This window comes from Gouania willdenowi, chromosome 15, assembly GCF_900634775.1.
Source record: "Gouania willdenowi chromosome 15, fGouWil2.1, whole genome shotgun sequence".
NCBI classification, from domain to species: Eukaryota; Metazoa; Chordata; class Actinopteri; order Blenniiformes; family Gobiesocidae; genus Gouania; species Gouania willdenowi.
Window position 1 is genome coordinate 9,266,565 of NC_041058.1, and position 68,554 is coordinate 9,335,118.

Consider the following 68,554-nt stretch of genomic DNA (forward strand, 5'->3'; position numbering starts at 1 on the left):
TTGTTGGACAGATTTTTCAATGACTTGATCCATCTTTGTTTTGTTTCGTCAGTTTCTCAAGGGGCACATTACTTTTTCTCTCTTCTACCAGTTTCTACATTTTTTCATCTCTAATCTGCAGCCCAGTGGAGTCGCGGACGTACTGCATGACATCCGTGAGAACAAAAGAGTTTAGAAGGTGAAACATTTTATTTTGTGTATTTTGAGTGTAAATGAGGTCACACCATTTTTTCTTTTTTAATTTCTAGTAGAAGTTATATTTGCGGCATCCAACCGCCAACAATTGAGACCAAGCACTGATAAAAAAAAATAAAAAAAATGAAGCATTGCGATATCAGAAAAGGCTCCAAAAGTCCATCATTAGGTTCAATCTTTTACATTTTGTAACTTACACTTTTTTTTATTTTCAGGAATAATTCTAATGAGCGCTACTTCTGTGTTTTTTTCTCTCTCTTTTATATCAGTTATTTTTCTTAAGTGAAGAACGTGTGGACGTTTGCCACCTGTTGTGCAAGCCTAAATTTATTACCGGTTGCCAGGCAACTGGAAAGCCACATGGGAGAAAAGGATGGAAGGATCACAGCAGGTGACGTTATGTGCGAGTCTTGCAAATGCAAAAGTCAGTACCGTCCACAATATATGACTAAAAAACCAACATATTCACTTTTTTTTTTTCTTTTCTCCCGGTCATAAGTTCTTGTTCCTCTGTGTCAATTTATTTTATCTACACGAGCTTATGTTATTTCTACAGAGAGGAGCTTGTTGTTGCACTGTTTGGAGATATATGTTTAGAATGTGTCTTGTTCACCTTTATTTGTTTGGCGATTTTCTCGGCACTGTCGCCTTAGATACAGGAAAGAAGAAATCTCTTAGTTGGCTCAGGCATAGCTTAGAATTGCTGAGGATAAAAAGGAAAAAAAGTTGTATTACAACAATATGTGTGGGCTTATTTGTCTTTAATACTGGCACCACTACCATGTGCTCATACAACAGATTGTCACATAACTGGACAGTCTGTAATTCCAATGTATTTTCAAGTGACAATAACAAGACTATATGACAAAAAAACTATATCAGAATATTTTGCTATTTTTGTTAACTAATAAAAACAAAGCTATAATGTTCACATGGGACGAAATCCAAACACAACTAAGTTTCTTTTTCGAAAGGTATCCAATCAAAACTACTTTTGTTGCCTGGAAGGTGGGACAAGCCATTAAGTGATCCAATCAGATCACTTCTGGGTCTATTCTCCCCTCTGGACTTAAGTGGTTTTTTTGCGCGCCTGCAGTTGCGCAATTCTCTCCTACGCGTATTCTCCAGTCCAGGTTCCTGACACGCCCGCCGTCGTAAGGAGCCAAAAAGCGCATAGTCTGTGAATGAAGGTGGGCTGAAAGAAAAGGAGGCGGAGATGTCATTTTTTTGGGCTGTCGAGAAACGACTGAACATGGAGTTTTCCCAACACTTGTAAATGTCATTGAAATCTGTGAAACGCCTTCATTGATAAACAATGTAACAGGTTGATTTGATCAGATTATTGCACTGTGAGGATTGGCCCCATTCTGTCAGAGTCACAGTTAAAATCTCTCTCGTGATCAGCACTTCATCATCATCATTCGTGCACATTACACCACATCGTCATCATCATCATCATCTGTCATCAGTGTTTCACTTGTCGTTTACTCTTGTAGTGGATCAAACTGTGGCTTTACGTTGTACACACAGTGGTTAAAATAGTTTAATCAGTCTGACATATGTTAGAGTTTGTAACGAGCAGCAGCAGCACTCACACACACACACACACACACACACACACACACACACACACACACACACACACACACACCCAGTTGATAGGCTATACAACGCATGGGTAAAATAAAATGAAATGTAACACATTTTGTCCCGTCTAGAACTGTTAAATGTGAACATATTAGTAACGCTGATGGTCAATCCTTTGGCGTGTTTGTGTGACTCCCCCCATCCTGTGACAGCACGACAGTGTCACTTTGGATTGATTCTTTCCAGAAGTCTCTTCTGTGATATTTTGAGTCTCATGTGGCTTCAAATGTAACTAAGTCCATATTTCTAGTGCAATAAAATGTTTCACCTTATCGGGGCGCTGCACTTATTCCAGGGTTAGAAGCGCGTAGGTAGGAAAATAACTTGCGCACACAGGAGAATGCGCGGAAAGCATAACTTGAATGGGAACACCCACATTTCAGGGATGCTCCACCCACAGTGCGCAACTGGGATGAAGGCTGCAGCGACTGACTTAAGTACAGGGGGAGAATAGCGCACAGCCAAAAACAGCGCCGCTGCACAGCTTTTTGGACTTGTGCGCATGGGAGAATAGAGTTAATCAGTAAGACGGTTCACGTGACCTCATTATTGATCAAATCAAATCCCTCTGTGTGTTTACAAACATTAATACCATCCATTATCAGGTTGATCAATGAATTGAATCTTTAAAAAAAATGCATGAACTGTTTTAGCTTTGTATTTTAATCAACTATAACTGATTTTGTTGACTGAAACCTTAATGTCATTTATAGTTGACCAAAACTAGACTGTAACTGAAATAGCCCTGATAAATACAGTTTTTACGAAAACTATAGTAAGACTATATCTGTGTTCCAAATGGCACACTCCATACTATACACTACAAACTCAATGAGTGTATACTGTCTACTATATACCATAAGTATGATTAGGATGATGACCTTTCCCACTGAAGTATACTTCCAAGTTTCCCAAGATGCATTTCAAACCTACAACAAAAACCTGAATCACACTGAGGCTAAATATCTCTGTTGATTTGCCACCTTTGAAAGTTCTGAAAACATTTTCAAGTGAGAAAGTGACCAAGTAGAATATCAACATGTGGTCATTTGATCCATAAAACTCATGCTGACATTTCAGAAATGTTCAGAGATCCTCCATTGTGCTACTGAAAAAACTTCTTGTTACTGTAACTTCAAAACAAGAGCCCTATTTACAAAAGGGTTAAAAACTAATGGACGCCAAGAAGAGATACATTTGTTTTGTAAAGGTGATGTTTGACTTTTAGTTTGAAGCCGGTCCCAGGATGATTATACGTTCTGCTCGCAATGCATCATGGGACAGTTGAGTTTGACTAAATAATAATAATATATTTTATCTGTAATGCACTTTACATTTGATGCCAAATCTCAAAGTGCTACAAGATTAAAACAATACAACACAACATATATTAAAAGACAGGACAAAAAAACAAGCATTTGCTGTTAAAAAAAGACAGGACTAAAAAGAGACATTACTGTAGCTGTTAAAATAGGCTTGGGTAAAAAGGTGAGTTTTAAATCTTGCAAAGACTAATGTGCCCACCGTGCATACTTTAGAAATCCCAATATAGTATACATCCGGGTATTTCTTGCGTACTCAATCAGTTTATGTGAACACATTACATACTAGTTTTGACATCAAAATTAGTATGTAGTGCGATAGTATGACATTTTGAACATGGCCTATGACTAAACTAAATCAGCATTTGCTATCAAATTAATACTGTTCTGCTTAATCGTTTAAATTAAAGTGCTATATCTGTATTATTATTAATATTGTTGTTATTATTGGTAATACAATTGATGGGTGAACCTGTATAGGAAAAGAGGCAGACTTATACTGTGCAAAGAGTGCAAAGCTTCATGTCACAGGTCTGTGTATAGAAAACACCAGTCAGCAAATTTCTCCTGATGCTGCAGTTTAGATGCATTTAATTAGATGTGCCTGTACCTAATTGCAGCATAGTAAAACTTTTTAGTATTCACGTAGAAGGAATTGCCTGTTTTATTTCGCTGGGGCTTTGGCTTAGCTTTGTTACTAATGTTGCAGCATTTATTATCCAGAAACAAATCGCTTTTTTTTTTTTTTTTTTTTTTTAAGTAAGTCACTGCAGTAAAGTCAGTGGTACATAAAAGGTAAACGGGATACTGTTAATGATGATTGTACAGTTTGCAATTTGAGTCTCAAGTGTGGTGTTGTTGTAGATGTATAGAATAGAGACTGCACGGGTAAATGGGGAGTTTCATCATGCATTTTATTTTGTGGAATATTATCTTTACATTCTAAAAATGTCCTGGTAAAATCAACTGATATTTACACTGTACAGTGAACATGTACGACAATCAGAAAATGCAAAGACAGAACTAGAAAGCCCAAATGATACAAAAATATTGAGAAAAGTCTTTTATCCATAACAACGTTTTTCTTCCAGATCCGGATTAAAGTCGGTGGGTTGATAGAATGACCAACCCTACATGTCTGAGTCAAATTTCATGAACTTTGATCAATTACGAACCAAGATATGACTTTTTGAAATTTTGCTAATAATCTAAGGAAGTTTTCAATTGATCTGGATTTATGATATCGATCCGGATCAGCCCACAAATCTAATTACTTGTTCCTAATCCAATTTTGGATATTTCCTGAAAATTTCATCAAATTCCATCCAATAGTTATTAAGGGTGTGCGCGTTGACATGAATCTGATGATACAATACCATTTACTGTAACTATATATAGTATATATATAATTACACATTTCACTTTTACAAATACAAAATTGTATGAAATACAATTTATTTACTTATTTTAAACTTGCAAGAACAAGGAAATGGTAACTAACTGTAATTCAAGTACCAACATAAAAAATGAGTGGTATGTTTATCAAACTGTCAAATTGCATTTAAAAAAAAAAAAAAAAAAAAAAGTTTAACTTTTGCTTCTAAAACAGATTCTGATTCTGTTAAGTTCCAAAATTCTCATAACCACATACTGTATATCTATAAAAGTGCCCAGTATGTTTTATAAAAATAATGTGTAATCAACCTAAAGCTAAAACACATTGAGGAGGTAGTTTAACAAGGTCTGATGTGGTTTACTGACACCTAGTGGCTGGGAGTTTACATGCTATGCATATGTTAGCGCAGCTAAAGTTTATTTATTTATTTTTTTGTTAAAAAATTGTAATTTAAAAAAATAATTATTTTTACATGTTTTGGATCAATACGATAATTACGCGGTGAAATAATGCAATATATTGCTGACTTGATTTTTTTTTTACACCCTTAGTAGTTATTGAGATAGACTGTTCACAAATAGATAAAGCAAATTTACTAATATTGTTTTAATATCAATGGTTGAGAGATTTGAGATTACTGAATGTTTCAGATTTTTCAAGGTAATATTTCAATGCACAATAAATATGAATGAAGAAATCTCTGACTTCATATTTTACTTATCTTATATCTACTATATTGTATATTTCTGTTACATGGCATATTTAAGTAAATGTCAAGAACTTGTTGAGTATGCCGAAGTAGGGCCAAATGTCCTTTTTTTTTTGTTTTGAAATCAGAATATGTTCACCCTTGTGTTATTATTTGATTCAATCAAACTTATGACAATAGACAGCCATACGCATAAGTTGGTAATATCTAAGGAATTCTCCTGTTTGAGCGATCTGGCTGTCAAAATCTATCGGCTTTCAATTCATAAGCAACACTCCAGTAAAAACTCCAGGTTAAACAGACAGGGTCAACTTAATCTTCTAAACTCTGAATTTCATTGGCTTTACAATTCGAGTTGTACCAACTTTAGATTTTCAACAGAAGTACTTAACAAAATAAACAAAGGAAAGTTGATGATTATTATTACTTTTATTATAATTCCTTGCAGGTATTAGGAGTACAAAAAGAGTAAATGTTACCGTGTTTTCCATACACATTTAAACACTGCTTTAGAAAAAGCGACTTCGTTTTTCAGCCTCTCTGGCAGCAGGCAGGCCTGTAGCTATTACCTTTGCTTTGCTTTATCCACTATGTCTTTAAACTCCTGAGTTAAGTGTGAAATCTATAATGGTTTGAATTAAAAACTCTCCACAAAAATTGAGGCCCTGGAGCACGAATTGTAAATCATGGACATTTGCATTGTTCGTACATAAAGTCCTGCTATGTGTCAGTCTGAGGCTTTAGATCTACATTTATGTGCCCACACTAGAAATTGAATCAGTTTATGTTTCTAATGTTAAAGCCATAAATCAATATTGGAGTGCCTGCACAGTCTTTGCAGAGGGATTTCCTGCTCTTTTTTTTTTTGTTTTAAAATTTGGACTTTTTGTGTCATGAGGATAAGCCTTGAGTTCAGTGAACTGAAAATCTATAGAGACTTCAGGGGCTACTTTATGACTGGTTTATTTTATTATCCACTAAGAGCTGACATATCCCCGAACAGAGTAAATTTAGGATGTACAAGGTGGCTTTTCAGAAGAGAGAGTGTGAAAGGAAATCTATTCTGTTCGTGTCAGGACTGAGTAGCATTAGCGTTTCTTTGTGCCACGGTGTTAATGTGTCTGCCCTTTTTTTCCTTATAATCCCATCACTGACTTGACTTTCACTGCATGAGAACTGAATTCTCTGTGCGATCCATCTGTTTTTGTAGACATGGCTGTGTTTTAAACTAAGACGGCGGAATGATACGAAACACTGGGATTACTACTGTCGTCTCGTCTGTCACTGGACGAACAAAAGCAACAGAAATGTATCTCAAATCTAAATGATATACTATATCTGCAGATTGGATCATTTCTACCATTTTTCTGGACTAATTCATACACGAAGCAATTGAAAGTGCTTAAAACGGAAGTGGATTAGGGCCAATTTTTATGGAGAAAATAATTTTGGGCAAATCGAGAATAAAATTGAAATATCGAGATTAGAAACATTTCAGAAATAAACTCAAAATACAATATCGTGATAAAAGTCGAAGCTTTGCTAATGACGTCAAATCTACGGAAGCGGACTAGGGCCAATTCACCATATAGACAACAGTCTACATGGGTTTCCATAGCGCCTCAACAGCCACACATTGACTGAATGCTCCACCTTCACTGGTTTTTCCTTCTGAATAGATTCAGTTTTTGACAATATCTCTTCATAGTCTTAAAAGTTATTACAATGCTGTGTTTATGAGCTAAAAAGGAAAAAAAAAAATGTCTGTTATTAAACCCAACTTCAAAGTATAGTTTAAAGCATTCATTGATACATAGCATTTTGGAGATGGCCACGATCTGCCGTTTGTTGTCATATAGTGAATTGGTCCTCGTCAGCTTCCGTAGATTTGACTTTATTAGCAAATCTTTCACTTTTATCACAATTTTGTATTTTTAGTTTATTTTCAAAAATTCAATTTTAAACTAGTTTTTTTTAACTTAAATCTCGACATTTCAACTTTAATCTCGACATTTCGACTTTATTCTTCATTTGCACAAAATTATTTTCTCCATCAAAATTGGCCCCAATCTTTTCCGTTTCCGTAGCTTTACATGTTTTCAGGTGCAGTATTTAACAAAAATCAACAATAAAATACCTTAATCATCCACTCTGACTCAAGTAATTTCCATAGATTATAGATTCAGGCCCCACAATTTAAATGATTTCAAGTATTTATTTGTTTTACATTTACTTCTCAGTTTTTGCAGAAAAAAAAGAGCAGAAGAAGGACTGGACTGTTGGCCAGTGGTCCAAGGTCCTCTTTTCTAATGAAAGTAAAGTGTGTCTTTCATGCGGGAATCAAGGTCCAAGGGTTTGGAGGAAGATGGGTGAGGAACAGAACCCAAGCTGCTTGAAGTCCAGTGTGAAATATCCACAGTCAGTCATGATTTGGGGTGCAATGTTCTGTTCTGTTCCTCACCCATGATATTCTAATTTTTTGGAAAGGGTATATATCTGTTTTTTTCTTCTATTGTGACGCAAGCTCAGGCTTGATCACCCTGTAGCTGGCCACCTTTGATGATGGTGTCTAGCTTTTATAAGGCTGAAACACCCCCTGATTCAAAGGAACACTACTGATGATGCGTCCTAAATTCCAAGCTCCCACGTCACTCTCAAATGATAAACCTCATGTGACTACCATTAACATCACGTCCAGTGTTTAATGATGCTGATTCTACGATACTGTAGCATTAAAACATTACACTGCGTGCTTACACAAGCAGACTGTTATCTTGTTAGACTTTATCGAGGTCGTACATTTTAATAAACGGGCCTCCTCTAGCTTTGTGAATGAAATCAGAGATATACACATATACAGCTAATGGATAACAGAATACTCACATAATCAAACACTCCAGCCAGGTTTATTTTTATTATTATTTTTTTTCTTTTTATTAAAACTCTCTTATTATGAGTTGCTAAAATGCATTGTGCAAATGAAGATTTTATGGGAAGTTAAAACAGAAATAGTATTCAAAGAGTCTATTACACATTGTGGAGAACGAAAATCTAACGTAGTTTTTTCATATTTTTGGACCAAAATATCAAAATCAATTCACCAGAAGAAAAAAAAAGCATCTAGTGTTTAAATAAGTGGTTGATGCAGAATATTTTTTATTTTACAAATAAATCATTTCTAAAGATTATTAAACGAATGTAAGTGTAAGAATACAAATCTGATCCATAATAGTTCGGAGTGTATTTTAATAGTTTACTCTGTTGACGCTTAACAAACCACCAATACTTCAAATTGTCCCAGAATTTTAAATTATTATTTAATTTGGTTATATAAATCCATATAATTTGAAAAGTTAAATGTTTCTTTTATATCTTGTGTTAAATGCATTGATGAATTCAAAAACTAAATAAACAGATTTATTATCTATGGCTTTAAAAGAAAACTACATTTTGCAGCATAAGAGAAAAAGGATACAGTGTTGGCATGACTCCATTTATCAAGTTTCCTCTGCATCCCACTTGTCAGCCTTACCTGGCCTTATTGACTGCATCACTGACAAAAATGAGGTGTATCTGTCAAATTACAGAGCGGGGTTCTACTTTGGAGATACTCCTGTCAACCCCATCGTAACTACACGTTGATGATAAATTGTCCTTCTGTAGCTCCTTCCATTTTAAGTTCCTCTATATAAATGTCATTTATATTCATAATTAGTTTTTATCTTCAGGTCGCATCAGTAGCTTCACCAGCTGCGGGAACTCGTAGATACAGCACTGTATTTCATGTAGTTTTAAATTAGAGCCAAAGCGGTAGAATTATGTGTTATAAAACTATTCTGATCTTGAATGATTAAAACAGTCATTTGAATATACATTACTGATATAAATGTTTACACAATAGGATGAATGCATGATGTGATTGTGACATGTAATCTTGCATGTGCATTATAGAGAATTGAGGTCATTGCAGTGGGATCTATAAGGTCAACTCATTACAACGCTTTAATGCTGCTTTCAAAGGACAAATCCTGTTTATTGAAGCTTATCTTCTGTCAGCTTAAGTTTATCGACTTTGGTTCAATAACACCCTTCCAAACTTGATAACTGAAAGTGAAAGTAACTGATTACAAGTCCTAACGTTACTGCAAATAAGCTTCTTTTATGGGTACTTGTACTACTTCTTTGAGTATATTTCTAAATCAGTAATTTTACATGTACAGTACTTAAAGCTGATATCCGGAGTTTCTGAGAAATCTATGCTTATGTATGATTCTTTTGAAATACGAAAAGATATCTAACTAGTCTTTTACTATGGCCTACTGCCGGTGGTCATTCATATACATTAATGTGTAGAAGTCCCTCCTTTGTCCTATAGACCCCTATACAAATGGAAACCAGCGCCGTGATCGCCCAGCCAATAAGCTTGGTCGTGGTTTCTACCCATTATGTTGTTACCCAGATAACAGTTTGAGTTTATAAATTTTATCTTATTTTAAAAAAAGAATTGTACATTTTGACAAATCTTTAATTTTAAACAGATGCCTTTGTGGAAAATAAATTACGCTCCAAGATTTGGTTACTGCCTTTATAAGTTTATACATGTAATGTTTACTGTATGCAAGGGAACCGTGGCAAGATTTATTATACCAAAAATAAACGTGTGGGGGGGGGGGGTGAAAGTAACTAGTAACTTTTTTAGTGACTATCTTCTGTATGACTTACTTCAAATACCAGTACTTCTACTTGAGTAGGATATATCAGTATTATTTACACAGATATGAGGCAGATGTGATAACAGGTGGCCAAAAATTGTCCAAAGATGGCAAAATGTGGCAAGAAAAGAGTGAAAATTGACTTAAAATGGGCCATAAGCAGTCAATAGTGGCCAACAATTTGGCAAATAAAGGGAAACCAGGGGGTATGCAATAGCAAAGGTTAGCCTAAATGGGCAAAATGTGGCAAACAATAGAAAAAAAGGGCAAACGTGTAACAAAAAGAGGCAAAATATAGGGAAAAGGGAAACAAGTGGTACTTAGTGGGCAAAAAGTAACTTATTGGGATGAAAAGTGGCCAAAATTAAATAAATTGGATAAAAGTCTAAAAAAAAAAAAAAAGGAAAAAGGTAAACAAAAAAGGGGTTTTAAGGTTTTATTGGGCAATAATGATAAAATAATACATAAAGAGCCACATGTTGTTCATCACTGACTTAAGAACAGTTTCTATGTGGTCTCACTGATAATGTAGTGGGTTGGTCTGGACAGAAAATGCGGGGGCTATATTTTGGTCCCAGTCCATCGCTGCTGGGAAGTATAGGGATAGGACACATTGAAAAGTATTTTTCTTCTTCAGTGTTTTTTTTTTTTCTTCTTTCTTTTCGTGGTAGACCTTCCTTCTTATTGCTGATCTACCTCCAGCTCAGTAGGAGCGATCAGGAGGAGATTCATGTCCCAGGGAGAGTATTTGTCACTAACAGATCAGCTGAAGCTGCTGCAGTGGCAGGTATCTCCATCAGCTCCTCCCTTTCATTGATCAACCCACAGTGTATGGCTAAGTGGGCTCTGAAACACATCTGCTGTCTGGGAGACCTTGTGAGACTTTGGTGGAGATCTATACCAAAGGCTCTGCAGGGGTTTGGCTAATATCTCACATTGAGTGTGTTGCTGCTTTGTCTGCAGCTTTGTGGCCGACACACAGGGAACACTCAGAAAAAAGTAATTTAGGAGCTGGTGACATTTTTATGGCATGGACATAATTTGTAGGACACCTTAGCGATCCTTGTGGAAGATGTCAGTGTAACGCCCGTCCTCTTTCATAGATGGCTTGATACACTTGAACAATGTTATTGTAGAAATAGGCAACTTTTATCACAGTAAAGGCCATAAAAATGTCATTATCTCATCTGAGAGTCATATTATCAACACCATGTCAGTAATTTTAAGATTACGACCCTCTCGGTAATGAGCGCAGTATTGAGTGCGCTACTTCCGGCTCCGGGTTCATTAAGTCACTGTGTCGCAGTTTGTTTGGGTTTAAAAAAGGTCATAATTAAAAACGTTTTTGTACTGCTAAAAGTTATTTAAGTTAAGTTAATATTTCATGGTTATTTAATATTTCATGGTTATTTAATATTTCATAGTTATTTAATATATCATGGTTATTTAAAATGATATATATGAGCAAAATATATAAATGAGTAAAAACAACACATTTATCATGCGCATGTCCCTTAGAATTCAACCAGGGAAATTGCACACGCTATTTTACGTTGCACCCGCAAATATAGCCATTTATAACACTACAGAATACAGAGTATATACATCTCTTTGTACATCCAACCTTCAAACACACTCATTTGCCCATAATTGACAACTTTACTTAAGCTCCCCCCACTATATGAATACATACTGTACTTCTGACTGGTACTGTGCTGGTTTAGAACAATGACCAATCTGTGCATTAATACAGGAAGGAACAAATGGTTTGTGTGTATGTTTTTTTTTTGTTTTTGGGGTAATTCTTTGTGTCTTTATTGTTTCTGTATCGTATATTATTTTGAGTCAATTTGTGTATTTTGTATTGTAGTTGTGTATGTTATTGAAGTTGTTTTGTGTGTTGTTGTTGCAATTTTGTGTGTTTTTGGAGTCATTTTTGTCCATCTTTATTGTTATTTTGTGTATTTTTCTTTCATTTTGTGTGTTTTTTTGTTTCCAGTGTGTGTGTTTTTGGAGTCATTTTGTGCATTTTTGAATTTTGTGTATTTACTTTGTCTGTTTTTTGGCTCGTTTTTTGTATTTTTGTTGCCATTTTGTGTCTTTGGAGTCATTTTGTTCATCTTTTTTGCCATTTTGTGTTTTTAGAGTCATTTCATGTTTTAATGAGCCATTCTGTCAGTCATTTTTAGTTTTTCTTTCATTTTATGTGTATTTTATTTTTAATCATTTGGTCCTTTTTCTGATTTAGTGTTTTTACTTTGGGGGCCACACAGAATGAAATCCACGGTTGCATGTGGCCCCTGGACCGCCAGTTGACCATCCCTGTTCTAAGGCATGGTCTTTTGACTGAAAGCAGTGAACAATGTGTCTTGTGATGGACAGAGACAGTCAATCTTTTTTTCACCAGTGATTACCTTGTCAAGCATCTTTTCATTTCTTAGAAGCATCAGTGATACAGAATCACTAGGGCCGAGGCTGAAAAATGTGCTCGAAAAGGTTTGTCTATGTGGAAGTGGAGATTACTTGTATTTTCACAAAACCTTTTAGTTTAAATGTTAAACTAAAGTAATACGAAGTGACTTTATAACAACCAAAGAAGATGCAGACAAACATGCAAAACTACAGGAAAACTTAAAATGATCTTAAATATTGTGTTTTTTTTTTTTCATTTGTGAGCCAAAAAATGTGCATCCACCAAATAAAATGAAAAATAAATAAAAATCACGGTGGCATCATTATGAATTATATGAATATGTAGAAATAAAGCAAACTTTGAACTAATACAGGGGTTTTCAACCTTGGGGTCGTGACTCCCTGTGGGGCCACCTGGAAATAAAATGTGGTCCCCTGAAATGCCTAGTAATAATAAAATTTAAATAAAAATACAACAATGTTACTCATTTATTTATAAATGTATTAATAAAATATATATATATTTATAAAATTTAGGTATAGTGTTTTCCTCTGTATTATGAAATGAGTGCATACAAAGTAGTAAATTAAAAAAATAATTATTTTTGTGCAGTTGTATATTGCAATAATTAATTTTATTTTTTCCAAATCTGGTCGGCTCTGATTTTAGAAGTTGGTAATAAATTGTGTAGTTTTTTTGGCAGTTTAGTCTCTTTCTGGTGGTTTAGGCGGTGTTTAATGTGGCCGGGATGGAGGGGGGGTGGGCGGTGCACATAATGAGGGGTCCCCGGAAACAATTCCCCATTAAAAAAACCTTTTTTGCCTCACGGTGACGGCGTTTCATGCCTATTATGTCCATTTCCGCATTCAGCAGTAGATTTCGTTTTCATTGGTTGATTCCGTGATTCTGTCTGCGATTCTGTTAACGTGGATTTTATAGAGCCCTAAATAATAATGTGTGGTTGTCACAAAATCCCACGGCACACCTGGACTTGCCTCATGGCACACCAGTGTGCCGCGGCACACCATTTGGGAACCACTGCTCTACATGATCGAAGATGCAATACTGAGAGATAACTAAAAAAAAAAAAAACACCATATGAAAGATGCTTGAGGTGTTTGAAAAGAATGGATTTTAAGTTTCTTTTGAAAGTAATGGTGCTTCAGTAATGTTGCCCTCATTGCCCTGACAACAGTTACCAGTGCTCCTTGCAGTGCATAGGTCAGCCAGTGATCCATAGAGCCACATAGATCAATGTGGCCCAGCCCAAACCATGCTAAACTAGGCTTCTCCTGTAATAAACCTCTGCCTCCCAGCCTCCCTGGAGGCCAACACATAAGAGCTGGATGGAGAGCAGGCAAATGAATGGCTTTGTGAGGCAGCACAGAAAAATAACTCTCATTTCAATGACCTGGAAAGTTGCCGTGCTGCGATGCTCAGAGTTCATACATCCCTGAACAAAGACGTTTTAAATGTTTCTTCAGGTATTCAGAGAATGTATGAAGGTGTCTTTTAAAAGCAGTCCTTGCTTAGCCTTCATCCATTGATCGTGGCTGCTCATCCGTGTTCTGAACAGCTGAATAACACCTACCTGGTGGAGTCTATTCATGCCTAAATAAGACTCTTGAATCAGGCTGAAAATGAGTATCATTGAGTTAGCTATTCTTGTAACAAAATAGATCGCTGGTCTTTTCACGACTTTCAATTAGAAGCAGTTTTTTTTTCTGTAGTAGATTTATGCAAACGGCCGAAAACAACACTCTGTATCACTGAACAGGACTATTCATGTAATGGTTAGGGCTGTCTGTGATATCCAGGCCGTTTATCACACATACATTCATTCCCTCTTTACACCTACTGTACTTCCTGTTTTGGTATCCTTATTAACCAGCATGTTTTCTGCCTGTGGGAACACACAGAGTCAGACCAGGTTGGAGAGGTTGAGTTTAATTAACGGCTTTTTGCTGTGAGGCAAACGTGCAAACAAACACTAGTAATGCCTACACTATTGTTTCTAGGCTTATATTTATTTATTCAGTTTATTTCCGACATGGTTACATTCACTTTTTTTTTTTTACATTTTTTTTTTTTTTTGTACATGCCGAAAAAGGAGACGAGAGAAGCAGTTTGCTTATCTGGGTCCCATCCCCTGTTTTACCATCGCAAATTTACATGGGTTTACATGTCTCTCTGGTCTAACATTCTTGAGTTGTTCTGAACAGTCCTTTTTTGTGTATTCTCATCTGTAGTCAGTGTTGTCTTGTTTTTTTGAATCCATAAAAGTTATTTGCCTGCAATATGATGTTCAGGGTCACTGGGTGCTGACATTGGATGTACAGTCATGGCCAAAAATACTGGGCACAATGAAGGGCCCAGTGTCAGAAAGCTGGGTCTCTGTCAGAGGTCATGGGTCCTCCAGCAGGACAATGGCCCAAAGCACACTTCAAAAAGCACCCAGAAATGGCTTAAGACAAAGCGCTGGAGAGTTCTGAAGTGGCCAGCAATGAGTCCAGATCGAAATCCCATAGAACACCTGTGGAGAGATCACAAAACAGCAGTTGGTAGAAGGCACCTTTCAAATCTAAGGGACCTGGAGCAGTTGGCCAAAGAGGAGTGGTCCAAAATTCCAGTAGAGAGGTGTAAGAAACTCATTGACGGTTACAGAAAGCGATTGATTTCAGTTATTTCTTCCAAAGGGTGTGCTACCAAATATTAAGTTGTGGGTGCCAATCATTTTGTCCAGTCCATCTTTGGAGTTCTGTGTAGAATGATATCAGATTTGGATTTTTCTCTCTGCTTTTTTGTGTTGTTGCAAACAAAAGAAATAAACATGTGAAAACCAATGCATTTGTAATTTCAACAATTTTCTGGGAGAAGTGGTGCATTATCTGATAGTGGTGCAGGGGTGCCAATATTTTTGGCCATGACTGTATATTATTAGGGTGACCATTTGTCCAGATTTACCCAGAAATGTCATCTTTTGTCTTGTCCGGTCCGTCCAGCCCAATTTTAATGAATAGATAAAAATGTCCGAGTTTTCCAGGGACCCTGATCGCATTTCGGGAACACGTTAATTTAAAAAACCTTATCTCTGCTAATATTTGCTCTACCAGAAAAGTTTCTGAAAGCAAATAAGTCACTCTTTACTTATTAATATCATGTCATTACGGTATGGGGCGGCAATTGTAAAGTCGCACAAGCTAAAATAAACAACATTTAGCAACAAACCACATTTAAAAAACTTTTTTAAAGTTACTATTGACCAGATTTACAGCAATATTTGTGAAATTTGTGATATTTTTTGTCCCGTTAAAATATAATGTCAATGCTGAATCTAAATGTTAAATCTAAATCTAAATGTTAAACCTAAATGTTTAATCTAAAGCTAAATATTAAATATAAATATAAATGTTAAATCTAAACCTAAATGTTAAATCTAAATCTAAAGCTAAATGTAAAATCTATCCTATAAGAAGTTAAGGTCACAGTTATTTATTCAAGCGTATATTTAATGATTATGTAATGTTCTGTGTTGTTTTGCTATACTTTCAGTTTGTAGGAGGAGATGTTTCTCATTGTTTCGATAAATGAGAGATTTTAAGAAGGTTTATATGAGATTTTTCAAGGACAGATTGTTATAATTCATAATAAAGGTGACTGACTGAAATCACTTTTAAACCTTATGGACAATACAACCTTATTTATTTACTATATTGTATTTTGCAGGTAGATTCAATAGTACTTTTTGAGTATGCCGAGGTCAGCCCAAGTGTCCTCTTTTTTGGAAATGAAAATATGGTCATCGTAGTGTATATAAGGATGACCACTGCATCACAGTTCATGTTCTCACTCGGCTTCGCACTCTCTCACAAGCAATTCACATTTTTTGGAGTTGGAAAACCTCATTCAAAGCCAAGCTTTAGAGGACAAGCTGTTGTATCAGATAGATGTCAAGACCCCCACAGTGAATCCTGTCACTTTTCCACTGAACATCTTTTGAAGCACTCCATTTAAATCCAGCTCATTGCGATGGCATTTCCTCTGGCTTTTCTCTGAATGCAAATGTATGAATTCTGTCCTGCTCTCAGGGGGAAAGGCAGCAATTTTCATATTCAGCTTCTCTCTCTTGTTTCCTTGCAGCCTGTTCAGGCTTTGAGGCAAACTTTCTCCGTTGTCACACTGGCTTTGGCCTTCCACATTTTTGTCAATTACCCAGCAATGGCGTCAGACACATTGAAAAGGTTGAGGTGGGGTGTTTTTTTGCCAAAAGTGGGATTCACTGATGTAGACTGACGCTCGGCGCAAAGTGCCCTAACTGGGATGGCAGAGAGGTAGCAAAGTGTCAACTCCAGCTGGCAGTGGAGGAAATTCCTATCCAGTCAGTTTAAGAGATAGCGACGTTGTCCTCGTCTGCATGTGGAGTGACAGAGGACTCAATCAGCTGCTGCACATCGCTCATATGACCTCTGCCGTGCAGGTCGCAATGACTCAGCACCTATGTCTCTCCATTGCAGTCCCTTCTCTTGTCATTTTGTCTTTTTCACACAAGTGACATGAAGTATAAAAGTTACAGCGCAGTGCACGAGAGAGCTTTCCTCAGAGTTGGCCGGAGTTATCTGAGGCCTTTCTACACAGCAAAAAACTTTCTACTACTGTAATACTTTCCTAATTCTCTTATAATCAACCCAATATGGTAACATTTACTAGAGCTTCTATACATAAGGCTCACATTACACTGTCATTATCTGTCATTAGCATTAATAAGGTGTCATGAAGGTTGCCATTAAGTGTTTGTATTTGTGTTGGCTAAATTATGACACTTTTGGAGCTATGTTGGCATTTTTTGGGTTAGGTGGAGGTATCTAGTGGGGTTAGGGTAACAAATGGTTAGAGTTACCCCCAATTTCCACTGGATCACACTTTGTATTATTTTCCACTGGGTACGGTGCGCTGCGTATCTGCTCCGTCCCAGTTGCGACAGTCCGGAGCTTCTCCGGCAGAGATACGCAGGACTTCTATTTCTGGCAGATACAGTGAAACAGGAAGTTAAGCACATACTAAACATTAAAACATCTGGTTACTTTTCAAAATAAAACACTTCAGATATTTCATCATATTATCTCTTCTCTGTTGGCTGTAGCTAAAAAAAATGTGGCTAGGACAACAACAATACCTTAAATACCTTAAAACATGTAACAAACAAAAAAGCTGTGAAACTAAATAATGTAATATATACAGTATATATATATATATATATGTCTGAAAAGTGTTAATGTGTTTCCCTTTCACCCCTTTATTATTATTTATCTTTATTCATTTATGTTTCCTCTCCTTTCTCTCTCTTTTTTTTTTTTTCAAATTATATATGTCAATCAATCAATTTCTCTGGCTCTATTAACCACATAAATGCCCGTCTGTATCTGTACTTGTATGTGAATATTGCTGCACTTTATTGTTGTATATGTCATTGTAATTCACTATTAAAAAAAAAGAAAAGAAAGTTTTTAACACTTCCTTTAACTGCGTTCTGGCGTGATTATGTAAATATCAAGTATAAACAGGTCAGAAGATTAATTAATAATAATAAGTCAGCCTCATAGAAAGTTGACATTGTTTTAAATCCAAAACTTAGGAATCAAATAAATACAGATGATGTGTCATCTTGTGTTGTTGGGTATAATGCAGGGATTTTCCATATCTTTTATTATTCTTTAAATTAAAATTTCAAGAATTTAAATATTTATACATACTCAATAAAAAGAAATCCATATTATAATTTAATACATTTTTTTGCAATATTTTTTTTTCTTCTCTTTTTTGTAGAAATACAAGCTTTTCAATCAAGTTGCACAATTTTATTGGTGAGTAAAATTCCTTTCTTTCCTGGCCTGACTGACCATGACTCAGCAGCGTCTGCAGCCGGTGTAACAGCAGTGGGCAGCAGGAAAAGGTTACCTGTCGACTGCAGCCGGCCCTCCTGAGTGTGTTTTCCTGTTTGTGTCCGTGCTGACTCAGCGGGTGTGTGTGAGAGGAACAGAGGTCTGTGAACTGATGCAAAGAGACGGGGCAAAGTTTTTCCCGCTGAAATATTTATCAGCTCTGTTGATAACATCCTCATAACTTTCACATCCGTCTTCTCCCACAAAGGGCAAAGGATCTGTGTAATAGTCCTGCGTGCATGGACAATGTCCTTTAAAATGGCAAGAAACTTTTTTTTTTTTTAGAAAAACATTAAGTTCAACGAAAATGACGTACAATTTATAAACTTCTTTTTAAAACAGCGCACGTTGTAGTTGTTGTTGCAGCTTAGGTTGCCTCTTTTTACTCGAAGTTTGCATTAAATGTGAACAACGACCGGTAACTATGAAGCCCCGAACATGACATGGGAAAAAAAAAGAATTAGCTTTAACATGCGCACAAAACAATAATTTGAGGCCACGGAATAAGTAGAAGATGTGCACTAAAGCCGTTCCTCCAATGATAAAACAACCTTAGGCCACGGTTACGTGATGTTTTTTAATTCGGAATTAGTTATTCCGAATTAAATCATTCGGAATTAAAGTGTTCCGAATTAAATCATTCGGAATTAAAGTGTTCTGCTTCGTGTTAACCACGAACTGAGGTTTAGATGGAAAACCTGTTTATTCAGCTTTAGTTAACTCCGCTTTAAGTCTGGGGGTTGGGAAGGCTCTGATTGGACAGGGGGTGAACATGACGTATCACGTCTATTGGGAAAAACACACAACAAACCTTTTATTGTTGGCTGTAGCACAGAAGACCTCACATGAGAACTGTTTTCACCTTTATTTTTATTGTAGTTTTGAAGCAACAGCTCTACAATAACACATTTTGGTTCACGGAACGGAAGAGAGATAGGAACTAATCACCAGTAAATAAAGCCCAGGTAAACTCTATAAAACAATAACCAGGAATAAATATTTGCTCGCTGGTAAAGATATTAGCTCTAACAGCTGGTAAAATGATAAACTTGGTGATATTACAGCCCGTGCAGCAGTATTTACTCCGTCTCCGGGTGAACAGGCTTCCAATGAAGCCAGTTCTGTTTGCTGATCTCCATGTGTGTGATAAGTCCATGTGTTCGTTTAAAGTCTGCATGTTAATGCCTCCGTCCATCCCCTTTTTTCATTATATTCGTGTCTTTTAAGGCTCTTATTAAATAGTGTCGGCTCTATTCCGGGCCGCCATGTTGGATTATGTCGTCACCCTACGCGTCATCGCCGCAAGTCGCACATGCACAAACCTAATGCGCAATTATCTTTAAGCGGAATTAAGTGTTGTTAACTGTTGACAAGAAAGAGGAATGATTTAATTCGGAATTAAAAACGAAGTAAACCAGCCACCAAATTCAGAATTAAGTTTAATTTGGAATTAAATTAGCATTAGGAATTAAGTGTTTACAAGGTCAGTTTAAAGAAGAATGAACTTTTATTCCGCTTTAAAGAGGAATTAAAGCTCACATGTAAACGTGGTCAATATTTTTTTTTACATGACTCTTTTCTTGCAATACCAGCCTTTTCAGAATATCTTTGTTCCCAGCCTAAAAAAATACAATTCAATCAAACTACCCCTGTCTGTCCATCACATAGCTTTAGACCCTCTACTATCTAGGAATGATATTACAGTAAATAAATCACTGTAGGTGAAAATATTGCCTTTTCGGTGGAGGCAATATTTTCACCTGCATTGTTTTTTGTTTTTTTGTTTGTCTGTTAGAGCAGGATTATGTCAAAACTACTCAACAGATTTTGACAAAGTTTTGAACAAAGATAGACCCTTATGCCGTTGACGATTTCCTTGAGTTTTGGAGGGAATCTAGATCAATATACTGATTCTGTATCAGTTTGAAGTATCGAATAATCCCCAACTCTCATCATTGGAGAAATGTCAAAAATGTATATTTTGGTTGGTTGGTAATTGACATACAGTATTTTTGTGAAATTTAACTCAGTTATGTTGGGTTTGTAGCCAGATTATATATTTTTTAATGTGATTTGCAAAAAAAAAATGGTGGTGCCCATTCATTTGGACATTATTTGGCGAAGACTATATTTGGCTTTTGTGCTCTCATTAAGTACTATTTAGTGCACACATTTTACTTATTATTTTGTGGCCACGAGTTAGTAATTGATGCACGCAATATGTGGCCACAATTGAATTTTTAATTATTAGTTTTTTGGACCATGTAGTGTTTGGGTCTCCGTGACAAACTAATTACAGTCTAAAGGAATAAACTGTTCATCATAATTTACTTCACCAAAACAAATCATATTTTGCTATTAATCATATGCACAGTAATTAACTAGTGTCTCCATCACTTCTGAAAACATAGGGCCATATTTGCTGTTTAAGGGAAAATGACCATTGGGGATTCATGGAGATTTTTAATGATTCAGTGCACAGTAGTAATCTATGCTCTGCTTTGCTCTTCGGGCAAGTGGAAAAAATTTCCCGTGTGAGCACGGGGATGTTGCAGAGCTTGAGGGAGTTTGTGATGTAAGTAACGGACCCTTAACCAATCCAATATTAGAGGATAGACACCCTGGTGCAGGAATACAGAGAATGAATGAATAACTGAAGGAATCAATTTATAGTAACCCAAGTTGAAAAACAAAACAGCCAAAAATCCTGTGTGAATGTGTGAGTGTTTGCTATATTTGAAAACTCAAGTTTACTTGTTTAATCATAATCAGAATATGGGCACTCAATGCCAAATTGGTTATATCGTCCAGGGTTTACCCCAGAAAACTTGCTAAGCCTGGTGGTAGAAAAGTCCACCATATTTTTGCAAAAAAAAAAAAATGTTAAAAGTTGACAGGAATTTTAAAATTAAAATTATGACTATTATGTGTTATTATAAGCCATTTATTAACTATACTTAAAAGTAGAGTCTTACAAAAAGGCACAATCTTGAAATACGGTTTTAACAAACACAAAAAAATACAATTAAAATAAATAATATCTATTGTTTTCACTTAAGTTAAATCCTAGTGAATCTTAAAGCAAGTCATTGCTGGTCACATTTGAAAGTAAAATAAATTAACATAAATAAAAAAGTGAAAACATGGCCAAGGGTTAAAACCAAGAAACGCAGATGCTTTAGTGACTGAAAAGCCTACAACATGAAAAATGTGAAAGCTATTAGTTATTTTCATAATAGATATTCCATTTTAGTCAGTGTACTGTATTTACATCAGATATTTGTTTCGACCAGCAGAGGGCGCTGGTAACCCAGAGTGAAGAAGAGATGCTATGCTAGCAAACAGAGCTAATAGAAAAACATGACTTTTACAGATATTCACGTAATATTACAGATATATTTTCGGTGCTAAAGGGGTAAGGAATCATTTATAAACATGTTTAAGAGTAGTAGACGATTCCTTCCGCCACCTACGCTTCTGGACGGATAAATTCTCTTCAACATGACGAGTGCTGTTGTTTGTATCAGGCAATTTCTTCCACGCTACTTGCTTACAATGAGCTGACCAATCGTGGCAAGGTCAGGTCCAACGTCACTCTCTCTCTGCCTGTTTGTAATTACAAACAAATGCATGGATGGATAGATGACTGGAAATGCGCTCTGGAGTTTTGACGTGCACAATGCACAGCAGTACCAGTAACATGCAAGTGGGGTTGCCAGGTTGGGGGCCCTCTATTGGCAAGGGGGTTCTAGGCAGTCACTTAGTCTGCGTATAGGCTGGGCCAGCCATGCATGTAAAAACTTAATTTAGATTAACAAAAAAGTGATTAAGAAGGCCGAGACCTGTAGCTAATGCTATTAAATGTGCAGACTGACACGTATACAGCAGTGATATAAAGAAATGTGTGTGAATGAAGACGGGGGAAAGTTGTACCCCAGTGGGTCAAACGGAGCACACACTAATGAGATATGCTTTCTATGTGGGAGGTTATCTATTAATTAATCAGAAGCCAGAATTCATTGGTATACAAATCTCTCACTGACACAAGCTCAGACAGATTAAATGTTTAGTTTGGCTGCCTTTTTCTCTCTTTCTCTGCTACTATTTGATGAAATCATACACTTCAGATGTCCGTGTGTTGCTTTAATTACTTCCCTGGAAAAGTTGTCTAATCTCTCTGTTTTTTTTGGGGTTTTTTTCGGCTTCCAACAATAGATTGTGATTTTTCATGTTGACACTCCTTGTCTTTGTGTTATGTTTCAATTGCTGTGAGGGGTGAAATGAAGGTTTCTTGGTGAAGGCTTTGCCAAACCCACAGGGAGCAGCTCAAATGCTTTTTTTTTCCTCCCAACCAACCGAACTTAAGTGGAGGGACAGAATGGAGAACAGAGCACTAGTGAGAAACAACTCCAGCATAATGATGTGTGAAGAAAAGCAGTGAGAGGCAGCACACAGAGCCAGTAAGACACGAAGAAGCAGCGTAATAGGGAGGCAGAAAACCACAGCTTTAAAAAAAAAAAAAAAAATCATTTCAAAGGAATAATTTTGGGTGAAAACAATGTGGTCTGACAAGATTTTGGATGTGCACAAAAAGACAATTTTTGACACTGATCTTTAAAATAATCTTCTGCTCTGGCGACATCTTTTAACCAGTAGTTTTATGTAATACCAGCTGTATTTATAAGAAAACTAAGGAATAAGATGAAGACTTTAGATCGGGGGTGTCCAACGTGTTGAAGCTTTTTATGTCAGTCGCGCTCGTGGCCGGCAAGACTTCATAAATGCAGACGTGGAGCTTGTGGGGGCAGGGTGAGCATTGCCCCCCTAGTGGTCAAAACTTTTCACTACAGTTTTCCAAAATTCATTCGAAAAATACAATTCTTAATATAATGCACATAATATACACATATTTTAAGTGCCATAAAACCCAGTGAATGTACAACATTCAGAATGAATTATAAATTTGTTGTTCATTTAAGTCAGAGTGGTGGTCTCGTAGTTAAAGCAACATCATGTAACATTTGACCACTAGAGGCGCTAGACCTGTAACTTTCACGTCAAGCGCCCCTAGTGGCCACAAACGCCGCAGCACTGTCGCAAAAATCACCACACAGTCGGGCCAGCCTCCCTTGTGTTTTGATTGTGTATGCGGGACAGTAGTTGGACCTGTTGGTTGAGAGAGATCATCGACTCACTGTTAGAATTACCACGACTAAGTTAATTTTATGTAAGTAAGAATCTGTCACTTGCGTGAAATAACTGAGATTTACACATTTAGCCTATGGAGTTCTGTTAGCTTTGGTTTGTAGCCTGTTAGCTTCATCTGCCCATATTTAGCACATATTTGACACAGACATATAAAGATTCAAAGTGTTTATTATCATGTGCACAGTAAAGAAACATGTTTCCCTGCACAATGAAATTTCTATTTTGCTCGCCACAAACACAACTGTATACTAGGAGCAAAGAGTGATAAAATAAAAAAGTTGAGAAAAAGAGAATCGGTTTTACGCCCCGCTTCTTCTTTCATCCGACGCCAACGAGCAAACTCCTTTCCAAGATCGACTCTTGTTTTTTCCTCGAGCACGATCCCTTGCGAGTTTTGTCTTTTTAGCCTCCTCAGAAGCAGTTTTAAACTTTTGCTTGCCTCGGCCATGACCAGGCCAGATCCGCTGTAGTCCGTTACCATCATGGGTCTTTCAACTCCTCCGTTTCCTCCTTTACTGGATCCTAAGTGCTTTCTAATCAATACACTAACATATCACCCAAGTGTCTTCCTTTGTTAACCAGCTTTTCATGAGTTTTCTGATTTACTCTTCGTTATATAAACATCAGAGAACTCACAATATTTGGATTAATGCAGATTTGATTCAGCACAAAGTTCACATTCTTTAACCTGGGTCTTTATGAAGCGAGCAGCTGTGTTTGTGCTTCTGTGGATTTGAATTGTGAGATGATATGAGATAAACAAACTGCAGACGTCACACTTTCACAGAGTTTTGGTTCTGCCATGATAAAATGGATTGTATTTACATTTTTAAATAAAATTCAATCTAACTCGGTTTTTAAGTGTTACTATTGTCAATGTTATTTTATTTAATAATATACTTTAATATTAATAATTATCTAGTAATTGGAATAGTTTAAATATTCAAATCAGACTATTTACATTTGGGTTGGGGTCAATTACATTTTTTCAATTACAATTACATTTTCAATTATCCATATTCAATAACAATTACATTTTCAATTCTCCATATTTAATTACAGTTCAATTATGATTACGGAAACCTGAATTTTTTTCCAATTACAAATTAATTTGAATTATTGTTTTTCCCTGAAAGTCAATTTTAATTACGTTCTCAATTACTAAAGTTCAAAAACAATTTTGCTAACTTTTATTCATATAGCATTGTGATGATTGTATGTGCTTTTGTATGTGTACTGTTTCGTTTTAGCATCTTTACATTTTAGTGCATTGATTATAATATCTAATGTAAAAGCCCAACGAGGAACAACAGTTGGAATTTAGCAATAGCTACAAACTTGTTACTGTGTAAAATTGGATCGTACCTATTCCAAAAAAATTCTAATACATCCTAACTCTAATCCACTAACCGATTACAATTAGAATTGAACCCCAACCTTGGTTATAACCCCCAAACACAGTAGATCACAAGTGCTGTCCGTGGTAGAAGTAGCTCATGAGCCGCAAAAAGGTTGGGCTTTAAACTGATCAGAGCTGTGACTATTTGTGCATGTGATTGTTCGTCTTCGTGCATTATCAACACTGGTTCAGGTGCATGACGAACCAGTGAGTGATTTCTTTGAACTACAATCAAATACAGTGATTTTTATCAGCAACGTCGGCTGGATGTGTGCGTGTGCTGTAAGTCCAGTTTCTGGCAGCTAAAGAAAGGATTCACTGAACGTGTTATCAGTCAGAAGCCGTGCACGCACTAAGGAAGCTGGACTTTTTATATCCTGTATATAAACAAAAGAGCCCACATCTTAGGAGATGAAGATTTGGCTGCCTCGAAGACAGGGACTTTTCGTTACAACTACTTTGAAGGCTTAAAGAAGGGTTCGTCACACAACTCTGCATGGCTTTAATTTAACGCCCCAGGGTGTACTCTCCACTATTACCCCTGCAGACCCTGCTTTACTTGAAGAGAGAAGAAGAAGAGAAGAAGAAGAAGAAGAAGAAGAAGAAGAAGAAAGAAGAAGAAGAAGAAGAGAAGAAGAGAAGAAGAAGAAAGAAGAAGAAGAGAAAGAAGAGAAGAAGAAGAGAGAAGAAGAAGAAGAGAGAAAGAAGAAGAAGAAGAAGAAGAAGAAGAAGAAGAAGAGAAGAAGAAGAAGAGAGAAGAAGAGCAATAGATTCATGTAATATTTATTATTAGTTCTACTTTATTTAGAAAAAAAAACACTTTTTAAAAGTCAAGTCAAAAAATGTGGTAAGCAATTGCAGTTTTGACCTTTTCTTTCTGTTGAAAAGCTGCTATTAATAGTTTTTGTAACCAAGCAAATGTCAGGAATTAAAATAAAAAATGTTGATTTGTGTTTAATCCTCTGGCCAGTCACAGTGTTCTCACCTTGCTACAGCCTCTCAAAGCGTAGAAAATCTCTCCTCCGTGCTGTTTCTTTTTAAATGTAATTGGTGCCAGGAAACGCTGGCTCGGAAATCTTCTTAAGTGCCGCCGTCCCTGACATGGAGACGTTTAAGGTTACTAATTTTTCACGCTCTCTCTGAAACCTGCCAGGTGGCTTCTCGGGTGAAACAAAGCTGGGTCCAAAGACAACATACATCCTGTCAAAAAATGTAACAGTTTGTGTGCCCTGAAAGAGGCACAGGAGCTTCTCCAGGGATTCTTGTGGTTGCCATTAGCTGGAGAGAAGACAGCTTTTTGGTCAGCCAGCTCTCAGCGTGTCCCCCTGACCTGAAGGAAGCAACAAATCCACGTTGCTGTTGTCAGACAATCTGGTTTGGCACCAACCGAGGAGAAACCATACAATTTTCTAGAAGGATCTTGCAAATAGTGTCGCAATCTGTATTCTTTAAAACTAGCTCTAAACACAAGTCGTTACAGTGTCATGTGACCTTAACGTGAAATCCAGTTATCACTAAGCTTCTTGCTGGGATGGTTATTGGCATCAGTGGTGTGCACACCAGAGAATTCAATCTGTCCTCTGACTAGGATTTTGGCATCATGGGTGAACTTTACATGACTGAACCATCATAGTGTGCAAACGTCTGTCAGTCGCTGAGTGCGAAATGTTTGTCCAATGAAATAATGAGGAAGAATCCTACAGGAAAAGTATTTAACAGAAAAGTTACATATTTTCAATGATTTAAAGCTGATATAAGGAGTTCCTGAGAAATCTATGTTTATGTATGATTATATTGAAATGCGAAGAAATAACTAACTAATGTACTGTATATAAGTCCCTTCTTTGTCTTATAGACCCTACACAAATGGAAACGAGCGCCGTGATTGCTCAGCCAAGAGGCTTCGACTTCCTGTTTTTGAGACTGTCAATCAAAGTGAATGCGCACACAAGGCCGTGCGTCACAACAGCAAACATGTAACTCTGACTTTGGCTCTCACCTGACCCATAGACCTACATCAATGCGAACTGATGCAACTTTGATATGTTCGCGATGCGCATGCAGAAAAGTAGAGGCGGGGCTTGTGGTAGATTGCAGAGGCAGGGGGAGGAACTTGAGCTGTTGAGGACGGGACATCGAGACGTTTCTCAGAACCTCCAGATATCAGCGGCAAAATAAACTACCCTGAAAATAAAATAGTTGGACCAACTTAGATGAATTGTTTCAAATGATAACACCTAGATGAGTTAGACTTTTTAAATTTGCTAATTAAAGTATGATAAGGCAGGATCTAGAAATCAATTTTTTCACTGTTGTGTCGGACTTGGACGAAAAAATGTGGCGCGATCAGCACTCCAACTGTGACACGGTTATTTATTTACTCGCCATTCATCTGACTGTTTACTGTAAGACCTGTGCACATGCCTCTGCGTACATCTGTGCAACCAAACAGTAGTTTAGTCCACTGTGCTTGTCTTCTTTCATTCTCCAAGCCGACTTTTTCTCATTCTTCTTTATTTCCTGTTTATTTCCAAGCCGTCGAGAACGAGCGCCAGCGCCAATTGATGTCACGTCTGCAGAACTGCACGGGAAATTCACGCCCAGAACAGCAGTACATAATGTATCACACAATCTGTTCAAGGCAATAGGTAGAAATGTGTGTGGGCTCATTCTCTTTCATCACCCATTAGCATTAAAAGACTTAAACTGAATGTTTATTTTTCCTCATATCCTGCCCTATATTTGGTTTGAGTTGTTTTTAGCCCTTGTGGTGCTCTTTTTGTTTGTTTTTTTGGTTCGATAATTAAACAAAAAGAGGACCACAGGGCTAAAACCACAGAACCTGACAATTGACACAGACTTAACAATTCAATTATTCTCAAATCAATGTTTTTGCATTAGTTCAACTTGAAAAAATTATGGTCAACTTAACGTACTTAAAGTTTTCTGTTTTTCTAATTCAATTATTTCTAAAACGCAAAAGTAAAATACTGTTCCTTTCTAAGCTGATAATGTCATTCATTCTGGCCCCTTAATGCTGCAGCACCGAGGAGCAGTTAGGACAGTGGTTCCCAACCTTTTTTGGGCCGTGACCCCATTTTGATATCATAAACTTTTGCTGACTCCATTAGTGCACAAAATGAACTCAGATATTCTATAGTGAATTTATTGGAAATTGTTTTTTTTTGTTGTGAAAGTGTAGAATGCCGCTGTTTATTTGAAAAATTAATGATAAGAATCTACTTTTAATCAGTATTTTAATAATTTTTTTATTATCAATTTAGACATTCTAGGGGACCCCATTTGAATTCCAGGCAACCCCAAGGTTATAAAACACTGAGTTAGTGTAAAGGCCCTTGCTCAAAGACCCACGGTGGGGTCAAACCAGCAACCCACCAAGTCCACCTTCGTAACCATTATTCCATCACTCCACTTCTAACCTGATACTATGGTTTAATAAAAATGACTTTTTACTAGATATTTTTCTTAATAACTTAAGTTGTAATTTTAAGTTTGTAGAAAATATAAAACAAAATAATCAGATTTTTTTTTTTTTTTTATTTTTAGAGAAGACAGCATTACGAGAAACCTAACTGATGCAGGTTAACTGAAGTGAACTAAAGCAAAACCTGAGCGACACTCACTCAGAACTTTGAGTTACATTAACTGCTGAAATACAATAGAGTGCAGTTCAGTTTTAGTCATAATTTAGTCATATTTATCCAATAAATGTCAAGTTATGTCATTAATCCTGCCTTGGTCTACATTTAGTCTTTGTGTAGAGTTCAGTGGCTAAAAAGTGTTTCTGACTAAATCCATCGTTAAAAAAGGATCAGTCAAGGACATTTGCAGGATTTCTTTTTCAAAAATACCTTTTTTTGGGTTATAATTTTGAATAACTGTCTTTGAATAAGAGTGTTAAAGAGTTATAATTTCGATGGAGGAAATTTCACACGCAAGAAGCAAAAGAGAAAAGCTGAAAATATGGGGAACCTGACTTTGCTTTTTGTAGGCGTAGGTTGAAAATCAGGCTGGTTTATAGCATTTGCATTCGTTCCAAGTCAAACTCACGTAGCGGTGACTGAGCAACAGACTCATCTGCACGGTTGTTTTCTGTCTCGGTCTTTCTGTGTGAGGTTGGCATTTCTCCTTTGAGTAAAAGTGAGTTTTATTTGCTCTTTTCCTGGATTCCAAGAACATATTTTGGTCGATTTGCGACTAAAGTCACCGTGTTTTAATCCCCTCATGAACTGACGACTTACAGCAAGAAAAAAGGTTGTATTTTTCACATAAATGCATCACTAAAATATACATTTTTTTTTTTTTTTGCCTTGTCTACACAATTAAACAAATAATGAATGACTAAGTTGTTGCAGCTGCAGATGGATTTTCAAACCCAGCCTTCTCCAATCATCCCGGCTCTGCCAGGATGTGAATAGCTGCCGCCCCTGCACCACAGAATAGCAAATGTTAACCTGATCAGACTATATTAAAATCCAACACGAGGATCGTCCATCTCGGCAGTGTAAGTAAATGCATGATGACAAGAAAAGGCTACCATTAATTGCGTTTTGATGCAAGCAGGTGCACAATTAGGATTTCTGTTTTAAAAAAGCCTTCAGGAAGAAAGGTGCACGCTTGAACCTTGCACATTATTTTAATTTCACATTTCAACAAACTTCATTTTTAATATACAGGTGGAGGTGAAAAAAAAAAAAAGGGGAATTCGTTTTAAATGAAATGCTTTTGCACCCCCAAAGGCTCAAAGAAAGCTTTAATGAAATCTGTGGTTAAGAAGAAAAAAAAACCTTAAAAAAACACAGTCAGTGACAATTCAAACAGGTATGATTTGCCTGAGCCTTGAAGTTTGTAATTATACTGTGTTCTTGTTAAATGACAATTATTGAGCTGTAAAGTGGAATAAATCACATTCGAAGCCAGTAGACGTTTTCAGACGTTTCAAATGACGAAATGGGAAAAATAAACTTCATATATTCGGATCATCGTCATTAAAGAGCACTGTCTCATCCCTCCAGCTGCGGCGCACAGCAGGAGGGATGAGATGAGACAGACCCACTCAAACACACTCATCTCAGAAGGATCCCAGTCCACAAAAAAAGTGGTTTGGTTTCTCTCATTGAAAAATACATAAACAACTCACATTATTACGTTTAACTTCCAGTCATTAATCTGTCTTCACTGGGTGGGTCTTTACCAGAGGTGAAAGTAACTATATTTGAGCATAGCGTTAGTTCAGGCAGGCCGTTGACGTCCAGCCACACCTTCAATCAACCAACAGCTCAGACTGGCTCCTCTGTTACTGTGAAAGAACCTGGAACTAAACATATCAACCCTGGAACAACCTGTCACTGTGAATGTTCATGGACAATTTTTTTCATTTAAATGTTCACTATTTGCACTACTCATCAATGCACTACTGCACTATTATCTTATTATTATTATTATTGTATTTTTATTTTATTTTCATTATTATTATTATTATTATTATTACTATTATTATTATCTTGATTTTTATTTAGTTTGCATTAGTCTAACTACTTTATATTTATGTTTATATTCTTCTTTTATTTATTTATTTTTCTTATTATTTATTTTTCTTTATTCTAGTTGATTGTTATTATTTAATGTTACACTACCTGAGAGAGCACAGGTCACCAAAAGAAATTCCTCGTGTGTATTCATTCACCCCTGGCCAATAAAGTTGATTCTGATTCTGATTATTGGCCCACAGCTGCCTCATACCTCCTCAGCAAGCATCTTGCAACCCACCTTCACCCCAACTCCTCCAGGTCACTATTTATCCAACTCACTGGGTATTATTTCATTCTCATTAACATCTGTTCTGCTCTGTTCCAGGGGGTTCTACAAACCTCTCCCTGTTTTGCCTTTAGCTATAGGGCTTATGGAAGGTCAGGGATGAGCGAGCTCCTCGTAAGCACATGTAAAGGTTAAGGAGGTCCCGGAACAGACCAATACCACCAAATATAAGATTGCATGCACATCAATGTAAAGCGCTTGAAGGCCCTACATAAAGTCCAATGCATTATTATTGTAAATAAATCATTTATTTTGACTAAAGCAGTCCTGACCGAATGGTAATTGAGTTGCTTTTGTGAGTACATTTCTAAGTCAGTAATTTTACTTAAGTACGTTTTAAAAGAAGTAACGTAATTCATTACATTTCTACACCCAACCGTTACTGAGTAAATTATATTTTTTTGTTTTAAAATGATCAACTAACAGTGTGAAACGACAAAAAAATGAAATGACCAGACAACAATCAAATCCATCACATCATAGCCGACCAATCAGATTAAACGTATAATGCACAGCGGCAAAACAGCATTGAATGCCAGTTATTTTCTCAGTTTTACAGTTCATGAATGTAGCTATACTTAGAGCTTGAGATTATTTTTTTAAATTTTGAATTGAATTCATTGGTGTTAGTTTATTTAAAAAAAAAAAGAAAAAAGAAATGCACATTTTGACAAACCTTTTATTTTATACATGTGCCTTTGTCGAAAATAAATTAATTTCCAATTGTGCAAGATATGGTCTCTTCCTATTTAAGTTTATACATCAGATGTTTACTGTATGCAAGGGAACCGTGGTAAGATTTATTCCCAAAAATAAACGTGGGGGGTGAAAGTAACTAGTAACTTTTACTTTGAGTACTACTTAATTGAGCTACTTTTTACTTGTACATGAGTTTTTTTCATGTAGTTTTACTTTAGTATAATTTTAATCAAGTAACAGTACTTCTACTTGAGTAGGATATATCAGTATTATTTACACCTCTGGTCTTTATAGCTGTAGCTAAAGTAAAGTTTAATTTAATTTGTTAATACTTCCTAATAAGGTCCTGAACGTATCTTGTCTTTTTCTCTCTGCCACCGTTCTATATTGTCTCTCCTCCTCACATCACTGATGTAAATTACACTACCTAGAAGTCTTACAACATAACAACTCAGGCATTTTAGGGCTTAGACTTTATATAAAAATAATCCTCCCAAACTGTTTGCGATCGTTTTAGGTGACAGCTTATTTAACAGGAACCGCGGTAGTAATAGGACGCCGTGGAAAAAAACACTTTCGAAGAATCTATTGTTGAAAAACACTTCCTAAAATTCCCCCTGTGTATTTATGGCAGCAGGATGAAGCCCCAGCAGCCTGCTTCTTCACTGGTGTGCAGACAATCACTGTGAAGGTTGTTGTTGTCATTTCTTTGTACTGCAGTTTTCAGAGCTCTGAAAACGACGCTTCTTAATTTGTGAAATGACTAAAGTTCAATTAGATTATTAAACTTATATATATCCGCAGAAATGGTTTTAAGCTAAAGCAAAAATACTAAGTAACGAGTGCATCGTTGTTTCCTGGTTTCTCCGTAAGATGTAATTTTCTGGAAAATAGCGGCTTAATGACGTGAGAGAGAGATCCGCAGCGGTTTATTTCAGTCTCGTCGTTTCTCGTTCTCGTCACAGGTCCGTGTTCAGCTTGATGGAAGTGCATGACGGAGATGAAGAGTTGCATCGGTGGTGAAGAGCAAGCTTTGCTCACAGGCTGAGGAAGAGAAAGAAAAGATGGTGTTGGACTAATTATTTGAGTACTTTCAAATGTTCGCTTCCACGGCAGCACCAGAAAACCCAGCGCTAGGTAACAAGTGATTTATGTACGGACAGACATTTTCCCTGGAATCCTATAGTGACTAACAAAAGTTGTGGCTTATGATCTATTTTGTATTGTTCATCCATCCATAATACAGTGTTCCACGCAACCATTATCAGTGATAATAAGCTGCACTAGTGCTCAAATTGGGAGAATATGTTCTCAATGTTGGTTTACTAGTACAACTTAATAGTGTAGTAAAATGTGTCACTACTAGTAAGCATTATGTCGACAAGGGTATATGGGAAAGCAAATGGTTTACGATAAAGCTTTACTAGTAATCTTATTTTAAGTCTACCTGTACTACGAGTAACATGAAATTGTCTACAGAACACGGTTTTGCTATACTCGTAAAGTGTAAGGCAAGGCAAGGCAAATTTATTTGTATAGCGCATTTCATACGCAAGGCAACTCAATGTGCTTTACATGATAAAACATTCAACTGTTTAAAATCAGTATAAGAACATTTAAAATCACAGTAAAAATCATCAACAAACACATGACATCAACAACAAGACCAAAAATCTCCCTCTCATCATATGCAGTAGAGAAAAAGAGTGCCTTTGATTCAAAAATGTTCACATTGGATGCTGACTTCAGCTCTGCTGGCAGTTTGTTCCACTTCTTTGCAGCATAACAACTAAAAGCAGCATCACCATGTTTACTGTGAGCTCTGGGCTCCACTATCTGACCTGTGTCCATAGATCTGAGAGACCTGCTGGGTTCATACCTGACTAACATGTCACTGATGTATTCTGGACCAAACCCATTCACAGATTTATACACCAGCAGGCGACTGGGACAAAAATTCAACCCTGACATTTTCTGTTCTGACGAGTCCACTACATTATCATCAACACCATGTAGAAGCCGTTACTAAGTCAGTGATTCTCAACATGTGGCTCTTTATGTCTTAATTTGAATTATTATTCTCCCAGAAAACCTTAAAAGAGGAAAACTTTTTAACCCCTTTTTTCTTTGTCACATGCAAGTTGGCCCCTTTTCAACACTTTTTTTTTCAGATTGAAGCTCCTTTTGCCAATAAATATTTCATTTTTCACACTATTTTTTCCCTGTTTTGCCCATTTAAGTCACCTTTAGCCATTACAAAACTCTGGTTCCTCTTTATTTGTCCATTTTTTTTGGCCACCCTTGACTGCTTTTGGCCCATCTTAGTCACTTTACACCTCTCTACACTCTTCTTCCTGCCTAGTTTTTGTCACTTTTGGGCCGTTTTTGGCCACCTCTTACCATTCTTGTCTTGCCTCTTCACTAACTTGTCCAAAAAAAAAAACGTAGTGTACTGGACTGGCATACTCCGGGTCGACGGCCCATTTAACCATTTTAATTTCACTTAGATATAATCTCCAAACATATTGAAGCATTTCCCTGAAATCCTTCCTAATACTGTCCCCGATACATCATCCTTACATATTCTCTCAAAGCTCATGCATCGTTCATCCTGTTCTGTTTCATGCTTGCCCACTGTTTGATAAGGTGTGCTTTCATTGTTAATGTACAGTTTGAATCATTCCAGCGTTTGATGTTGGAGACTATATCTATTTCTCATTGGAAAACTACAAGAATCGGAATGTGGATTCTGTTGGAGGACTAAGCCCTTATCTTGCTGCTGGTACTGGGTGAAATCCACCCAGTCGTTCTGAAAACATCACAGTGTGTTGATCTAATTGAATCTTCAGAAAAAAGGGGAGGCTTCCCCTCTGGGCACTGGCTGCCTGACACCTCTTTAAATGCGAATTGCTGCAAGACTGCACAGGTAGTGCATATAAATCCCTTCTTTAACTCTGCAGCCCCTGCATGCATTCTAAAGTGATTGGAGAGAAGAGGAAGTCACATCTGAGGTGGAGAATGTAAGCTGTCACCCTTGTCAGACAGGCCATATTCACCAGTGATTTTGTGTTATTTCACTGGAGAAAGGTGCAGTGCAGCTGAATGTCACAAGCTGAGGGATTGTGTGTATTTGCAGAGGAAAATTACTGTGTACGTGCAGGACTGTGACAGTTCCTCTGGAAACGCTGGAGCTTTGATTGGATTCAACGGCTAAAAGCTTTGAAAATGGAAATGTACAAGAGCGCCTTTTAACTAGTGTTTAATGACAGTCGATAGCACATCAGGTATGACATTGACCCATGTCACAGACACATCACCATCATTTTTCAATTTGTTTGACAGAATTTCAAACAGCAGACAAGGCTGTATCTGTCAATAGTTTGTATTAGAGTCAGCTTCACGGCTATTTAAGTGAATATAATCAATTATGTTCGACCGTCATTGTCACCTTTTTCTTTTCCTCTTGCAAAACGTTTCGGCTACCTTGAAAAATTTGGTAAAACAATTTAATTTCCTCATCGAAATTGATCTCCACACCAGCAGGATTGAACGGAATAGATGAATGCATTGGCTTTCTCGTAAGCAGAGTTCATTTTGTTAAATGACAAACTTTCACCATTGTTTTTGTCAACAAGCTTGTCCAAGACCTCATCTGAACAAAGGCGGATGACTGAAACCATAGGTACGAAAAAAATCCAATAAATGTTCTTAAACCAACCAGAAATATATGCATAATAAGTGATTTTGAGGTGGGAATAAGCTAGCGTGGATCAGCAATATTGTGTCCATGAAAAGTTCTGGTCTATACAGTAAATATCAGGTAAATTGTATTGTTCAAAGTCAAATTTAGTCCACTTATAAAGGCAGAATATTAAATAAACACAAAACAATTTTTAAGAATTCAATAAGCCTAAAACTGACTGGGGCTAAATCCAAACTTTCAGTAAAAATATTTCAATTCAATTTTAGCTGAAGTATGTGTTTAAACTAGGGCTGGGACTTTAACGCGTGAATTGCAATGAATTAATTGCAAAAAAAATAACGCACAAAAGTAAAATTACGCGGGTAATCTTTTTTGTTTTTTTGCACTTAAAACAGCGCGGAACCTTCCTCATTTCACGAGTTCCTACTATACCATAATACTGATGCACAGACTAAGGGAGAACCAGAGGAGAAAACGTTCCTATGCTTTGTGGGCATTCATTTTAGTTTAAATAATAATACAGGATGGAAAACATAACACATTGTGCAAGAAAAAGTTTGGCGATCAAACATTGACAAATTATTATATTATGCGAATCATTTAGATGAATTGAGATGAATTAATTGCAAAGTCTCTAATTATCAGATTATATTTTTAATTTATTCCCGCCACTAGTTTAAATATCACAGAAAGTTGTGTCTTTGCTGTTTTTGTTACATAACTATTTCCCCGTAAACTGTGTTTCAAACATCAGTTTGTTATTTATTACATTCTTTATTTATTTTGTGAAAATCTCACAGAACCTGTTAACCTTGATTGAAACACTCTGGGGAGGATTCATTAAGATCTGAAATAAAGGGTGGTAATTCAGTTGCTTCCCTGGAGGTGTTAGTAGAGAAAACGAATAAAAAAAATGGATGAATTACATCAGATAGATAGATAGATAAAAATTCTTTATTCATCCCGCAGTGGAGAAATGTGTGTGGATGTGACTGTGAGTGAAGGATGGGTGCATGCGTGCGGCTGATCGCGTGCATGTGTGAGGCAGTGACCCGCGGAGGAGAGATGGATGCGTATCCAGCTTTTTTTTTCTCTCTCCCTCTCTCTCTCTCACACACACACACAACTGGAGCCCTTTTTTTTCATCTCCGCTGTGTTTTCTGTCCACATTTACTGCAGCGCTGATCTCTGCGTGTGTGTTTGCACCTGCTTTTCATTCGTACTATTTGCTGGTACTAAAACTATCACTGCAAACAGTTCCAAATTTCATGAATCGCATTGCTCGCCCTGCATACATTTATTTGCATTTCTTCGTCCCCATATTTTTGCTCGCCCTGGAGATTTGCCTACTGCTATTTATTACAGGGAAATGCGCTTCTAAATGGATTAAGGTTGTATTGGGAAGCGCAGCAGCGCACTCCTGATTCCTGGGCTTTGTACTCTTTATTACACGTGTGTGTGTGACGTTTGCACATGTTTTAATACCACTGAACCTTTAGTGAATCCGCCCCTCTGTCTCCTACTAAGCACCATCACTACATCCTCTAATGTTTCACAGCATCATTCAGCAATCCATCCATGCATTGTCACTGAATCATTTCATGTGTTTTTGCTTCCTGATTATTATAGTTTCCACTGCTTGTGTCAATAAACACATCCGCTTCCGGGCGTGTTTACCTGCGGGTCTGTGCCTCGGGAAGCTAAATGTCATGAAATCATTAAACCACAGAGAAGTTTTCCATTTGTTCCACGTTTTAACAAAAAATAAATGGAGCTGAGGTGGCTCGGTTTTGTGCACCGGCCTAATCAATAGAATGTTACGTTAATTTGGCAGCTTTTGCTTGTGGCTCATTATAGAGAAAATGAACTCAGTTCCTAAGTAAACAGTTCTATTAAGTGATAACAAAGAAATGAAGGGAATGCATTACACCCAGGACATCAACACACCTCTGCTGTCTTTCCCTCTCTCATTCTGTCAATTGTCTTGACTTTTTTCCCCTCCTGTCGGATCTCTAAGGACTATTATTTTCTTTTTCAGATGACTCCCTGCACTCATCAATTTAAAATGCCAGCCCTTGATAATTAAAAGTTCTACGCCATTTGTCCCCACTGCTGTGTGAGCTTCACTTTATAGGTTTATTTTTTAATTATTTGTTGCCCTGGTTGAGGTTTCTTCCCATCATTGAATGGACACTCATAAAAACTTGTTTGATTCAAATAATTGCAATATCATAAAAAGCCTGCATGCATACATCATAAACTCACAGGTCATGATTAAGGGCCAACAATCAGTTCTAATCTTTTCTGATTTGGTGCAGTGAGAGCTTGTCTGTGATCTCCATAGATTACAAAGTGGGATTTATTCTCTCACGTTTAGGCGTTGGCACCCCTGAATTTGTGACTCAAGTTGAACTGATGTACAGGATCTTGTACATTAGTGAAGTGTTCTCAAACCTTTTTAGCTCAGGTACCCCCTTTTCTTATTCCTGAATCCCTGAAGTATCCCTGTTTGTCTGACTACAACATTTCTTATAGAATACAATGAAAAAAAATTATAAAGCATAATGATGGAATAAATAGTGATAATACACATTTCAAAGAATCAGATTTTGTAAATACGTGGCATTAAACAGTATTTAGTGCACCTTTCTATAGTTTTTTATTGTTTCCGGTCATCTCTGACCAAGACTGATCCTTGTATCTTCAGTTACTGATCATTTCTATCATCATTTTGTACGTTTTTGTGTCATTTACTGTGTTTTGTCTGCTCTTTTTATTATTCAGCCTATATTCTTGTTTTTGTTGTCTTTTTGTGTGTTGTTGGTATTATTTAAATTATTCTCTCTCAGTGTGTGTATTTTTGGTGTCGTTGGTTGTTTTCTCAGGTCGTTTTGTATGTTCTCTGTTATTTTGTGTTTTGCCAAGATCTGTGGTGTTTTCCTCTCATTTAGTGTGTTTGTTTGTTGCTGGTAATAGTATTTTTCTCTCTTACTGTGTACGTGTCTGTTGTGCGTTTGTTGTTGTTTGTTCTTTTTATTTCAGTATATTTTTCTCTTATTTTGTGTGTTTTGTTCTCATTTTTGTGTGTTGTTGGTATTATTTAAATTATTCTTTCTCAGTGTGTGTGTTTTTGGTGTCGTTTTGATTGTTTCTCTGTTATTTTTGTGTATTTTATATTGATCTTGTGTGTTTTCTATCATTTAATGTGTTGTTGTTTTTTGTGTTGCTGGTAATATTTAGGATGATTTCATTTTGAACTAAAAATAAACATTGTTAAACCCATATAGGTACTGTACATGTATCCCCATTTGAAAAACACTGTTAGTTGAATGGAGAATACCCACCCACATCCATGTCCAAGGAGAACGCACAATCCTCTCATATGGATGCGGAGAGTGCTACCCACTGGTTCCTAAAGTTGTTAAACAACACAAAACCACATCAATGCAACAAAACACAAATAGATAAAGAGAGAAAACAAGTAACCCTATTTGAAATCATCACCAACACAAGAAAACATAGGAGTTACAAGGCCGCGTTGATGGGAAAGTTCACAGGAATGATTTGTAGCAACCGAGATAAACAAGCAGAAGTGGGGACAGAGGAGCCAGTGTTGCCATGGCGATGCTTAGCAGTCAGTAGAGAGCTTGTGTGTAGCTCTACCCTCCTCCCTTTGAAGCAGATTGAGCTGACCAGTGGAAGCAAAGCACAATGTTATGGACATCTTATCTATTCTCATGAATTGGTTGCCATCTTGTTTCATTTTTTTCTTCTTCTCCCTTTTATTATAATCACTAAGGCTACAGCTGCCATACCTGCATTAGAGCGCACACTGTCGAATAAAGAGCCCAGATTTATAAAGGTCTTTTATTAGGCTTCTTGTGCAGGAAAAAAACAGAACATATTAACCTAATTGTAATACTATGTGTAAAAGAATTCCAGGTTTGGCTTTAATAGGAAGAAAATGTGAAAGAAAAGAGAGAGAATGAGGGGAAAGTACATAATGTAGGCATATGTGTTGTTTATTCCATCCATCCATCCATCCCATCCATTTATTCATCCAACCATCCATGTGCACTGTAGATATAAACTGAACTGGCCAAGCAGTAACCAACATAAATCAAGTCTACATACCTTTATGTGTTTTATGATGTATGAAATGTATTATATATATGTATATATGTATATATATATATATATATATAATATATGTATATATATATGTATATATATGTATATATAATATATGTATATATATATATGTATATATATATGTATATATATATATGTATATATATGTTATATATATATATATATGTATATATATATACATATATATACCTCCCTGTCCATTTATGAACATTTAAAGCAGTAGTTCTCAAACTTTTTTTTTAGGTATTCCCCACTTTGAACAAAGGTGAGCAAAAAAAAAAATCCTGCCAAATAACACATTTTCAAATGTGTTGAACTAACAGGGAGGAAGTAACATCATGCTTGATAATACATCAAAAACACAAAACTAAATTAAACTAATCACTTGCATAAAAACAACATTTAAAAGTGCAATAGTCAAAAATTCAGGAAGTAACAAAACTGTTTGCATTCGGTGCCAAAAGCTTAAGAAACAAGGTTTGAAAGTTTGTTTATTGTTCCACTCCATATGAAAACCGATGTAAATCCTTATTTTTGTACTTTAGTTCCATGTTACATTTAATTCCCGGTCCATGTCTAATGCAGTCTAATAATGTAATCTCTCCCTCCGTTTTTAGCTCCTCACTGCGACTAATAATGGGTGATACCAACTAGGCACAGGATTTTCCTCACCTGTTTTAAAACTGAAATCTGGACCCAAAGGTATACAACCTTTTCTGCATTACAAGCAAATTCACTCAAATATACAGTAGTGAAATAATGACAGAATTTGTTCTGGCTGCTCAATGTGAATCTCTGATGGATCTGTCAACACCTTCAATAGTTCCATCCGACTGTAGCGTTTCTGTAGAAATCATATAATTTTAGGTCATTCTGAAGCCTTTTTAGGACATTATAGAACTCTCAGCTTAGATGGAACTTCATTCACAAAATTAAAGGTTTTTTTGTGTTTGATGTTAATGTTCATTGGTTTTTTGAACAGTTTAATGCTTTTTGTTGCATTTTTAATCATTTAAAGCACACTGAATTGCCTTGTGTATGAAATGCTCTACACCAGGGGTCACTAACCTTTCTGAAACTGCGAGCTTCTTCAAAGGTACTGAATAATTCAAAGAGCTACTAGTTTCATATACTTCTTAAATAAATACAACAAAAAAAATCAGGATTACACTTTAATTAAAGGGTAACATAATAAGGAAAACTAGCAAAGTATAGGAAATGTTTTAACGTGCAACACTTTCTTGTTCCTAATTCATGCAATTGTTTCATTTTCATTAAATTTCATAGGAAATATTTATGTTCCTATTTCATTAGCAACTAACTAGTAACTTTTTAAACTAATCATGAAACATGTAGCATTTGTACAATTTAACAATTTTGTAATATTTTACACTTATCACAATCTGTAGCTTGTTTAACAAAATCCCATCTGCAACACCTAAACAAATTAGTGAGAATAAACATTTAAAGAGGGTTAATTTAATACAATAACTTATCAAGTGCTGTGTGTACTCATCAGCTATTTCCCATAAAAGTGAATGAACCACAATTATCATATCTACATTAAGAATTTTGCTATTAAAGAGGGTGTGTTTTGGTTTATTTCTGTTCTATTGGTGTTATGGAAGAGGAATGGTTGCATTTTTTAATAAGGGTGAATTTGCTGCAACGTGTTAGAAGGACTTGGAGAGTGTGAAGTGACTTGCCTGCTTATGGGTTCAATATCATGCCACAGACAATTTGTGCGTGCAAAAAGATTTTGCATGTGAAATGATGTTTTGTAGTTGCATTCAAACGAGTCGTGCTTGTAAAAAAAATCTGAACCCGCAGAAACATTTTGTGGCTGTGCAAAAAACCTTTGTCTGCAGAAATATTATTTGCAAACATGTAGATCAGTTTTGTAGTTGTGTTTTTTTTCTGTGTGTGTGCAAATTAAATTTGTATCCGAAAAAACTTTCGCAATACAAAATATCTGTACGAGTGAGACATCTTGGGCTCGTGTGCAACACTGCACCTACGAGCTCGCAAAAAAAAAACACAACAACAAAACATTTTACGGATTGAAGGCCAGTCAATTTCGTGCCACTAACGGCCAATCAGGACGCTGCATACTGGCGAGCCAAACAGCCAATGACAGAGGACTACTTCTTTTGAGGGAAGAAGAACGAAGAAGCAGCTCGCTTTTCTCGCTGCTAGCACTGAGAAACAATGGCCGAAGACCAAGTAAGTGAAGGCTGAGTTGCATTATAGAAAATAAATAATGTGATGTAGACTACAGAGTGCAAGCCTAGGTGTTTAAGATTGTCCTTTTCCACGTCTTTCACCTTACATTAAGGATATGGTCCCATTTACGAGGTTACATATAATTTTAGCTTTCTGTGCTTCGGTTGTTAGGGTCCCGCTCTTTTAAAACAATATTTAGAATTTTTATAGCGCAATTGCAATCATTAGTCTCAACGGACGAATAATGCAAATGCTGGTGATTTAAAAGAGATTATGTCGGTAAAACGGTAGCAGTTTCTGTATGAATGGAGTTTAACTTGTTACTCCCTGTGTGAGGCCATCACTCAAAATCATGTGCGAGGGCATTCCTGTTCTTCCTTGTAATGTTATATCAATCTTTGTACTCATTTACTCAACTCTACATTTATAAGAAGTTAATTGATGGTTAATGGTAAAGACAGGCTGAGATACATTAAAATATATTTTGCAGTGGGTGAGCAATAAGTTGTTCAGCCCGACTTCAAAACGTAATTTCTTCGTCGGAAAAACCGAGTTCCAAGGACCACTGGAACGCACCACCAGCTGGGCATACACTGTGCGATTTTTCAGTTGCAGGTATTCAGCTCCTGCTCACACTGTACGAGTAATTCGCAGGGGTTAAAAGTTCACAGCTCACGACTCATGTACTCGCACTATAGCCTACGACCCGCTGGTCGGATAGAACCTGAGAGCTCACACTGTACGTCCATACCGTATTATTATTCCATAGGATATTCTTTTTTAAAAAAAAATCATTCTTGTATAATTATTATTATTATGTATTTGCAACACTTGTCTACAGGAGGTTTTAGGGTATAGTATAAAAGACAACAACAATAATAAAAGAGAATAACATGCAATGAGCAATTACATTGTATTACATGAGAGCTACTGTTTTTCCTGATTTTAAAATGACATAAATAGCAAAGGAAAGGCCACAGTTCAAGTAAGCCACCAGATAAAGCTATGTGTGCACTGCTGTTTAGATTTTAACCACTGCATTTTGTTAAAATCCCTGGTGTTGGTCTTGAGTGTTATGTTGTGTGCATAAATGTAATGTACCCATCTTTATGATGTAGTGAATGTTTTTTCTATTTTGTCAGGTGATTGTGGGAAATGATGTTCTGAACCGGCTTCGGTTCAGGTTGGAACAGGCCTTGCTTCGCCAGCCCATTGACATCGATTACATCGAGTTTATCTGCAGGAGTGATATGGCGCTGATTGCATCCTTATCTAATCACTTGCAATTCCCAGAAGAGGTATCTTAAAAATGATATTTGCTGTTTTTAAACAGGTTGTTTGGGTAATGTGAATCCCAGGAAAAAATGCAAAGTGAAGTCTGTAGTGAAATATTCCAATTCACTGCCAAATTGTTAGAGTCCATAATGGTTTGATAAACCTTGCAGTTTAACTATGATGTTGATGTGACCTATCATGAACAGGTGTTCATAGTTCCAAGATCATAGTAAAACTGTGATTCTCTCAAACTTATACTATAAAGTGGGTCCAATTCACTGTGAAATGATAGTTATACTGTGAAAAAGTTTAGTTTTACTTTCTTTCTTGGGATGGATTAAAGACTAGATGGATGCAGGAATGGGGACTGTCTGTAAGGGACAGATATAGCAACATGTCCTTACAGGAAATTTGTGTTTTCTTTGCACATAGGCCTCGTTGACATATAAAAACAGCATGGAATTATATATATACATATAACATATTACCTCCAGCCCCCCCCCCCCCCCCCCCCCAAACACACACACACACACCGGAAAGCCTTCACCCACCCACACCACAAGTAAACCAACTTCAACATATATATGCCAGACAACATGGCAAAATCCCAGCAGGGAAATTGCATCAAGAGCCGTTATGGAAGATGGCAGCCTATTGACTGCAGTTACAGAAAGGTTTTTGTATTTATGTAGGTACTTGGAGGTCTACATGGGCTTCTCACACTGCTACAAGAAGAAATTGACAACAGAGGGACAACTGTTGTGGTGGAGAGAGACACAAGCCAAAGGGGACATCCGATTGTCGTTGCTCGAGGGCACATAGAGGATCTCCTGGAAATGGACCTCTCCATTACATGTATCTCCAAATTGACAGGCATTTCAGTGAGGACATTGTTCCGCAGGATGCAGGAATGGGGACTGTCTGTAAGGGACAGATACAGCAACATGTCTGATGATGACCTTGACCGTTTAATCATCGAGATCAAACAGACCTCTCCAAATTTGGGTTAGTTGGTCAACAAAAGTACATCACATCTTTATTATTACCGTGAAAGCCACACAGACCTCACTTTGAGTGAATTCGAGTTGTGCTTTGTAAAGACAATGTCCCCTTGTTTTGAATGTACGATGTAGTTTTTATTTGAATTTTTTTATATCTTTTCTCCTTGTTTAGTTTGATTTGAAAGACTAACTTTATCTAATGTGTCAATAAACTTCAGTCTTCTGAGAAGTATCTAATAACACTCTTGTTCCCCTCATGTCCTATTAGGTCACAGGATGGTAAAGGGGCATCTGAGAGCATTAGGCTACAGGCTGCAATGGACCAGGGTCTGGGACGCAATGCACAGAGTTGATAGCCTAGGAATCCTTTCAAGGATGTCAAGGCTTGGGTGTGTTGTGAGAAGGAGCTACAGTGTCCCATCTCCGCTTGCTCTCCTACACATCGATACAAATCACAAATTGATCAGGTTAGACCAAACATACACACACACACACACCTAAAAATGCAGTGGTTTTTACATAATAATCTTTTTTCATTCCATAGATACGGAATTGTAGTCTTTGGGGGTGTCGATGGCTATTCAAGAAGAGTAAGTTGCCAAATCAAAAGTTCAGCGAAAAGAACAGTGAAAACCTAACTTAAAAATTACAAAACGTATGACAGAGTGAATAAGTTCAGGGAAAATGCAACTATAGTGGTGATACTGCACCATGGCATTTACCTTTTTATTACATTACTGTGGATTGGTTTCCACAAAGAACATTTATGGAATGAATTGTTGTTTTAACATATGGCGTTTGTAAGTTTATTTGAAACATGATTTGTTGTCTTGCGAGAGTATACTTATTATATGCTTTCTTGTCTTTTTACACACTTACAGTATAGTGGAATTGTTCTACATATAGAAGAGATTTGAAATCCTCTTACGAGACCATTGTGGTGTTTATGAAATGTTATTTCAATGCTTCTAGTTTTCTTACTTTTCATTCACTCCAATGTTTTTATAGGTCCTTTACCTACGAGTCGCCAACAACAACAAGGCAACAACGGCGCTCGAATTTTTTCTTGAAGCAGTTGGCCGATATGGTTATCCATCCAGGTAACATGACAGGTTGTCCATTCTGGTCAATACATTGAGGGCAAAATAAAGGTGTGATCTATGCTCTTGGCCCTATCCCATCACTCTCATACTGTCTTATTTGTATAGCCCAGTGATCTTTAGGTCACTAGAGTTTAGGTATTTACCCATCAGTGAAGTTATCCATGAAATATACTGGGAAAAGTGTGTTGTTATGTCATAATTTTAACTACTGCTTCTATTCAAAACAGGCTACAGTATATATTAATTTTCATCTCTTCACACCAAGGGTTAGGGGAGACATGGGCGTGGAGAATGTGCACATTGCTAGGCACATGTTTGCAGTTCGTGGCTGTGACAGGGGTAGCTTTATCTCTGGAAAAAGTGTACACAACCAAAGGTAAGAACCGTTACTAAATATTATTGAACCTCCTAAGCTAGGAAGGCAAGCATCAATTTCCAGACTGGCTCACTCTTAGGCTTTGGCTGGACAAGGGGATCTAGTCAATAGGTTAGTGTAAAAAGTTGTTGATTTTATTAAAACCTGAGATTAGTGGATGTGAAAAATCGGCTACTTTTTTGTCAACTTCTCTCAGCAAATGTAATCAAAGTGAAATAGGTTGTACACATTACCATTGTTGGAACATACCTTATGGAGTAGCAGGCCCACGTAAGACATATCTTTAACCCTCCTATTATGTTTGTTTCTCAGGAACAGCAATAATGTTCTAGGGTCAATTTGACCCAGGGTCTGTACAGTTATCTAAAAGTGCCAGAGACAAAGACAATACAATAATCATAGTGAATCTCATCATTTACTGCATTACCAACCATTTCAATCAATATTTATTGGAGTGGCATTCTTAAACTTTCACAGATCATGGTTGAATGACGATTTATATATAGTTTTTTTAAATGTACACTTTTATTATATGTTGATTACAGTAAATAAGGTGAGCAGAAGAAATTTCTACCAAAAAAGTGTTTAATATTTATTAGATTTTAAAATTAAAAAGGGTCAATTTGACCCCGAACATTAACAAATATTGAATGGCCCTGAAATTTTACAAGATATTATGGAATCTTGTCCATTTCAGTTACTTATACCACTGACAAAATTTAGGTCAGCCAAGATTTTTTAATGTGAATTTTCTTTGGTTTTCAGAATCGAAAGACTGTGGCGAGATGTCTGGAATGCTGTCAGCAGTATCTATTATGGTGTTCTCCATCGCTTGGAGGAGGACGGCTTTCTTAATCCGGCTGACTTGATACATGTTTTCTGTGCCCAGTTTGTCTTTCTTCCCCGAATCCAGAATGATCTGGATACTTTCCAAAATGGTTGGAACAGTCATTCGCTTCGGACTGAAGGCAATCGCACTCCTGATCAGCTATGGGAAATGGGAATGAGGCAGGCCCATTTTAGCCAGCCAGACAATCCTGAGGTAAAGAATTTTTATTCAGTGGCAGTATACCTCAATTTACATAAGACTCCTACCTTTACATGTGTAGCATTGTTTTATGATACTCCCTGAATTCCCCCAGTTACTTGATGACATTTTTTCATTCTACATACCCGGGCTGTACTCTGTTCCCATGGGTACAGCGGCTGTCTAAATTGCAGTTCTTAAGCTCACCCAAGAACTGGCGTGCTGGTTTTAAGCATTAAATGCCTTGCATTACTTGTCACGGATATTTTTCTTTACTTTAAACTCAACGCATAATAAATTTCATATCGGGAGCAAAATACACATTACATACGCATACTGACGAGTGTCATTCAAAACTTATTTGTCTTTAAGTACACAGTGTCATCACTCAGCTGTTCAGTTGTGCTTTCTTTCACCTGTATTTTGTTAATTGAAAGACTTCCTCTGTTTTTGTAAAATATTTGCCTTACTTTCTATTAATTAGCCATTTTATATGGTCTTTGAGTCAGTGTAATGTTGTGTGATTCACATTGACTGCCTACATGAAATCTGCATGAAAAATAGGCGTGCTTTAATTTGCCTTTGGGTGAATACAACCTTGTTTCTGTATTGTTGCCCTTTCAGGACTTCAATTTCCCCGACACAGACATTCCATGCGAGGGTGGACTGCAGGTACCCGAGTACTTGTCTCCACTGAGCAGGGAACAGCTTCAAGATCTGACTGAGAGGTTTCATCCAAATGCTTTCTCTGAAACATTTGGTGCAGACATCTATTGCAATGTTCTTCAGTATGTTGTGACCCTGCTGGAAAATACCTAAGGTGTAGAATAAAGTCTGGAAGATCATTTTTTCTCCTTCACAATTAATTTCTTGAAGAACTTTGTATAAAATCATCAAGTAAAAATTGGTGTGACACATATGTCACATTGGGCAGTCAGTCTAAAATTGGTTTTAAAAAAAACATGGTGACTTATGTCACAAATGTGTGTTTATGTATGTTTAGTTATATATTGTATATTATAGCTTAATTTAACCAATATAAATTATATCAATATTAAATATCAATTTTCGATCCGATACCAAGTAAAATTCAAGCTGGTATTGCTGATACCAATCCGATACTATTTACAAAGACTTCATGTGTTTAGAGAATCACTTTCAAAGCAGGTGACACTAAGTAGAAAGGAATTTAAATATAATACTTTTGGACTCAAACTGAAATTACCAGTAAAATACGTCAATAAATATATAAATACTACAATAACTGCATGTTTGTCATCATTTATATAATTTAGTTAATATCATCTATCTAATCTATCAAATAGTTTCCAGCTGTTTCTTTACCTTTTTTAAAACCCCACATCGGCTGTTTTACTGAATATTTAATGAGATATACTACGGGAGGCGGAAGAAAAAGTAGTTCCTACCAACTGGGTATAATTTAGATCCTGATATTATAGCTTCCGTCTACTCAAATCCAGCTCATGAAAACTACATACTTTTCCGAAATCATTAAAATATTGATATTCTAACATAAAAAGTTTCCAAAATTTGAGATATATGTTTTAGTATCGATCCGCACATCCATACCTGATATTGTTAGTCTGGACCTGGTTGCACACTGGCCTGTGAAATGTGCCAAACATGGTTATTGCAAAATCAATGCAACCAGCACCGTCTATGAGAAATGTGACGTGCGTCTGTTTTAAATCATACCATTTTGCCTAGGCACAGCCACAAACCCCTCTGATAAACAGGCAGTCCACCAGTAGTTCAAGTTCTCATCCCTTTATTTCTACATTATTCAGCAACAAATTGGTTACCAATTTTAAATAAATTGTTGAACTAATTAGATGTGGAATTAAAAATGTTATGATCCTGGTGAGCTTTGATACCCTGTTAAGAGTAGAAAAGGATCAATAGTGATCAGTGGTGTGAAGACACGGGCAGGGAGAGTGTTGATAGATATAATTGCCTTCCAAAATCATTGAGATAAACAGCTAAACCTACTCTATGGCTATGTCCAGACTAACACAATAAGCTTATACAGGGAGTTAAAGGCCTAATGTTATCCACATCAACACGAGCGTTTACGACTCGATTAAGGTCGCATGATTGTGTAATCCCATACCGACCTGTGCATGTAAACGACCTTAAAACGCTGGGTTAGCGTGGACGATAGGGAGGTGTAGACTAAATAAATATACATTTAAGGAATTACCCAGCTAAGTCTAGACAGGGCTTATTAGACTTTTCTTTTCACTGTTCGGATGGTACTTTTCTTGTTGATCCGAGAAAATGCCTATGATAAACCTATAAAGTTTTTTTTTTTCATTAATAAGATGGTTTGAACGTTGAAGGATATTCATCTGAGGATATAGAAATAAAACAAAGAAATACATTATCAGGATGATTGATTAAAAAAAAAAAAAAGTATAACATAATTTAACTATTTCATGTCCGAAGTGAGATCTTTGCCATCTAGTGTAGTAATGATTTTTTTTTAAGAAATGTGTTCTATTTAACCTGTTACGCTCTCATTAATTTTCCTCGTGATAGAAATGGGTCTGGGTATTTATGGGTTAAACTGCAATAAGTTTTGTTTTTTTACCATGTAAAAGAAAAAAAAATCATGAAAGGGTTATCTTTTTTTAAATCAGGATTTAATTAATCACCATAAAAAACTAACCCCTTGGGTGCCAGTTTTGAACCTGTACCACACAGCATTTTTGATAAATACTATAATTCAATATTCTTGAAAAAAAATATAATTTGGCTACATTTAGTATAAACAGCGTGCCCATCTGATTATTAGCCGAGAAGATTGATTTTGTTGGATGTTTACTTGAACAAGAAAGTGTCCTGTTCAGTATTTTGTGGCCCTGCATGACCTTTCGGCTACATAGGAGTTTGGCTCTACCACCAAAGATATGTGCAAGCCCTCGGATTCATGAATGTTTGCTGGTGGCGAACTTACAAATGCAATGTACGACTGAGAAAAATACATGTGATTGAGTGATACACATACTTCTGTCTCTGAATGTTTACTTAATACTTGCAGTTACTAGGTATAATTAGTACATTCAGAACCCCTAAAGAAATTTATGCAGTGGTGGACTGCAGGTTATGGAGCACCTGAGACTGTGTACTTATAAATGGTTTGTTTATTTGCCCTCTTCCCATGAGAGTCCTAGGCTTTAGAGAGCTTTTTCCTGAAGGTGACATGGCGCAAGTTTGTATTTGTTATATCAATCAAGACCCTTCATTGATACTCAAGTTGAGTCTGTTAAGTCTTTATTTGAAAGTCTTGCATGAAATGACTCTGAACAACTGCCTGCAGAACTTGACAATGCCGGTCTCTTTAATTATTGCTAGGCCTTCATAAATCTTTTCACTGTTAGTAATGCAGCTCATGACCAAGGTAACAAATGGCCAAAAAAAAAAAAGAAAAAACCGAGATCCCATTCTCTTCCTTACTAATCTCAGATTAGGCCAAAGCCAGTGTCTGTGGTCCCAATGACCCTCCTCACATAGTCGGCAAACTCCTCATATTTCTCAAAATGTCCTGGGACACTCAGAGAGGCGAAGCACGTAGATGATAGCAGGTGCTTCCTGTCCACCACCCGGACCGCCATTTTCCCAGCTGGGATTTCCCAGCCCAGCCAGAACCTCATCAATTGTTTTAAATCAGATGGGGAGCCTGTATTTGCAGAGAAGCAAAGAAAAAAGGTTGGTATAGGCAAAAAGTGGCCCTTTACAATATAGTTTAGTAGGAAGAAGGGGTTGTTCTTTACTCCCCAGAAATATACTTTTCTAATCAGTGCTACTAGCTTGGAAAAATTATGCAGAAAATTATAGACCATGTTAAAAAGTTTACATAATGTCCCACATATGTTTTTATGCAAATTAGAGCCACCATTTAACCCATCATATCATTCAATACTTCATATAAAAAGAAAAAAATCTTTATTTCATGTTTTCAGGGTCAAGGATTACAATAAACCATTTCACGAGTGGTCACATGTATCGGTGGTATGCTACTATGCAAATAAGTGTCACAAAATAATTGGATCATTTTAAAATCACTGAAGGTACAAATGTCATGGTTCTGTTTGAGCATGTCATATTACCCGTCTCAATGAACCTCCTAAGGAACCCACAGGTCAGTTCCGTCCTGGTTCCTCCTGCCTCGTCATCACTGTCTTCCCCCGGCCAGACAACGAGACTCAAGATTGCCTAAGAATCACAAGTTATAGGGCGGGTGCAATTTTAAAATCGAACACCTATGTAAATATGGCAAAAATCAAAAAGCTCTTTGGAGAAAGAAATAAATGTGCTGGTGTCCTGCATTTAGCCACATGCATTAATTAACATTTAACCCTGATGACAGTGTCTACCTGAGGATCTGGAATTGCCTCCTCTGACCGAGGGAAGACAATGGTCGATGTCTCCGGCCTTTCCTGAAGCAAAGTCAGGACCTTCGTTTGCTTCAGGCCTTTGCGTATTTGTTTTATTTGCCGAAAACGGCGCACAATGACCTAGAAAAACACCAAAAAAATCAAGTAGGTTTGATGGCCGTTTGCACAATTTTTCACAGTTCACAATTGTTTCTCAAGACATAGCTATACAGTCTTGGACAAACTACACGATACTGAAAATATCTAATATCTCATGGGCCCCATTCCAAGTAGTTTTTGCCTAAACTGAGCATGTTAACCTTAACCTTGGGGCGACATTTAGCTCAGTTGGAAGAGCCATTGATCGGAGGATAGGCGGTTCGATCCCCGCTCCTGGCAATCTGTTGTTGTGTCCCTGGGCAAGACACTTCACCCTCCTTGCCTACCAGTAAAAACATCGCTGGTGCATGAATGAGTATGAATGATGTATGAATGATGGTGGTGGTCAGAGGGGCAGCTGTGGCTATGCTAGTACTAGCTAGCTTACCATCACCAAGTACGAACATGAGAATGAATAGTGCATTCAGTAATGTAAAGCGTCTTTGGGCATATAGAAAAGCGCTATATAAAACTGATGCATTATTATTAAAAAGACAGAAACTGAAGTATTAATCATCAAGAGCTTTAAAGTTAATCATCAAGAAGTCCAGGTGTCCTGTTGGTTTAAGATATGTTATTGTGTATCTAAGCAGCAAGTAGAAGGAACACTGGTGATGTTTATGATGAACCCAGGCCTGGTAGCAAGACTACTGCTCAAGAGGACAGCTTGTTGGTTTGACAGGCCAAGGCAAGTCCCTTTTTTTAAAATGGACACCGGCAAGGCCTGTTTCAACAAGAACAGCCAGTCTAATTCTTGCTTGCCATGGTGTCTTTAGTCATATTGCTGCTCAGAAAGCAACACTAAACAAAAAACCGTGCCGAAACTGTGTTGCATTCATCAATTCCCAGGCTTGCTGAATGGCTGGACTGCAGAAAATGGGAGAAAGTTATTTTTTTCAGACAAATCATCAATTGAACTGCATCCGAGGTGCTGCCAGTATTGTAGACAACCTGCAATAACCAGTTTGGATCCTTACTTCACCCAGAAAAAAATAACATGGAGATGCAAAGATTAGGGTTATGTCCAGTATGTAGGTGTCCGGGCAATCTGCAAAGTGGAAGGCATCGAAGACAGTTAAGATATTCTGGCCTCCCACTATATTTGGGGCAACATGAGGGCTTAGATTTTTCAACAGGATGGAGCTCCTTGCCACACATCAACTTCTTTTTTTATGTTCCTTAAGGTGAAGAATATCTAACTTTTTCAGTCTTGGCCATTACAATCTCATTGAGCACAACCAGGGATGAATGGAGGAAGAAGAGAGGAAGACCAATGACTTCATCAAGCTCTACAACTCTGATGAACCATATAGCATATTTTTTTATGAAAACTGATATCCAATTTCAAATTATACACAGATTTTTCAACAAGTTATGGGCTGTTATAAATAAGATGGGTACATGCGACATGGCTTTTGGGCAGGATTGTAGAACAACACAATTATCTGTATAAGTATGTTTATCTCACCGCATGTTTCAGGAGCTTTTGGTACAGCCAGCGCCGATTGACTTTGCAAACTGGAGGTAGGTCCCAAGACATAGCAAGGCTATTTATGTCTGATGTTTGATCCTCTGTTAGATCGACTTCTCCATCAACCTTAATTACAAATAAAACAACAAAAGTCCATTTTAACCATATTCTTACATCAAATCTTCATAGGTGTGCCAACTTAATGCTTCACAATAAAGCATCTAAACTTACTGAATAAAAAACAACACTGATGGTTGGCGGTCAGGTTCATTGAATAGGTGCTACTGTAAACTTCAAATTCAGTTATTACGCTAGTTAAAACTAATGTAAATACATCAACATTTTCTCTTACCATTTTAATTGTATCTCTTATGTCATAATCAGCTACATCAGCAATGGTAACAGTTGCTGTGTCAATGTCTCCAGCATGGATGAGCATGTGAACTATAGCCTCACTAAGGCCATAAAATGGAGGGCCCCCATGTAGAAAAGCATGGCCCATCATTCTGCCTGTTACAACAAAAAGATCTGACTCAATTAGAGTCTCTGAAGTGGCAGGCAGAAGATGGTTCGGCTCTCCCTCGAACAGCATTGTGATGTTGGTCAGATCTATGGAATTGGAGAAAACAAAAAAAATACAATTTTAAAAAGGCAAGGCAAGTTTTATTGTTCCGCACAATTCATGTACGAGACAATTCAAATTGCTTTACATAAAATATTAAAAGCATTACAAAAAAGAGCAGGAAAACAAAGATAAAATGCATGATTTCAAATTTAAAAAAAACAAAAATTTAACAAATATTAAAGAAAAAAATAAAGATTCAATTTTAAAAAGAAGCCGTGCAGATTTGAACTATTGAATAAAACCTATGCAGGTGCAGCTGAGAACAGGTGGGTCTTTAACCTGGATTTAAATAAACTGAGTGTTTCAGCTGATCTGAGGCTTTCTGGGAGTTTGTTCCAGACATGTGGAGCATAGAAGCTGAACGCAGCTTCTCCATGTCTGGTTCTGACTCTGGGAACTGATAAAAGAGCGGATCCAGATGACCTGAGGGGTCTGGTTGGTTCATACTGGGTCAGGAGGTCACTGATGTATTTTGGTCCTGAACCATTTAGAGCTTTATAGACCAGCAGCAGAACTTTAAAGTCTATCCTCTGATGGACAGGCAGCTAGTGGAAAGACTTCAGAGCTGGACTGATGTGGTCAACTTTTTTGGTCTTAGTGAGAACTGAAGCAGCAGAGTTCTGGATGAGCTGCAGTTTCCTGATTGATTTTTTTAGGTAGACCTTTAAAGACGTTGTTACAATAATGAGGCAGAGTAAAAATGAATGCATGGATTAGTTTTTCCAGGTCCTGCTGAGACATCAGATCTTTTATCCTGGAGATACTCCTAAGGCGATAGGTTGATTTTTGTGATTGCCTGAATTTGATCTGTCAGTGTTTCACATTTTTGATGATCGTGTGGGATATCTTATTTTTCCGTCTTTATTTATCGACGCATTTCATTAACTTATTGATATATAGACATTGCACTGTTAAAAAACTTTATGCATTTTCTACTTTCTAATATAGTCTATTGGTACTGAAAAGGAAAAGTTTCCCAATCTGGATGTGCATTATAAATTGGTAAAGGACATTTAATAAAAAAAAACCCTAGAGTATATTTCTTGTAGGAACGGTTAATATCCAGACACTCATTTCACATACTCAAGGCGTAATCTTTCACACAAAATGTCATCCTCAACAACCATGAAGGATATGTAAACAAATGACATACCAGTGTTCACATTGAAGCCATTTTGGAGTTTTGACATAGCCAAACTAAGATAATGGCGATTCACTCCGACTCCAACAGCTGGGTCACCTGTGCATGAAAAAAAGACAACACAAAGTATTCATGCACCATAGTATTAAATGATCCACTTTACACATAAGAAAAAAAAAAACAGGAACACATTGTGAAAAATAAAGTTGCCTCAAGGGTCTGCTCAAGAGTCAAACAGTTTTGTACTTTGAGACAAATCAAGGCGGTTATCCCATTTGTCAGCTTGGCGGAAATTATCCATGTAAACAATATTCAGGTTTGCAAATCAAAAGAAACTTGTGGCATAAAAAAAGGAGTCAACTGGTTCAGTTGCAGTGCAGTTTTTTAGGACTACTGACAATGGTGAGCATGGTAACTGTTAATTCTGTTGATGCATTAGAGTTCAGCCATCATTCACTCTGGCTTTTACAGGTTCCATCTAATGGAGCATTGACATGAAAAAGTGATGTAGCAATTTCCATGCTATACCCTTTCTATGTCTGTCATACAAAGACCTGTTGGACCAACTTGAAAATAGCATCTTGTAATGGTGCGTCACTTAAGGCGTTGGGAATTACCTTGTAGAGTACAATGTAGGGGACATGCCCAGTCAACATCAGGGGTTTTGTAAAACATGAGAATCTCTCTACTTTGGGATATTTGGTCCCCTCTTATTTCTATGCTGGCTCGAATTGGAGGCTCCGTTTCCTTCTCCCTTAACAGTTGTCTCCTGTAGAGGGCTGTTGCTCCTTTCGGACAAAGGACATTTTTCCAAGCTAGTAAACGGTTCAGAGAAACAGGTTCTGGGGTCAGGGCATTTTACAAATTACTTCAACTCTGAAAGTAAGGTGCATATTTTTAAGTAAAGGCATATGTAACTGAAAATACTTCTGAGACGTTAATATTACATATTTAAAGCATTCAAATACTAGGCATCAGAATGTGAAATCTGTCGAGAAAATAATTCTGACATAATTTAGTACAACAATCTCTGTCCAAAGCTAGGCTGTTGGGTGTTGAAACACAGGTGCTGTCATCATCTGATGATGTGATGGGTTGAAAGATTAGGCATTGTACTTTATTTACCTGCCCGATCAGGAGGTGCCCACGAAGAGGTAGAGGTAGATGGAGACAAGCCACTTGGACCTGCCCGATCAGGAGGTGCCCACGAAGAGGTAGATGGAGACAAGCCACTTGTACCTGCCCGATCAGGGGGTGCCCTTGAAGCAGAAGATAAACATGAAATTAAGAAAGCGCAAATATGTGAAACCCTTTATCAAACTTTTGCCTTGTTTCATTACCTTTCACCGCATGAACTGGCATGATGGGGTAAAACAAAAACAGGAAACTCAACACCACAAATTGGACAGGTGCCCTGCAAAATAAACAAAACTTGTCATATGTTAGACAAATAATTTCCAGCAAAAGTAGTACAGAAATGGGACAAGGTAGCAGGAACATGGAAATTAAAAAGAATTGGTCATCTACAGAATAGTAATTCAAGGATTTTATCTAGTATAATAGTGCTGAATATGCAGTCAAGAACAAAACAGAGGGAGACCGATGTTTCAGGGAGTAGCCGATCAAAACGTGTTCATCATCAGTGCAAATCTGATTATGTGCTAGTCTCCAAAAGGCATCCACCTCTCTTTGGACCTTAAAATGCATATTTAGCATTGAGTATTTTGCATATAAACATAGTGTACTTTCAAGGAAACATATGTAAGAAATATCTTTAAAGTAATCATTGAATGGCCCTGATCTGTTGCAAGACATAAAGAGACCATATTCATTTCAAACATGTATATAACTGACAACAGTAGTTCAGCCATGACATTCTTATGTCAAAAGCGGAGGTGCAGCCCCCAACAGATGTTATTGTTGTCATTTTGTGTGGATTGCATCAAATGTATAACACACAATGACAAAGACTTTTGAATTTTTGTCATTTTGCGTTTACATTTGAAGCAATCCCCAAATCAAGGGGAGGGATACGTAGCCTAAGTAGCCCTACGTAAAGTAGGGCTCTCTAGTATTTTAATTTCGGGAAAGCGGAGGGGTCTTGATTCGTCCTGAAAGGGCTAAAGTTCTGGTATTGACAAATGGACACTAGATTATCACGCTTATTACAGTCTGCTTACCAAAAATCTGAGTTAAAAAGCATCTTGAAGTATTATGTTTTAGTAATTTCTTTATAACTGACACTTTTGTAACACCCATCGCTATTGACTGAGGTCATTTTTTTTTTCAACGGTCATTAAGCAAAATGAACAAGCAGAGTGTTGGGAGTCGACCATTCAAATAAATTGAACATCTTGCAGCATTCCACAGAGCCGGGTTTGTGTATGTGTGAGTAATTTTTGGATCTGTCTCAACTCTTTGGAGTGTTGCGCATGAGGATTAATATGACTGAACACATTGCACATAAGGTATGTACACACAAAGTTTTCAACGTTAAAAACCACAAACCTTAACATCATCCTCGGTAGCAACATCTATTTCAAGCAAATCTTCACTGTCTCCCAACAGTGGTTCCTGGCAACAAAAAATATTTAACAATGCATACTTCAATGACTATTCAAGGGTTTATAGTGACAGCTTTTTCTTAAACTGTAAGCATAATCTTTCTTGACATTAACTGGTGGTAAATGAAAAACTTACATCAACGCATGCATCAATGTGTCCAACTAGCAGCTGAAGGGGCATTGTAGTGCCGCATTTCATGCAGCATGATTTGGGCATTGTGCTGAATTCCTGAGCATCATGAGGAAGTGGGGTAACATCAAGCTTCTCCTGCAGGGGTATTATGTACAGCATGTGCTTTCCATTTGAAGTGTTGGTTTTAAGCATCTTTGCAGTGTAGCCTTGTGAACCTTGTGGCACCAGTGTAAGTTTCCTCCGCCCACTGCCACCTATGTTTAAAAAGAAATAACTACGTCTTTATAAAGATAGAAGGATTATATGCCCAAAACTTTAATCTTGGATCTGACTTCAATACAAGAAATTATACTTTGTTGATTACAAAAATAGTTATATTTGATGCAGTTTACTGAGCATGTATCAACACTATCCTAAATTGATGTAATGCTACCACAAAAAGAATATTAACTGAAAGTAAGAGGTGTGTCACTGACCCTTCTTTCAAGTAGCTAACATGATGTGACAGGTGGGTTTGTTGTCCTTGTAAAAAAGACACATTATGCATTTCACTTTTATTATGATTAGGAAATCATACCTGCCGCCTTATAAAGGAGCCAACCTCCGGTTAAGTTCATCATTTTGGGATATGCCTCTGTGATGACTCTGTTTATCTACATTAAGATATGACATGACACGGTATTTATAAGTAAAAAGGTTGTTGAAAGCAAAAAATTATAAGGATGTGGCAAATTTGGTTGTCAAATTCATCCCATTTTACTTTCAACGCAATCCTTACAATACATAATAATCAACACGGAGTAGTTTATCGCTTTTGATGGCTATCAAAAGTCATCACAAAACATTTGGTGAAAGGTCCAATCATTATGTACCATGCTGTTTCAAATCGTAAAGATTTACCCCAAAATGTATATAATTTTACCTCTTCATGATCTGCATTCTCAGAAATAGTAAGAGAGCGCCTGCCGAGACCAGCTTGCAATAATTCAATTTCATCCTGGGGTGATTGTGTTGTGCTCTCGGGCAGCAAACAGAAATTGAAGTCTAGCGGTTTGCCGTAGGAATTTACTGCTCTGGCACTTGGAAAGGGTCTCTTTCCTCTCTTTGCACTCTTCCCCTGGAAAAATGCTGGAAATGATCTGTACCAAAAATCAACACATTTAAAAATGGGATAAATGTTACTATTTTGGAAAAACAAATTCCTATAACTTCATGCTGTTGGCCAAGCCTACCCTACCCGGCACCTTGCTCATTACTGCACTTTACTACGATAGCTACTATTCAGAGCACTCTACAAGTTAAAGGTTTACTCAAATACATTTAGTCATAATCAGTTAAATGAATCAACCAATTTGTATCAAATTAAAACAAAATGCCTATCAAACATTAAGTAAAAAACGCCATCAACAGTGTGGAGAGTCTAGAGCAACATTAGTGGTGTGCAAATGTTCAGTCACACTCCTTACCTGTGCATTTCACGATTAACACTTGAGCCTGCCTGCGGTGTTTGGTGTTGGTTGCTGGAGAATAAAGTGTTTAGTGGAGTTTTAGAAAATCGACAAATGGGAAAAATGTCTTTGAAAGGGGGTATCAACATCCAAGTTTATCACAATCAATCAGTTGAATTAATCAACCTATTCAATGAGAGAAAATGCAGTAATGCTTCTGAGTAAAAAAACAAAAAAAAAAACACCTGACTCAAATCAAATGGATCCAACAGCCAATGAAGTTCTGCATAATTACTAATTAATTTGAATCAGGTGTGTTTGCGCAGGGAAACATGGAAATCTTGCAGGATGAGCCAGCCCCCCCCCGGTCTAGAGCAACATTAGTGGGGTGAAAATGTTCATTCACACTCCTTACCTTTGCAATTCTTGATGGACACTTGAGCCTGCCCGTGGTACTGTACGGTGTTGGGTGGATGGCTGGTTGCTGGAGCATAAAGTTCTTGTTTACAATTAAGTATTTCAAAATGTACAAAGGCAAGTGTTGTCTCAAAGTTGGAATGCTAACATCCAAGTTAGCCGTCACAATTCAGAAGTAGCTTACCGTACTTCTAGGTCTATGTGAATGCAGGTGGCAAGAATATAATGAATTATGGACACAATCACAAACATTCCCGTTTAAAAAAAAAAAATGCATATACCTTTGTGTTCCTCCCTGTCTACCTGCCTGCATTTGGGCTCCTATTACTTGCGGGTTAGACAGGACCTGGATAAAATTCCTAACAGCTGTCTCCAGCTTGGAGTTCTGTTCCTGTAAGAGATGTTACCATTAATCTCAATATCTCACAAATGTAATGAAGACTTCATAAGGAGTCTTTTTTCTTTCCTACCTCTCGTGGGAAAAAAACATGTAATTGTGAGAAGAGCGGAACAAAAGCAGAAAGGCAAGAACAGGTTCACTTTTCTCTACTTCCCTATAATACATTTAATTTGCAACTAAGTCGACACATGTGAACCAAAATAAGAATAATGGGTGCCTTTCTGATGTGTCAAAACATGCCATCTTTGACAGAGTTGCATTTAACACTAGAACGGTCACGATTTTACTAAAACAGCCTCCAGCAGACCGCTACATTTAAACCTCATTTCCTTTTATAGGTAGTATACAGCTAAATAATATCAATTATAATCAAATAATGTTTTCCAAAATTAAAGTAAAAGCAACAATTCTAGATTCCACAGAAACAAAAAAAAATCTAAACTTCAATTTGAGTAACCTTAAGATTTACAAAAACAAATAATAATGAAACAGGGGTGGATAAGCCTGAAGTGATAAAGAATACAGCTAACATGACAAAAGTAAGAGTATGAAGGCAAGGATATTTATACTGTAATGACCATCTACACTATTTACCATAGAGGATAAAACAACTATTGAGATGTCACATCCAGCTAGCTCATGTCTCTGCTACAGCACCACGGCTTAGCTTGACGTGCTGCTGCTGCTACGGATCAGGGTTGAATGGAGTCAGGGCAGGGCTCAAGTAGAATCGACAAAACAGCGGGACCCTAACTAGCAACCGAAGCACAGAAAGCTAAAATTAATAGGTAACCTCGTAAATGGGACCATATCCTTAATGTAAGGTGAAAGACGTGGAAAAGGACAATCTTAAACACCTAGGCTTGCACTCTGTAGTCTACATCACATTATTTATTTTCTATAATGCAACTCAGCCTTCACTTACTTGGTCTTCGGCCATTGTTTCTCAGTGCTAGCAGCGAGAAAAGCGAGCTGCTTCTTCGTTCTTCTTCCCTCAAAAGAAGTAGTCCTCTGTCATTGGCTGTTTGGCTCGCCAGTATGCAGCGTCCTGATTGGCCGTTAGTGGCACGAAATTGACTGGCCTTCAATCCGTAAAACATGTTTTGTGGTTGTAGTTTTTTTTTTTGCGAGCTCGTAGGTGCAGTGTTGCACACGAGCCCAAGATGTCTCACTCGTACAGATATTTTGTATTGCGAAAGTTTTTTCGGATACAAATTTAATTTGCACACACACAGAAAAAAAACACAACTACAAAACTGATCTACATGTTTGCAAATAATATTTCTGCAGACAAAGGTTTTTTGCACAGCCACAAAATGTTTCTGCGGGTTCAGATTTTTTTTACAAGCACGACTCGTTTGAATGCAACTACAAAACATCATTTCACATGCAAAATCTTTTTGCACGCACAAATTGTCTGTGGCATGATATTGAACCCATACCTGCTCACCAATGGGAGCAGTGCTTGGCTTAAAGAGAATGTCCTGACATTTGCGCTCTCAGTCGAGCGGCACACACTGATCTTGAGCAGCTGCTGAGCGGGATAAACTAGAAACAAAGTTTTTATGGAGTCTTTAGTGTTTCATTGTGTTCTGGGGAGCAGCTGTGTTGTATCTAATTGAGGTGACTACAGTACTCACAACATATGGAAATGTACAGTTCTCTGTTTCCCAATAGTCATTTTTCAAGCATTTCATTCAAAATCAACTCATTAAGTTTAAAAAAAGCTTTTTTTTTTTTTGAATCTAGAAGTGCCCTTTTTTCATTGACAGTTATTATGGTCATTTCACTTTAATGGTAGTGATTACGTCAATAACTTGATGCGTCTCTATAGATAAAACTTTTTTTAACCAGTTTTTAAAGGCACACCGCTGACTTTTTGACCTAAATGATTCCTCCTTATTTGGTAAAATTTAGCCCAAATAAAAGGGTTAAAATTGTTCAGCTACTTACCCCCAAAATGAGAAGTCCTATTTTCAGTGACTATTTTTGGGCCACACTTGGATCAAATGTGCTAAATCTGGACCAAGATGGATGGCGCAATAGCAACTCAACTTCAACAACTATAATTGGGCTAAAATTGGACCAATTTTGACTGTAAAAGACACCCCCATATTAAACGAGTAAATAAGGGCTAAAATTAGACTACGTTGGGCGGTCCAATAAAAACACAATTTCAACGACTAAAGGCTATACGCACGCTTCACTTTCACGTTTGAGTGAAGACCGTGAAAGAACTTCTGGTTCTGTATTATGACAAATGACTATAGTTTTCATATTAATCTCACGCAACTCAACAATAGCTGTAAATAGCAGAGGACATTTTAGACATTACTGGCCTTTCACTGACAAACAGTTTTGCGCTCATTACCGAGAGGGCCGTAATCTTGAAATTAACGTTTTAAATGTTTTGCAACTCCAAATTACTCCAAAATACTGGATGCACACACTCGTGGTATTTGGAAGCTGTTGACAAAGTTTCAGGTCGAACACACACTGCGTCAGAGAGATATTCGCTCCACAAACACACACACACACAGACCTTCTTTGCTTTTATAGATAGATGGATAGATAGATGGATAGATAGATAGACTTTATTGTCTGGCCTGAAGCAGTGACAGAAATCCTTTTTTGAAAACCCACAACAGCAACACATTCAGAATAAAACACATTCAGCACAGTAAAACACTTTCAGCACAGTAAAGCACATAAAATTGGCTTAAAAACACACAATGAGGATCATTTTATTTAGAGTTGCTCCTTTTGTTTTATGTTTTGCTATGTGATGATGCTACTTTCATAGCTACAGCTATGTTTTGATAGCATTTCTTACCTTGTATAAAACCTAATGTTCTCATCTGAAGCAGCAAACCGTTCCAATCCAAACTTGTTCCTGATCCATCTTCTCCATCCGTCTCCGGAGCGCTGCGTTCTCCGCCCGGACCAACTCTATAACACTGAGGGCTAAGTCCAATGCACCCGGCTCAGCAGAGGAGCAGTAGTCATGGTCAGGGAGATGGTTCAACCTTTTCCTCCTTGAGGTCCACAAAGAGAAAATCTGATCGCTTTCTTCGCTCCCAAACACCAGGACGAGGGGCAGGAAGGGAGTAATTATTCCATTCTAAAAGAACGGGGACAGCTCCACCGACGCCCTTGTGCATTTGATCGCTCCTTCATGTCACGGTTAGTGGTTAGGGTTTATCTCTCCGGATGTTGATGACCCACTTTTTTCGCAGCTCATCCTCTTCTGGGAACGTAAAAATTCTCAAAGCAGAATTACATCTAGCTGAAGCTGTACACTTAGGAACGCAACAGTGGTTTCTTGATGAGCTATCTTCTCTTGTTTGGAAGGTAACCTTTGTCCTTTTGGATGTCATTGTGTAGACATGCAAACACACAAACAGGCACAATAAAACAAAACTGTGAAAAACACGTTTCAAAAGTGTGACGGCTCACTTCTCCACTGTTTTAACTGTCCGAAAGTGGCAAGAGGAAAGACGTCAGGTGTCTTATTTTCAACCGGAAATACGTCACGTGTCACGATGCATATAGCCCACATTGGTACTAAATTTGTACCAATTTTGACAGTCCAAAAAAAATTTCAATGACTATTTTTGGGCTAAATCTAGGCTCAGACAAACAGACCAGATTTAGCACAAAAAAATGACTTTGGGTGTTTGGTGGGTAGAAGTTTCATCAAATAGATATTTGTGCAGAAACTTAATGACCAATTAAAACTGAAAATAATTTTTTTCACCAAGATAAACACTGACACTGTAAACACTATTTATTAATTAAATGATTTATTAAAGTTAAAAGACAATTCACAAGTCGTCATGAAAAGAGGCATTACATAAAATAGATTTAATCCGTGTTGAACTATTAAAGATTTAATGTGCACAGGTTAAGAAAAATGTGTATTATTTCTTTTTTATGCAAAAATAGTCAGACTGAATGATTTTTCATGGAAAAGCCATAAACCCATCTGGCTTATGAGTGTGTGTTTTTTTTTTTTTTTTAATTACTTGAATATCTAATAGCTTTAAATCCGGTAGGACTTGATTGCATGATTGCACGGGTTATGCAAATTGTTGCACCAAGATTATTTAACAAAGCCATACAGCAGCAGAATATTAGGACACAATGTTCAGAGTAAAGCTTCAGAGTAAAGGACTTGCATTAATACAACCATGATGTTAAAGTGACAGATAACAGATATGACTTTGTAAGTGTGATAATGAAAATTCTTAAACTATTTTTTTTGGTTCCCAATCTCACGAAAATGTTAACGGCCTTGCTTTGCCACAATTACCATTCATCACCAGGGTGCAGGAAGCTGCTGCGCTGCACAGTTTTCTGGATATTTATGTGATAAAGTGCCAGAGCTCGTTGTCATTTCAGGAGTCAGCACAATGATGTTGGCTACACTGATAAGCTGGAAATAACTTGCCCTTGACCATTATTCATTTTTGATCAGTTAATTTCAATAACTCTTGATGATAAACAAACTTCTTTCTGCATCAAAAAACAGCTAATTACAAAATAATGAATACACAAAGTTAAGAGGTAATGAATTAAGAGGCCAGTTACTTTACTGTTTGTGGACCCCGGTCTGCTCCTTTTTATTTGTCTTTTTCTTTTTTTCAGTGTGGAATAGAAAAACATTTATTTTCTTGAATGAAATAAACAAATAAAACAAACTTTACTGTTTGTGGAACCTGGTATAAGGCGCCCAGTGAAAGAATTACTTTCAACCTCTGTGGTTTAAAGTGGTCAAACATATTTTTGTTATGTATATATAAAATTACATACAGTATGTACTGTATATGTTTATATTTTCAGTTTCACTGCAGGTGTGCTGGTATCGTTAGTGCCTTTTATAAGGACTGAAAGCGTAATTCCTCCATGACAATAGGTGGCAGTAGTGAGCCAATAAATTCCAGAATATTGCATTGATTTTTTAATTTGTGTGCTATATAACTTTATTTAAAAAACAACGTGTGCAGATTAAGTCATTTAACACCTTATTTAAGATACAAATGCCAAAATATCAAAAATGGGTCATGTTTGAAAATGTTTTATCTTTGCAAACTACTGTATTATACAGAGCCCCAGATATGACATGGTAAAAAAAAATATAAAAATGTGGCCATTAATAAGCTAAGACGTGCATACTAAACACTACTTCATGGCCACGAAATAAGCATAACTTGTGCATAAAATACAAATTAATATCACTGCCGATGGTTAGCGTAGTTGCTGCAGCAACGATAGATGTTGTCAAAGAGGACCAGGATGCTGAGTTGCTCTTCTCGATGCCTTTTATTAATGTTGTACATCTGTTAAAAAAGTGAGTGCAGCTCTGACATGTCACATCCCAGATAGCAAAAGTCTACTGGTCCGTTACTGGCCCAGATACCGCATGGAAAGATGCAGTTTGATGCTTTGATCACGAACTTGGCCACAACCAGCCACCACAATCTCAGATGTGAGCCAAGTACAGATTGAATGGATAAGATAGCTTTAAAGGGCCCATGTTACACTAAATTGACATTTCTGTGCTTTAATTATCATAAAGTGCTATTTGGGCTTCATACACATGCAAGTGTTTTCTTATTGATTCCCTCAATCGTTAGTTAGAGGGTGATTTGCTCCTTTCTTACACCTCGCTCCAATTTGATGATGCGTTCCCACTTTGATGATGAATTTGACGCGGCACTGAGCTGGAGAAGCCACGCCTCCAGGAAGCTTTCTGCTGTGATGGACATGTAAACAGACACGCCCACAAAGGTGAGCGTTAAAACATCCTTCGCGCAGTGCTATGTATGTATTTTGTACAATGTATGTATGCAAATGTGGATCACATCTATTTTGTACAAGCCAGAATACTACTACTACTACTACTACTACTACTACTACTACTACTACTACTACTACTACTAATAATAATAATAATAATAATCATAATCATAATAATAATAATAATAATAATGCATTCATTTTATATAGCGCTTTAATGCCTTAAGTGCCAGTTCGTTGCCTGATGTGAACCACATCCATACGCTATCTGGGAGGCATGACACTGGACTTTTTGCATATTGTTTACCCTTGTGTTCTTATTGCATTTTACAATCTAATGTGAACAATAAAATAATGAAAGTGTGTACAATATATCTCATTAAAAAAGAAATACTGTAATTAGCTTCAACAGGGTGTCGATCCTGCACCAATGAGAATAAAGTTATTATTTGTCCACTAGCCACTAATTGCTATTCTGTTTACATGTTATACTTGTTTTGTTGCCACAAAGTAGAGCTTTGAGCCCACAAATTAGTATTTGTGGCCACGGTTTAGATTTTTCCTTTTTTTTTACTATGATGTCATGTCTGGGGCTCACTTCCATTAGGACTCGTCTGCCAAATGAGTGACTTTGCAGAGATACAGATTAAGATATATCACCTAATTGGTGTTGAAGCACTTTAAATAATAGTAAAACAATTCAGGCAGAATGATTGAGTTAAGTTAGTGCTTTCCGATGGAAAGGTCAAACAAAATCAGCTTTTTGTAATTCAGAGAAGACTATTATCGATGAACTCGCTGACTTCCCTCAGCAGCTTCACTGTTCAGCCATGCAGTTTGTAGTCACAATGTGCCTCGAAAAGGAGTCTATAATCAAAAAAATAAAGCCAGAATCTACAATTGGCGGCGTCCGTGCAAAACATGTCTCATCGTGCCTCTTTACGTGTCTGAAGCCATTTTCTTTGAAAGTCTGAGGCACCCTCTGACGTCCCACTGTGGGGCCACTCCAACAGCAACAACCTCATGACACTGTCTAGACGAGTGAAATCGTAAATGACATATCTGTTGTGTGTGTTTTCAGCGCATCCGCGTTAAAACGTTATCGTTGTGATCCCATCTACTACAACGACTGTCATAAAACATGTCTAAAACACTTCAAAGCATCAAACCCATTTTATGTTTGAGGTTAGAGGAGCACAGAAAGAGGACGCTTATTCCCAACATCACAGTATGAGATCATGCTGAGCTGTCCTCTCATGTTTCATTGAAATGCTGCTTGAGGTTTCTTGGGGTCAGCATGACTCTGTTGCTTTGAACAGTTTGTTTCTTTTTTTTTTATTATAAGAAACAACGACATGCAAAGAAGACAAATATAATAATAATATTAACATATTTTTCCAGAAACTACCAACATCAAAGCTTTATATAAAAGCTTTGGAAACACTTTGAAACAGTTTTTAAGCATCCAGTAGGGACCTGAGGTATTAAAATGACTGGCTTTCAATTTCTAAATTTTCAATGTCATCATTCGATAACTTTATTTCAAACGCTTTGATTGTTGAGCCACTTTTCTTAGTTGTAGCCTGAAGGTGAGAGGAATAAATCTCAATAGACAAAATCCCAACTTCATTTTAGAAAAATAGCAAAAAAAATCTTATGTATAAATATTATAGCTATCAAAGTAACAGATTCTTATTGTGTTAACGCGTTATCTTATCAATGCCTAGAATAGAATAGAACAGAATAGAATAGAGTAGAATAGATCAACCTTTTATTGTTATTGCGTTGTAAAAGGTAAAATGAAATTGAGGGGGGTTCCCACAGAGCAGTGCGCACAAAAACAAAGAAAAACAGAAATAATATGTATACCTATAATAATTTTAACGCTTGTGAATTGCATTAAAAAAAAATAAAAAATCTGTAAAATCATACAAATAATCGCGATTAACAAAAGTTACAAAAGTACACATCAAACCTAACAAATGACACTTGATTAAAAAGTTAAGATTCTAAATGATTTTTCAGCACCTTTTATAACTATAACTCATATAACAATTATAGCAGATTTTACATCACAGAGAAAGAGAAACTTAAAGCAGAACTAAGTAACTTTTTCACCTGAATAAATCGTTCTCATAGTCCCTGTGTGAGTAATACAAGTGTTGTATTGGTGTCTAGCCAGAAAACAGCATTTGCAACTTTCCTGCCTCCGACCCGTTGGCAAGACGTACTGCTTTATGACAGAACAATACAAACTAATGCTAGATTATGACTCCCGCCATGGCTGCACACGCTTGTCTACAAATTCCCTTTTTTTTAAACTTTTATCATGGCAGAGCCAGCAAAAAAAGGCAGAGGAAACCTTTGTCCAAAGAACGGAGCAACTCCATGCAGTGACAGCTCAGCAGCAACACACACACTGTCGTCGTAGTGTGTGTGATTGCGCAACAGGCACGCACACACACTCGCAACCCAGCGCTCCATCAGGCAGCACACACACAAATATTTATCTATGATAGTTGCTAATAACTGTATACTCCAACTTTTTTTTTTTATTTCCCATAATGTTGTACACATTACTGTACTGAACCTTTGTAGTTGTTTAGCACAATACATTTGCTGGAGCAGATTGGCTTGTAAGTTCCATCCAAATTGCCACAACACAATACACAGAATTTTAGCAAAAAATAAAACTGATCGCAATTAAATCAGTAAAATCATGCAAATAATCGTGAATAACAAAAGTACACATCAAACCTAACAAATTATACTTGATTAAAAAGATTCTAAATAGTTTTTCAGCATATTTTATCACTATAACTCATATAACGATTATAGCAGATTTTACGTCACAGAGAAAATGAAACTTAATGTAATTACATTTTTACTGTGTTTTTCATGCAGGTTACAGAGTAATAAATTAATTGTTTATTTTTTTAATCCGTAGTTTAAGCTTTACTTCTGTAAAATTAGCATCTTATCTTATCTTTTCTTTCACCTGCTAAATCAGTGAGGCTAAAGCATACAAATTTTTAAAAGAAAAGCCGAGATAAGATATTTTTCTTGCCATTTCTTACAGTTTGTTGTGTCTGGTTTTGTAATACATTGAAGGCCACTAATGGTTCCACGAGGCTCACCTCCAAATTTCTAAATATAACTGCTGCTCAGTTGACAGACTTGATGATGAATATCCCAAATGGATTCTTTTTAAAACGGTTTCAATGTCATCAGCATCACCGTGCTGCTCTAATCCACTGCTGTGAGATGCATTTACGACCTCCTGTCCCTGGCTACATCACTGAGAATCATATATGCCTACTTTGCATGTTCCCAGATTTGACTGCAGACTTTTTGCAACATCTGGAGTCTTTGAGTCTGAAAGCACTTTATAGATAATTCTTCCTTTCCAAATAAAAATGCACATTATTCTACTTAAAAGCACAGCACATTTCTATCAGGCACATAAATGCAATAAATTGTATGCTTAGAATTTAATGCTTTTTTTTATAGCCTTCATCCTTGAAAAAGTGTTTTTCACCGTATTTTTTTTTCTTCTTACCAGGACAGCCCTTCAAAATCACTTTTCTGCTGTACATTGATAAGGCTTTAGTTTCCATAGGCAGAGTTTAAATATAAATTGGGGAGGTCAAAAGTTTTCATTAC

General features: G+C 36.9%; 2 protein-coding genes across 3 annotated transcripts; one reads left to right on the top strand and one right to left on the bottom strand.

Annotated features, from left to right (window-relative positions):
* Window positions 1-41,401: 41,401 nt before the first annotated feature.
* LOC114476481 (uncharacterized) lies at window positions 41,402-47,464 on the top strand. Its single transcript, XM_028468045.1, has 8 exons — window positions 41,402-42,853; window positions 43,523-43,835; window positions 44,100-44,298; window positions 44,376-44,421; window positions 44,840-44,931; window positions 45,200-45,310; window positions 46,076-46,352; window positions 46,962-47,464. Exons 1-8 carry the CDS (start codon window positions 42,677-42,679, stop codon window positions 47,154-47,156), a joined length of 1,410 nt encoding a protein of 469 aa, XP_028323846.1. The 5' UTR covers window positions 41,402-42,676; the 3' UTR covers window positions 47,157-47,464.
* A 2,340-nt stretch (window positions 47,465-49,804) lies between these two features.
* Window positions 49,805-60,488, bottom strand: LOC114476475 (uncharacterized). 2 transcript variants are annotated; one of them, XM_028468035.1, is made up of 17 exons: window positions 60,018-60,488; window positions 58,974-59,083; window positions 58,691-58,759; window positions 58,294-58,347; window positions 57,750-57,966; window positions 57,405-57,480; window positions 56,831-57,081; window positions 56,639-56,704; window positions 55,471-55,544; window positions 55,256-55,389; window positions 54,748-54,918; window positions 54,143-54,229; window positions 52,717-52,973; window positions 52,362-52,490; window positions 50,735-50,875; window positions 50,468-50,573; window positions 49,805-50,037 (listed from the first exon to the last, which is right to left on the bottom strand). In XM_028468035.1, exons 1-17 carry the CDS (start codon window positions 60,030-60,032, stop codon window positions 49,820-49,822), a joined length of 2,175 nt encoding a protein of 724 aa, XP_028323836.1. In that variant the 5' UTR covers window positions 60,033-60,488; the 3' UTR covers window positions 49,805-49,819. The 2 variants fall into 2 exon arrangements, with proteins under 2 accessions (XP_028323836.1, XP_028323837.1); XM_028468036.1 differs by lacking the exon at window positions 60,018-60,488 and having other exon boundaries at window positions 54,748-54,945; window positions 58,974-59,474.
* Between the last annotated feature and the right edge of the window lie 8,066 nt (window positions 60,489-68,554).

Excerpts from the sequence above, each read along its gene's own strand:
- LOC114476481 (XM_028468045.1), top strand. The coding sequence starts at position 42,677 with ATGTTTTTTCTATTTTGTCAGGTGATTGTGGGAAATGATGTTCTGAAC. Across the intron at positions 43,836-44,099 it reads ACAGACCTCTCCAAATTTGG|GTCACAGGATGGTAAAGGGG; the intron begins GTTAGTTGGTCA and ends ATGTCCTATTAG. Across the intron at positions 45,311-46,075 it reads AAAAGTGTACACAACCAAAG|AATCGAAAGACTGTGGCGAG; the intron begins GTAAGAACCGTT and ends TTTGGTTTTCAG.
- LOC114476475 (XM_028468035.1), bottom strand. Across the intron at positions 57,967-58,293 it reads GTTAATCGTGAAATGCACAG|ATCATTTCCAGCATTTTTCC; the intron begins GTAAGGAGTGTG and ends TTTTTGGTACAG. Across the intron at positions 57,082-57,404 it reads GCTCCTTTATAAGGCGGCAG|GTGGCAGTGGGCGGAGGAAA; the intron begins GTATGATTTCCT and ends TTTTAAACATAG.